The sequence below is a fragment of the Arachis ipaensis genome, chromosome B5, assembly GCF_059453495.1.
Source record: "Arachis ipaensis isolate K30076 ecotype BB chromosome B5, ASM5945349v1, whole genome shotgun sequence".
In the NCBI taxonomy this organism is placed as follows: Eukaryota; Viridiplantae; Streptophyta; class Magnoliopsida; order Fabales; family Fabaceae; genus Arachis; species Arachis ipaensis.
Window position 1 is genome coordinate 128,828,026 of NC_142440.1, and position 72,089 is coordinate 128,900,114.

The 72,089-nt window shown below is 38.5% G+C and overlaps 3 protein-coding genes and 1 non-coding gene across 4 annotated transcripts in view; 3 read left to right on the plus strand and 1 right to left on the minus strand.

Annotated features, from left to right (window-relative positions):
* The first annotated feature begins 30,834 nt into the window (after nucleotides 1-30,834).
* On the plus strand, nucleotides 30,835-30,942 carry LOC148565756 (small nucleolar RNA R71). The gene has a single exon (XR_015884712.1). It is a non-coding gene; the product is annotated as a small nucleolar RNA R71 (small nucleolar RNA).
* Nucleotides 30,943-46,227: 15,285 nt separating this feature from the next.
* On the plus strand, nucleotides 46,228-46,908 carry LOC148565757 (uncharacterized). The gene has a single exon (XM_088487225.1). It carries the CDS (start codon nucleotides 46,228-46,230, stop codon nucleotides 46,906-46,908), a length of 681 nt encoding a protein of 226 aa, XP_088343351.1.
* A 13,128-nt stretch (nucleotides 46,909-60,036) lies between these two features.
* On the minus strand, nucleotides 60,037-61,918 carry LOC107642016 (uncharacterized). Its single transcript, XM_016345354.3, has 2 exons — nucleotides 61,102-61,918; nucleotides 60,037-60,314 (listed from the first exon to the last, which is right to left on the minus strand). The coding sequence occupies exons 1-2, from the start codon at nucleotides 61,822-61,824 to the stop codon at nucleotides 60,159-60,161; spliced, it is 879 nt and encodes a 292-aa protein (XP_016200840.1). The 5' UTR covers nucleotides 61,825-61,918; the 3' UTR covers nucleotides 60,037-60,158.
* Nucleotides 61,919-64,474: 2,556 nt separating this feature from the next.
* The window catches only part of LOC107640954 (protein FAR1-RELATED SEQUENCE 5-like), an 11,459-nt gene continuing 3,844 nt past the window's right edge, over nucleotides 64,475-72,089 (plus strand). The window contains exon 1 of the mRNA XM_016344459.1: nucleotides 64,475-64,947. Within this exon, the coding sequence (XP_016199945.1) occupies nucleotides 64,475-64,947 (473 nt within the window). The remainder of the gene's footprint in view (nucleotides 64,948-72,089) is intronic.

A 72,089-nucleotide genomic window follows, 5' to 3' on the forward strand; every position in this document is an offset into this window, starting at 1 on the left:
AGCTGCGAACTGCTGTAGTAAATGCATACAACCTAACTCAAAACTCACATGGTTGGAATCAACCTGAAAAAGGTTTTGGAACAATTGACCATGAGCAACAAAGTTATGAGCGATTACACTATCCAAACAATATCGCAAGTATGTTCCAACACAAGTCTCAAGGTGATGTGTACAACCCACCCTGGAGAACTCATTCCAACTAGAGGAGAAGTGAGCACCAAAATCAAGGACCAAGGGACTTCAACTACAACAACCCAAATTTCCCAAACCACCAAAGACACCACCATACCAACAATAACCACTACACATCACCACCCCAACACTCACCCTTTCAACCTCAGACACCCCACAACCAACCAATCTCACAAGACTCTCAGAGGGTCACCAACTTAGAGATCTTAATAGAAAGAATGATGAAGCACCAAGAGGAAATAAGTAAAGAGCAAGAAGCCTTAATCAGAAGACTTGAGAGGCAAATGGCACAACTGGCTAAGCACCTTACAGAAATGGGTGAGGAAAGGGCAATTACCTCCCCCAGAGCCACTGAAGACAACCTGAAAGACAATGAGAAAGTTGCCAGGTGTGAGAAATGGAAAGCGATCATAGAGGCAAGTGAGAAGAGGGCTATGGGAAAAGAAACAATCATCAGGGAAAAGCCCACAATAAGAGGAGAAAATCAAAGGCAACAGAAGCCTCAACTTCCATGATCAGAGGATGGAGGATGTCAAGCTAATGACAATAAAAGAGCGCTTGTTGGGAGACAACCCAACGTGAGGTAGTTATCTTTTCATAGCTAGTTTCATAAAAAAAAGGTCAATTAGTTTTGTCTATACTGCAAGAAGCTAAGTTTGGTGTTGCACATCAAAACAATCTAAGGGAGAGTGAAAGATTCTAAGTTTGGTGTTCCACCAAAGTCTCATCATAAAACACATTCGCACTTTCTGCATAATGCTAGCTTCAAGCATTTAGACAAACTAGTTAACTATTTACTGTTTCGTAGTTTTTGGTTTTATTACCTTTAGCATGGAAAAAGGATTTCATAGATAATTAATTTGCTGCATAAGAGATATTGGCTAGGAAATAAGTTTGGTGTTCACACACCAAAGTAAGTTCAAAAGCCCACAAATAAGGTTTGCATAGTAACCGGATATGCTAAGGGCTTGAGAAGCAAGCCACTTTTGAAGATTATGCAGGGAAATAGCCAACAAATTAAAGAACACTTGCATTACGACATAGAAGGAAGAATGAAAAGCTGCAGCCCAACAGGTTGTATTTATACTTGATCCTTGTTAGTATGCAATGATTTAATTCAGAGATTCCTTTATGTTTGGCTGGAATGATCATTTAGTTGCAAGTGGAAGTGCATGCTGGAGAATAAGCTATCTGCACTTTTTCCTTAGTCTAAAAGTTATCTGCATAATAATTGTCATCATTCATTAGCTTGAGTAGTTTGCTTTGTTTCCCTTGCTGTTTGAATAAAAGGGAGATGTTTGATTTAGAAAAGTAGTTGTTCAATGTTGCAAAAGTTAGAATGAAAGATAGTGGTGGTATGTGTTTGATTCAATTGATAGCTCATACAATAATTGCTGCAAAATGACTTGTCACTTAAAGCTTAAGCTATTTTGCTGCTATGATCCTTCAATTAATGAAAGTCCCTTGAAAATAAATCAAAACAAAAAGAAAAAGAAAGAAGAAAAGCCAAAAGTTGGCAAAGAAACAAATAATAAGGCTAGACACCAATAGCTTGGACCCTAGGACACATGCCTGTGGTGTTTTTGTACTAGGATATGCTTGGACAAGTAAGTTCTAAGGAGTATTTCAAAACTTGCCCACTTAGATCATCTGATTTGGGATTGCCAACTGAAAGTCCACAATAAAGAGCAACCTAGCTACAAAACACTTAGTTATCCAAAGAGATGCTGGGAATCAATGAACCTAGGAGGAAAAAGGTGAGCCGTGTATCTGTGGTGAAGAAATGTTGAGTGAAATTAAGCCAAAGGCCACTGCAACATTCACCACCAAGCCTTCAATAAGAAATAAGCTCTTTAATGCAAAAGAAAGAAGAAAAAGCTAACAAGGGAAATAAGCAAAAAGTAAGGCATTATAGCAGCAACCTTGGTGAACCCTTAAGGAAACATTGTTTGTTTTGACATCAAGTAATAAGTGAGCTACTTTTGATCTGCATAAAACCCCATAAACCAAATTCAACTATTTGCTTAATAAGGACATATGTATTTTTCTATTTCATTCTATCTTCTCTTATGTTTAGTGCTTGCTTGGGAACAAGCAAGTTTTAAGTTTGGTGTTGTGATGACAAGTCATCTTAGCCTATTTTTACTAGTCTTTTTCTTTGTTTTTATTAGGTTTTATGCACTTTCTTGCATTATAAGTAAGTAATTTGGAATGGAAATGCATGGTTTCTTTAAATCAAACAACCACCATTTAATTGATACTAAATCATGAGGATTGAGCCAAATTTAATTGATTTCTATTGATTTATAAACCTTGTGAATTTGGTGATACTATGATTGGTTATTTTGATTTCTTATAGGTGAAGAAAAGAAGAAAATAAGAAAGTGTGGCTTAAGAAGCGTGGCCCAAGGAAGAAAATAATGTGGCAAAGGGAATTGAGAAGTGTGGCACATGAAAGGAGGGAAGCCACGAAGCTCTCCCCAAGAGCCCAGTGCTCTCCAAGGGAGCGCAACAATGAACCAAGGAGGCAAGCTTCAATGCTCTGCTCCCCTTGAGAGCTGAGCACAATTTGAAGCCAAGAAACAAGAAAAGGAAAAACAATGCTCCGCTCTCCTTGGGAGCATTATCGGGCTTCCACCAAAAATAAATCAAAGGAAATAAGTTGCCAACGCTTTCTTCAAGGTTTGAACCCATGACCCAAGGGAAGGAGGGGAGCGCTACTCACAAGGAAAACAAGCCAAAAATTGGCTAAAAGCATCCCCCAAGTTTCGAACACAGCACCATGAGGAAGCAAGGAGCAAAGGCAATACAAGAAACCAAGGAAATGGCACCAGCGCATGCTTCCCTCAAGTTTCGAACCAAGGACTTCCCCTTGGAAGCACCAATGCTCAGCTCACAAGGAGAGCAGAGCGCTGAAGCTTGGCACACACAAGCATGCTTGACATGGTCCAGGGAAGCAAGGCGTGCAACATTTGACACGGCCAGGGAGTTGGGTGCGCGCAAGACATGCACACAAGGCCCCAATGCTCCGCTCCCCACATGAGCGGAGCATTTCCCTAATGCTTCTCCCAGCCTTGGACGCAATAAAGGATCCCCACACAAGGCTCCAATGCTCTGCTCCCCACATGAGCAGAGCATCCTCCTGGGAGCAACTTTCACATGGGCTGAAATTCATTCAAAAATCCAATTAAATTCAAATCTTCACCAAATTAAAAAGCCCATCCAAATTCTAAAATCCCAAGAATAGAAAGTGTATAAATAGGAGCTAGTTTGATTTAATTAGGACCTCTAGACTTTACTTTGAAATTTTTCTTTGAACTTTCATTTTCATTTTTTGAGCTTTTACTTTTGAATTTAGATCTTAGAGAATTAGGAAGGGGAATTGATCTCTCTTCTTCCTTGTTCTTACTTGAGCACTCTTTACTTTTCATCTTGGATCTTGGGTGAAGAATTGAAGAACTTCTGTTTCAATCTCACCTTGAGATCTCTTGCTTTAATTTTCTGCATAATTGAATTTCAATTTCTGTTTACTGCTTCATCTTCTACTCTTCTGCAATTTACTTTTTCATTTTCTTTTGCAATTGTTCTTGTTGGATCAAGGAAGGATTTGAGATCTAGACTTGTTTTCTAGTCTCTTCCACTCCTGAGATCTTCAACCCTCTTTTCAATTGCTGCAAATTAAGCATCAGTCACTTTCTGGTTTATTCCTCAAAGCATTTTACTCTTCTGTTTGAGATCTACTTCAATTCAATTCATATTTTGCCTTTCCGCTTAATGCAATTTACTTGTTCTTGTTTAAATTCTGCAATCTCAATTCCCAATTTCTTTTATAATTCAAGCAATTTACATTTCTTGCACTTTAAGCTTCAGCCATTTGTATTTCTTACAATCTAAGTTTCTGCACTTTATATTACTTGCACTTTAAGATTCAGCTTCTTTACTTTCTTGCTCTTTAATTTACTGCAATTCTTCCCTCCCCCTTTATATTTCAAGCAATTTAGTTTCTGCCAATTACAAACCACTCAACCAAAACTTGATTCGCTTGACTAAATCAACCACTAAACTAAAATTGCTCAATCCTTCAATCTCTGTGGGATCGACCTCACTCATGTGAGTTATTATTACTTGATGCAACCCGGTACACTTGCCGGTGAGTTTTGTGTTGGATTGTTTTCCATACATCACACCCGACTGGCTTTTTTTCTATCGGTAGGATACACTTTTCCCAAGTTCCGTTCTTCTCTAGAACTTCCATTTTTGTATTCATGGCTTTTCACCATTCAGCTTTCTCATTGGTTTCCCGGACAGTTCTTGGAATGACTTCTGTCAAGAGTGTGGTATAAAAAGCCTTTGCAACATTTGCTATTCCTTCTCTAGCTACCCTTATCGGGTATCTTGAGTTACGAAAGACATGTTTTGGTGAGTACCGATCAGGAGGCATCCCTCTGTTTCTTTTTAGAGGAAGAATAAAGGTATTGGGCTCGGGTTCTTCATGTTCCGGTGCTATACTATTATTGTTAGTGGCCTCATTAAAAATAGGGAGTAAATTATCAGATTGGCAATTACTTATCTCTTGTCTGACATTCTCAAAAGGACTCTCACTAGTTGTATGTACTGAGTTATTTTCTATGTTGAGTGAAGTATGCTCGGTGGCTCCATCTACTTGCTCTGTTTGAACAGTTTCTGGGCAACAAAGGTTATTTAGCTAACTTGGTGGTTCATTATTATTCTCCCCCTGAATGCCATGTTGGCAGCTGAAGTAAAATTTGGATTCTAAAAAATCACAATCCATGGTCACATGAATACGACGAGTGATTGGATTGTAGCACCTATACCCCTTTTGGTGTGTAGCATACCCAACAAAAACACATTTTTCTGCACAAGGATCAAGTTTGGTTCTATTGACTTTGGGGATATGGACAAAGACAGAACATCCAAACGGAACATCCAAATACTCGAGGTAGTAAGGTTAGAATAGGCGGGATTGGAGTTTGAGTAGCCAAGACTTGTAAGGGTATTTTGTGGTGGAGAACTTGGATAGGTAGGCGATTCAGAAAGTAGGCAGAGGTCGCTATAGCTTCAGGCCAAAAGGTTTTTCGAACTTGTGCATCAAAAAGCATGGCTCGGGTTATCTCAAGTAACTTACGATTTCGCTGCTCAGCCACACCATTTTGTTGGGGTGTATTTGGGCAGGAAGTTTGATGGATAAGACCATTTTTTATTAAAAAAAAATCGTGCATTGATTGGTTTATAAATTCCCCACCATTATTTGAGCGAAGTACTTGGATTTTCTTGTTGAATTAAGTTTGAACCATTTGGTAGAAAGCAAAGAATTTATCAGGCACTTCAGATTTGTGTTTTAAAAAATATACCCAAGTCGTATGAGAGAAATCGTCCATAAATAATACAAAATATTAAAAATTATTATAGGAAATAGGGGCTGAACTCCATACATCAGAGTGTATTAGAGAAAAATTAGAATTGACTCTAGTGTTGGTTAGAGGAAAAAACTGTGATTTTTTGCATGAATACAAGTTTCACATTTGAGGGGTTCAGTGCTACTTGTAAAAAGACTAGGAAATAAAAACTTGAGGTACCCAAATGAAGGATGTTCAAGACGCCTGTGCCAACCAAAGTTACTTAGTAACCGTTCCGTGAGAAAGTATGGCATGACCCTGGTGTGCTACTTCATCAACGTAGTAAAGACCGTCTCGCTCAGTACCACGCCCAATGATCTCCTTCGTAAGAATGTCCTATAAAAGACAAAAGGTAGAGTACATGAGTACCACACAATTTAGTTCCTTTGTTACTTGACTAATAGACAATAATTTTGATGATAGTGCAGGGACATAGAGGCAATTTTTTAGTTTCAATTTTTCTGAAAAAGTAATGGAGCCTCCTCCTTTTAACATCAATTAATTCTCCACTAGTTATTTCAATATGGGCTTTTAAGGGTATAGTTAAGCTGTTAAAATCATGGAGGTCATGAGTCATAGTATCAGTAGCCCCACAATCGAAAATCTGTTCATTTATTTTTTTAATTGGATTCTGATTTTCGGTCTCCCTTTCATATTGAGTCACAGCCTGGGCTGAGTAGGCAAGGAGTGCAGTAGTCCTTGCCCTTACCGCCGCTGCTACCTTGCCATCGCGACTTGCTTCTTCTCTTCTGGCCTTGCCTGCTGGTGACCTCTGGGGTGCTCACAGCGGCGGCTCCCTTACTCTGATTTCTCAATGACTTGGGATTGTTTTTCCACCAATTTGGGTAACCCACAATCTTAAAGCAGTTTTCTTTGGTGTGTTTCTTCTTTCTTCTTCCACCAATTACTTTTTTCATTAGAGTTGCTCATAATGAATAATTATCTCCATTTAATTTGAAACCAGATGACAAATTGTCAGAATTGGTTTGTGATGATCGCATTCCAAGACTGTTGCGTAGCATATTTGCAATTTGTAACGTCAATTCGTCAGAAATGATTGATTTTGAGTTCCTAGAACCTAACTCTGCTCTGATACCATATTACCATGGTACAAAGGGTTTAGGAAAGAAAAGAAGAATTATTTAGAAAAGTATCATTTGTTATTATTCTCTCTCGTGATTACAAGGTTCTTACTAATATATAGACCAAGAGTATGCTAATGAGTACGCTAATTATGAAATAATATCCTAATAAATTACATTGATTTTTTTCTGACCCTCTTTGATATTTTTCTGATTTTGTTCCCTAATTATGATATTCTAATATTTTCTTCAAATGTAAACCACAAATATCTTGAACATATTAGGTGATTGACCTAAGCCAAATACATTCTAAAATTGTTTCATGAATGGAGTACTCAATAGATGTGCCTTGTCCGTGTAAAATTTTTTCAGAAGTTTCTCAATATAAGTTGATTGATGGATGAATATACCATCCTTCAAATGTTTAATTTGTAACCAAGACAAAAAATTTTCTTGCCAAGATCTTTCATTTTAAATTCTCTTTTTAAATAATCTACAATTTTTTGGAATTTTTTTGGATAATCCAATGATATTTAAATCATCAACATATACTACAATAATAACAAATTTAGATTTAAATATTTTTATGAACACACATAGACATACACAATCATTTTTATGGCCATCTTTCAATAAGTATTCATTGAGTCGTTTATACCATATAAGTCCATATTGTTTTAACGCATACAAAGATTTTTGAAGTCTTGTTGAACAAATTTCTGGAAAATTATTATATGCTTCAGGCATTTTGAATTTTTCAAAGATTTTCATATAAATTTATTTATCAATTGAGCTGTATAAATAGGGTATAACAACATCTATTAGACACATGTCAAGTTTTTCATGTACTGCTTGACTAATAAGATATCTTAATGTAATTGAGTCCACCACTGGTCGTGCTTTTCATGTACTAATTGTGCTTTATATCTTTTTATTTCATTTTTTTCATTCTGTTTGTGCACAAAAATTCACTTATATCCTACTGGTTCTATACCTTTAGGTGTTTTGACTATAGGACCAAAAATTTTACGTTTTCTAAGAGAAGTTAATTCAGCTTGAATTGTGTCTTTCCATTTTAGCCAATCATTTCTCTATCTGTATTCTTTGACAGATTTTGGTTCGTGATCCTCATCTTACTTTACTAGTTCAACAAAAATATTATAAGCAAAAATGTTGTCAACAAAAGTATGCTTTCAGTTTCATATTTTTTCAATAGTGACATAACTTATTGAGATCTCTTCATTTTCAGGTACTTGAACCTCTTCAAAGGTTTTATCAATATTTATGTCTTTAGATCCCCTTTGAGTTCTTGCCTCTATATTATAACCATTATGATTAATTATATCTCTCTTTTTTCGGGAATTGTTATCCTTAGAACCGATTGGTCTTCCACGCTTTTGGTGTGGATTACTTTCATTTGCACTAACAACTTATCCTTCTGAGACACTTGTTCTTATTGGTGCATTTGCAGCTGGAATGTGAGATTTGGTTACTCTCTTTAGGTCAGTAAATGCATCTGACAATTGATTTGTAATATTTTACATATGAATTAACTTTTGTACTTCTAGTTCACATTATCTAGTGTGAAGATCTAAATGGGATAATGATAATGTATTTCAAGTAATCTCTTTTTCCAACTGCTTATTTTCTCCTAATTTTGAAAAAATTATTTCATCAAAATGACAATAAAAAAATCTTATCTTAAATAAATCACCCGTTGTGTGTTCAAAGTATTTTATAATTGACAAGAATTCATAACCAACATATATCTCCAATCTTCTTTGGGTCCCATCTTTGTGCATTGTGCTGGAGCAATTGGGACATAAACCGCACATTAAAATATCCTAAGATGAGAAATGTTTGGCTCCTGACCACAAACCAGTTGTAATGGAAAGAATTTAAGGTAATTTGTTGGTCTGATGCGTATAAGTGCTGTAGCATGCAAAATAGCATGCCCATGCTGAAACAGGTAGTTTAGTTTTCATAAGTAATGGTCTAACTATTAATTAGAGGTGTTTAATCAATGACCCGACTAGACCATTTTGAGTGTGTACATGAGCAACAGGTTCTTCTATCGTAATTCCAGTTGACACACAATAATTATTACGTGCTTGGTACCTAAATTCACCAACATTATCAAGATGTATTGTCTTTATAACATAGTCTAAAAAAATGAGTTTTTAATTTAATTATTTGGGTTAGCAATCTTGTAAATGTCATGTTGCGAGTTGATAATAAACAAACATGGGACCATCATGAAGATGCATCTTTTAAAACCATAAAATATTTAAACGGTCGATGGGAAGCAGAAGCTGGTGAATTAAAAATTTATTAAAATGGTTACGTTGCAAGTATAGTTCTTAACTCACCGAAAATCTGCCTATCAATTTAAAAATATGTCACAGAGAGTTTAAATTAAAATTACTGGGAGTTTTAAGTCCCAGGTCGTCTCCCAACGAGTTGTAGAAAAGTGTGCTGTTTTATTAATCAGATGTTCCAAGAAGTTGAGCTAAGTAATTTGGAATTTAAATTGAGGAATTTTAAATAATATAAATAAAAGCCTTGACTGGGAATCGATTAGTTAGAATCTCTATCATTGATGGAGTGATTTTTTTAAGATTGATTTATAATTAACGGTTACTCTGTTTGGTTATCCTTTACTAGGTAAGGGAAAGTTAAACAAGTTGGAATGCCAGATCTGTTCACGAGTTGCAACCCACTTAGTTCAAAGGGATTGGCATTGGTGACAGGATAGCAATCCAACATTTAACCCAACTACAAATTTCTCCTTCAATCCTTCCAACTCAAGAGTTCCTTTTAATCAACTCCCCATCAAGTAATGAAACTACTCACGCATTGTAAATAAAGAATCCATGGCACATGAAAGGGAATTAAAAGAAGACATGATTATTGGAATTGAAATTGAATTAAAAAAGAAATAATCCTTGCATTAATTAATCATAAAAGTATCTGAATGCAAAATTGAACATAACAAAGAATATGGAAGAATAAAACCAAGTTAAGAGAACAAACTAGAATGATGAAGTCTTGATGAGGAAATAACTCTTCTCAATGTTCCAATGCTAAGACCAATTGAAAATTAAAATTCTAAAAACTAGAGAGAAAAAACCTAAGAGAGTGAAAAAAACTAGATAAAAAAAACTACTGAATGAATGTGTCTGTTGTTTCTGCATTTTCTCTGACTCTAGTCTGCTGTTCCGGGCCAAAAACTGGGCCGAAATAAGGTCCAAAATCGCCCCCAGCAAATTCTGCAGATTATGCAGATCGCACATGTCACGCGATCGCGTCATCCATGCGGACGCGTCGCTTGCGATTTTTCCTCTCCACGCGTTCGCGTCGTCCATGCTACTGCGTCGCTTGCGCTTTCCAATCCGCGCAGCCGCGCAAGCCATGCGGCTGCGTCACTGCGATTTGCGCTCCTTCGCGCGGTCGCGTGAGCCATGCGACCGCGTCACTTCTCGCTGGTTATCTCCTCAAATTCTTGTGTTCCTTCCATTTTTGCTAGCTTCCTCTCCAATCTCCATTTCATTCATGCCCTATAAAGCCTGAAACACTTGACACACAGATCACGGCATCGAATGGAATAAAGGAGAATTAAAATTAAATAATTAGAGTCTCTAGGAAGCAATTTTCAAACATGTACTAAATTTAGGAAGAAAATCTAAAATCCTGGTCTAAGCGGCTAAACCAAGCTGTCCCTAACCATGTGCTTGTGGCGTGCAGGTGTCAAGTGAAAACTTGAGACTGAGCGGTTAAAGTCAAGGTCCAAAGCAAAAAGAAGAGTGTGCTTAAGAACTCTGGACACCTCTAATTGGGGACTTTAGCAAAGCTGAGTCACAATCTGAAAAGGTTCACCCAGTTATGTGTCTGTGGCATTTATGTATCCGGTAGTAATACTGGAAAACAAAGTGCTTAGGGCCACGGCCAAGACTCATAAAGAAGCTGTGTTCAAGAATCATCACACTGAACTAGGAGAATCAATAACACTATCTGAGTTCTAAGTTCCTATAGATGCCAATCACTCTGAGCTTCAATGGATAAAGTGAGATGCCAAAACTGTTCAGAAGCAAAAAGCTACTAGTCCCGCTCATCTAATTAGAATCTGAGCTTCACTCAAAAACTCTGAGATATTATTGCTTCTCAACTTATTAGTCTTCTATTTTATTTGTCTAAGTTGCTTGAGGACAAGCAACAATTTAAGTTTGGTGTTGTGATGAGCGGATATTTTATACGCTTTTTGGGGATAATTTCATATAGTTTAGAGTATGTTTTAGTTAGTTTTTAGTCTATTTCTAGTAGTTTTTAGGAAAAATTAATATTTCTGGACTTTACTATGAGTTGTGTGTTTTTCTGTAATTTCAGGTATTTTTCTGGCTGAAATTGAAGGAGCTGAGCAAAAATCTGATTTAGGCTGAAAAAGGACTGCTGATGCTGTTGGATTCTGACCTCCCTGCACTCAAAGTGGATTTTCTGGAGCTACAGAACTCGAAATGGCATGCTTCCAATTGCATTAGAAAGTAGACATCCAGAGCTTTCCAGCAATATATAATAGTCCATACTTTGCACAAGGATAGACGACGTAAACTGGCGTTCAACGCCAGTTCTCTGCCCAATTCTGGCGTCCAGCGCCAGAAAAGGATAAAAAACTGGAGTTGAACGCTCAAACTGGCATAAAAACTGGCGTTCAACTCCACAAATGGCCTCCGCACGTGAATTGCTTAAAGTCTCAGCCCCAGCACACACCAAGTGGGCCCCAGAAGTGGATCTCTGCATCATCCATCATAGTCCACTCATATTTTGTAACCCTAGGCTACTAGTTTAGTATTTAAACAACTTTTAGAGACTTATTTTGTATCTCATGACATTTCAGATCTAAACTTTGTATTCTCTGACGGCATGAGTCTCTAAACCCCATTGTTGGGGGTGAGGAGCTCTGCTGTGTCTCGATGAATTAATGCAAGTATTTCTGTTTTCCATTCAAACACGCTTGTTCCTATCTAAGATGTTCATTCGCGCTTAACCGTGATGAAGGTGATGATCTGTGACATTCATCACCTTCCTCAAATCATGAACGTGTGCCTGACAACCACCTCCGTTCTATATACGATTGGATGAGTATCTCTTAGATTCCTTAATCAGAATCTCCGTGGTATAAGCTAGAACTGATGGCGGCATTCATGAGAATCCGGAAAGTCTAAACCTTGTCTGTGGTATTCCGAGTAGGATTCAAGGATTGAATGACTGTGACGAGCTTCAAACTCCTGAAGGCTGGGCGTTAGTGACAGATGCAAAAGGATAGTAAATCCTATTCCAACCGGATCGAGAACCAACCAGGTGATTAGCCGTGCTGTGACAGAGCGCGTGAGCGTAGTTTTCACTGGAAGGATGGAAGGTAGCCATTGACAACGGTGATCCACCAACACACAGCTTGCCATAGGAGGACGTGCGTGCGTGAATCAGAAGACAGCGGAAAGCAGAGATTTAGAAGACAAAGCATCTCCAAAACTCCAACATATTCTCCATTACTGCACAACAAGTAACCTTTAATTTATGCTCTCTTGGTTATTCACAATTCAACTGATAAACATAATTGACTTCCTGACTAAGATTTACAAGATAACCATAGATTGCTTCAAACCAACAATCTCCGTGGGATTCGACCCTTACTCACGTGAGGTATTACTTGGACGACCCAGTGCACTTGCTGGTTAGTGGTACGCGTTGTGAAAAGTGTGATTCACAATTCGTGCACCAAGTTTTTGGCGCCGTTGCCGGGGAATGTTCGTGTTTGAACAACTGACGGATTATTTTGTTGCTTAGATTAGGAAAAATCTTTCCTTTTTTGGTTTAGAGTCTTTTATTATTTATCCCTTGTTAAAATACTTTAAACTTATAGCTCAGTTATTTAGAACGTGGTGTTTATGTTCATGATAATTGGCTATCATAATTTTTTAAAACCTTTTTCAAAAATAATTTTTCTATTAAATCCTGTGCCAAACTTTAAGTTTGGTGTTTTCAAAAATAATCTTTCTTAAAATTTTTGAAGGTCCCATAACTCATTTGGCTAGAGCGTTAATCTGTGTTCTTGGTAATTGGGTTAGAATCTTTTATACTCTTTTCAAAACCTTCTTTTTCAAAAATATTTTTTCTATTAAATCTTGTGCCAAACTTTAAGTTTGGTGTTTTCTTGTTGATTCCCCTTTGATTTTCGAAAATTTTGGTTTGGTTTTCTAAAAATTTTAAGTTTGGTGTTCTTCCTTCATGTTCTTGTGTTCTTGTGAGTCTTCAAAGTGTTCTTGAGTTTCCTTGTGTCTTGATCTTAAAATTTTTAAGTTTGGTGTTCCTTGGTGTTTTCCCTCCAAATTTTTCGAAAACAAAGAGCATTAGATCTAAAAATTTTAAATCTTGTACTATCTTATTGTTTTTCTCTCTCCTCACTAAATTCAAAAAAAAATATCTTTTCAAAATATCTCTTCTAACTTCCTAACTTCTTATCTTTTCAAAATTTGTTTCAACTAACTAACTAACTTTTTGTTTGTTTCTTAACTTTTTCAAAACTACCTAACTAACTCTCCCTCTCTCTAATTTTCGAAAATATCTTCCCTCTTTTTCAAAAATTTCTTTTTTTATTAACTTATTAATTTCTTTTTTTTTAATAAACCAAAAAAATTTTTTTTTTTCAAAATTCAAATTCTTTTTAGTTATTTTATTTTATTTAAGTATTTACTTCTTATAAAATAAAATAAATAAAAAGGTAAATCAGTCCAAGTTATATCCATAGATCCATCATGGATATAAGTGGAAATGAACAGTCCAGGAGGACTCTGGGGTCATATTCTAACCCCTCTACTGCTTCATATGGAAGTAGCATCTGCATACCCTCCATTGGAGTCAGTAGCTTTGAGTTGAATCCTCAGCTCATTATCATGGTGCAGCAAAGTTGCCAGTATTCCGGTCTTCCACAGGAAGAACCTACAGAGTTTCTGGCACAATTTTTACAAATTGCTGACACAGTACATGATAAGGAAATAGATCAGGATGTCTACAGACTATTACTATTTCCATTTGCTGTAAAAGATCAAGCCAAGAGGTGGTTAAATAACCAACCTAAGGCCAGCATAAGAACATGGAAACAGCTGACAGAAAAATTCCTGAATCAATATTTCCCTCCAAAAAGGATGACATAGCTAAGGCTGGACATCCAAGGCTTTAAACAAGGAGATAATGAATCTCTTTATGATGCCTGGGAGAGATACAGAGAGATGTTACGAAAATGCCCCTCTGAAATGTTTTCAGAGTGGGTTCAGTTAGACATCTTCTACTATGGGCTTGCAGAAGGAGCTCAGATGTCTTTAGATTACTCAGCTGGTGGATCTATCCATATGAGAAAGACAATTGAAGAAGCTCAAGAGCTCATTGATACAGTTGCCAGGAATCAGCATCTGTATCTAAGCAGCAACCCTTCCATGAATGAAGAGGTTAAAATAGTAACTGCTGAATTCAGTACTGTAAAACAAGCTGCTGAATTCAATCAGCAATTAGATTTTCTAACAAAACAGCTAGCTGAATTCAAAGACAGGTTACAGGAGACAAGGATAGCTAATATACATATGGATGAACAGTTTAAGCAAACAAAACAGCAGCTATCAAAGCAAATAGCAGAAGAATGCCAAGCAGTTCAATTAAGAAGCAGGAAAACATTAAATACCCCACCTCAAGGCATCAAAAATTCAAGAAATGAGCGACCCACCAAAGATTCCCCTGAGGACAGTAAGAGCCCAGGGAAAAATAATTCTGGCACTAAAACGCCAGAAAATGGGTGGAAGGCTGGCGCTGAACGCCCAGACCATGCCCAAAACTGGCGTTCAGCGCCAGAAACAAGGCAGGATTGGCGTTCAACGCCCGAAATGGGCAAGAATCTGGCGTTGAACGCCCAAAGGGGGCATAATCCAGCGTTGAACGCCCAAAATGGGCACATTTCTGGCGTTCAGGCGCCAGGAACAGACAGTGAGTTGGCATCTAACGTCACTCCAGCTTCTGACTCTGGTACTCAATTGCCAGTGAGGGATCAGACACACACAAGTGCTGATAACAACCCCTCTAAAAAGGCTTCTTTAACCACTAAGGTTGAGGAATATAAAGCCAAGATACCTTATCCTCAAAAACTCCGGAAAGAGGAGCAGGATAAGCAATTTGCTCGCTTTGCAGATTATCTAAGGACTCTTGAAATAAAGATTCCTTTTGCAGAGGCACTTGAGCAAATACCTTCTTATGCCAAGTTCATGAAAGAGATCTTGAGTCATAAAAAGGAGTGGAGAGAAACAGAAAGAGTTCTCCTCACTGAAGAATGCAGTGCAGTCATTCTGAAAAGCTTTCCTGAAAAGCTTAAAGACCCTGGGAGTTTTCTGATACCATGCATATTGGAAGGTGATTGCACCAAGACAGCCTTATGCGATCTTGGGGCAAGCATCAACCTAATACCTGCATCCACTATCAGGAAGCTTGGCTTAACTGAAGAAGTTAAACCAACCTGGATATGTCTCCAACTTGCTGATGGTTCCACTAAATACCCATCAGGCGTGATTGAGGACATGATTGTCAGAGTTGGGCCATTCGCCTTTCCCACTGACTTTGTTGTGCTGGAAATGGAGGAGCACAAGAGTGCCACTCTCATTCTAGGAAGACCCTTCCTAGCAACTGGACGATCCCTCATTGACGTCCAACAGGGGGAAATAACCCTGAGAGTCAACGATGACGAGTTCAAGTTGAACGCTGTCAAAGCCATGCAGCATCCAGACACATCAACAGACTGCATGAAAGTTGACCTTATTGACTCTTTGGTAGAAGAGATCAACATGGCTGAGAGTCTCGAATCAGACTTGGAAGACATCTTTAAAGATGTTCAGCCTGATTTGGAGGATTCAGGAGACATGAAAGAGCCTCTGAACTTTCTTCTGAAAGAGGAAAAACCTCCTAAACCAGAGCTCAAGCCACTGCCACCATCCTTGAAATATGCATTTCTAGGAGAAGGTGACACCTTTCCAGTGATTATAAGCTCTGCTTTAAATTCACAGGAAGAGGAAGCACTTATTCAAGTGCTAAGGACACACAAGACAGCTCTTGGGTGGTCCATAGGTGACCTTAAGGGCATAAGCCCAGCTAGATGCATGCACAAAATCCTACTGGAGGATAATGCCAAACCAGTGGTTCAACCACAGAGGCGGCTAAATCCAGCCATGAAGGAAGTGGTGCAGAAAGAGGTCACCAAATTACTAGAGGCTGGGATTATTTATCCCATTTCTGATAGCCCCTGGGTGAGCCCTGTTCAAGTCGTCCCAAAAAAGGGAGGCATGACAGTGATTCATAATGAAAAAAATGAACTGGTTCCTACAAGAACAGTTACAGGGTGGCGCATGTGTATTGACTACAGAAGGCTCAATACAGCCACCAGAAAGGATCATTTTCCTTTACCATTCATAGACCAGATGCTAGAGAGACTAGCAGGTCATGATTATTACTGCTTTTTAGATGGCTACTCAGGCTATAACCAGATTGCAGTAGATCCCCAGGATCAAAAGAAAACAGCATTCACATGTCCATCCGGAGTGTTTGCTTATAGAAGGATGCCCTTTGGGCTATGCAATGCAACTGCAACCTTCCAGAGATGCATGCTCTCTATTTTCTCTGATATGGTGGAAAAATTTCTGGAAGTCTTCATGGATGACTTCTCAGTATATGGAGACTCATTCAGCTCCTGTCTTGATCACCTGAAACTTGTTCTGAAAAGATGCCAAGAAACCAACCTAGTTTTAAACTGGGAAAAGTGTCACTTCATGGTGACTGAAGGAATTGTTCTTGGGCATAAAATCTCAAACAAGGGAATAGAGGTGGATCAAGCAAAAATAGAGGTAATTGAAAAATTACCACCACCTGCCAATGTTAAGGCAATCAGAAGCTTTCTAGGGCATGCAGGATTCTATAGGAGGTTTATAAAGGATTTTTCAAAAATCGCAAAACCTCTAAGCAATCTGCTAGCTACTGACACGCCATTTGTGTTTGACACAGCATGCCTGCAGGCGTTTGAAACGCTGAAAGCTAAGCTGGTCACAGCACCAGTCATTTCTGCACCAGACTGGACATTACCATTTGAGCTAATGTGTGATGCCAGTGATCATGCCATTGGTGCAGTATTGGGACAGAGGCATGACAAGCTTCTGCATGTCATTTATTATGCCAGTCGCGTTCTAAATGATGCCCAGAAAAATTACACAACCACAGAAAAAGAACTACTTGCAGTGGTTTACGCCATTGACAAGTTCAGATCATACTTAGTAGGATCAAAAGTGATTGTGTATACTGACCATGCTGCTCTTAAATATCTACTCACAAAGCAGGATTCAAAACCCAGGCTCATCAGATGGGTATTGCTTCTGCAAGAGTTTGATATAGAAATAAGAGACAGAAAAGGGACAGAGAACCAAGTAGCTGATCATCTGTCCCGGATAGAGCCAGTGGAAGGGACGCCCCTCCCTTCTCTTGAGATCTCTGAAACGTTTCCTGATGAGCATTTATTCGCCATTCAGGAAGCACCATGGTTTGCCGATATTGCAAACTATAAAGCTGCAAGGTTCATACCCAAGGAGTACAACAGGACACAAAAGAAGAAATTAATTACTGATGCAAAGTACTACTTGTGGGATGAACCTTATCTCTTTAAGAGATGTGCAGACGGAATTATCCGTAGGTGTGTGCCTAGAGAAGAAGCACAGAGGATCCTGTGGTATTGCCACGGATCTCAATATGGAGGCCATTTCGGAGGTGAGCGAACAGCCACCAAGGTCCTCCAATGTGGCTTCTATTGGCCCACACTCTATAAAGATTCCCAAGAGTTTGTACGTAATTGTGACAGTTGCCAAAGAGCTGGTAATCTGCCTCATGGTTACGCCATGCCTCAACAAGGAATCTTGGAAATTGAGTTGTTTGACGTATGGGGAATTGACTTCATGGGACCTTTCCCACCATCATACTCAAACACTTATATTCTGGTGGCAGTTGACTATGTATCAAAATGGGTTGAGGCTATTGCCACACCCACCAATGATACTAAAACAGTGCTGAAGTTCCTCCAGAAACATATTTTTAGCAGGTTTGGTGTCCCTAGAGTACTAATCAGTGATGGGGGCACTCACTTCTGCAATAAACAGCTTTACTCTGCCATGGTTCGGTATGGAATTCGCCACAAGGTGGCCACTCCATATCATCCACAAACCAATGGGCAGGCTGAAGTCTCTAACAGAGAATTAAAGAGAATCCTGGAACGGACAGTAAATACCCGTAGAAAGGATTGGGCAAGGAGCTTGGATGATGTTCTGTGGGCTTACAGAACAGCATTCAAGACCCCTATAGGGACCTCTCCATACCAACTGGTGTATGGTAAGGCATGTCACCTGCCCGTGGAACTGGAACATAAGGCCTATTGGGCAACCAGATTCCTAAACCTTGATGCCAAATTAGCAGGAGAAAAAAGATTGCTCCAGCTAAATGAGCTAGAGGAGTTCAGATTCACAGCTTTCGAAAATGCCAAGCTATATAAAGAAAAATAAAAAAAGTGGCATGACAGAAAGCTGTCATCTAGAATCTTTGAACCAGGACAGAAGGTTCTGTTGTTTAACTCTAGACTCAGGCTATTCCCCGGGAAGCTGAAATCCCGGTGGAGGGGACCATACGTGATTACAAGTGTATCACCATATGGTTATGTGGAGCTTCAAGATATTGATTCTGATAAGAAGTTCATTGTCAATGGACAGAGAATCAAGCATTATCTAGAAGGCAACATTGAGCAAGAATGCTCAAGGCTGAAGCTAGATTAAAAGCTCAGCAAGGTCCAGCTAAGGACATTAAAGAAGCGCTTGTTGGGAGGCAACCCAATTTTTATTTACTTTCATGGTTTTTCATGTTTTATTAGGTTCATGATCATGTGGAGTCATAAAATAAATATTAAAAATTGAAAACAGAATCAAAAACAGCAGAAGAAAAATCACACCCTGGAGGAAGCACCTGTCTGGCGTTCAACGCCAGAACAGAGCATGGTTCTGGCGCTGAACGCCCAAAATGGGCAACATCCTGGCGCTGAACGCCCAGAACAAGCATGGTTCTGGCGTTCAACACCAGAAATGGCTAGTAAATGGGCGTTGAACGCCCAAAATGGGCACCAATCTGACACTGAACGCCCAGAGTTGTGTGCAAGGGCATTTTGCATGCCCAAATTGGTGCAGGGATGTAAATGCCTTGACACCTCAAGATCTGTGGACCTCACAGGATCATTTCAAGATCTGTGGACCCCACAGGATCCCCACCTTCCCTCCTCATAATCCTAGTTTTTTTCTTTCCACATCTTCTTTTTCATCTATTCCCTCTTCTTTTGCTCGAGGGCGAGCAACATTCTAAGTTTGGTGTGGTAAAACAATTATGTGAAGGATCTATAGCTCAGTGGTAGAACATGTGGCTGAAAATCAAGAGATACCTCAGAGGATGCACTTCCCTCCACATAATTATTGGAAGCAACTGAGGATAGAAATACCAAAAATCACTAGGAATCAAGCCACAAAGGCAAGGAAGAGACATAAAAGAGCTCAAGAACATCATTGGTGCCTCAAGAAGGAAATGCCATCATCACTAAGGTGGACTCGTTCCTTGTTCCTACTTTCTCTGTTTTTCGTTTTCTCTATGTTAAGTGCTTATCTATGTTTGTGTCTTCATTACATGATCATTAGTAGTAATTAGTGTCTAGTTTGATTTTATCCCCAATTAAGTTATAGTCTATTTTTCTCATCATCAGCAAACATGAATAAAATAGTAGATCTTTTGAATAAGAGGCAATAAAATTTCGAGTTTTTAATAAGAAAAATTCTAATTAGTAACATGTGGTGGCAACGCTTTCTGTCTTCTGAATGAATGCTTGAACAGTGCATATATCTTTTGAATTTGTTGTTTAAGACTGTTAAATATGTTGGCTCTTGAAAGAATGATGAACATGAGACATGTTATTGATAATCTGAAAAATCATAAAAAATGATTCTTGAAGCAAGAAAAAGCAGCAAAGAACAAAGCTTGCAGAAAAAAAAAATAATAATAGAAAGAAAAAGAAAAAGCAAGCAGAAAAAGCCAAAAGCTCTTAAAACCAAGAGGCAAGAGCAAACAGCCAATAACCCTTAAAACCAAAAGGCAAGGGCAAATAAAAAGGATCTCAAGGCTTTGAGCATCAGTGGATAGGAGGGCCTAAAGGACTAAAATCCTGGTCTAAGCGGCTAAACCAAGCTGTCCCTAACCATGTGCTTGTGGCGTGCAGGTGTCAAGTGAAAACTTGAGACTGAGCAGTTAAAGTCAAGGTCCAAAGCAAAAAGAAGAGTGTGCTTAAGAACTCTGGACACCTCTAATTGGGGACTTTAGCAAAGCTGAGTCACAATCTGAAAAGGTTCACCCAGTTATGTGTCTGTGGCATTTATGTATCCGGTAGTAATACTGGAAAACAAAGTGCTTAGGGCCACGGCCAAGACTCATAAAGAAGCTGTGTTCAAGAATCATCACACTGAACTAGGAGAATCAATAACACTATCTGAGTTCTAAGTTCCTATAGATGCCAATCACTCTGAGCTTCAATGGATAAAGTGAGATGCCAAAACTGTTCAGAAGCAAAAAGCTACTAGTCCCGCTCATCTAATTAGAATCTGAGCTTCACTCAAAAACTCTGAGATATTATTGCTTCTCAACTTATTAGTCTTCTATTTTATTTGTCTAAGTTGCTTGAGGACAAGCAACAATTTAAGTTTGGTGTTGTGATGAGCGGATATTTTATACGCTTTTTGGGGATAATTTCATATAGTTTAGAGTATGTTTTAGTTAGTTTTTAGTCTATTTCTAGTAGTTTTTAGGAAAAATTAATATTTCTGGACTTTACTATGAGTTGTGTGTTTTTCTGTAATTTCAGGTATTTTTCTGGCTGAAATTGAAGGAGCTGAGCAAAAATCTGATTTAGGCTGAAAAAGGACTGCTGATGCTGTTGGATTCTGACCTCCCTGCACTCAAAGTGGATTTTCTGGAGCTACAGAACTCGAAATGGCATGCTTCCAATTGCATTAGAAAGTAGACATCCAGAGCTTTCCAGCAATATATAATAGTCCATACTTTGCACAAGGATAGACGACGTAAACTGGCGTTCAACGCCAGTTCTCTGCCCAATTCTGGCGTCCAGCGCCAGAAAAGGATAAAAAACTGGAGTTGAACGCTCAAACTGGCATAAAAACTGGCGTTCAACTCCACAAATGGCCTCCGCACGTGAATTGCTTAAAGTCTCAGCCCCAGCACACACCAAGTGGGCCCCAGAAGTGGATCTCTGCATCATCCATCATAGTCCACTCATATTTTGTAACCCTAGGCTACTAGTTTAGTATTTAAACAACTTTTAGAGACTTATTTTGTATCTCATGACATTTCAGATCTAAACTTTGTATTCTCTGACGGCATGAGTCTCTAAACCCCATTGTTGGGGGTGAGGAGCTCTGCTGTGTCTCGATGAATTAATGCAAGTATTTCTGTTTTCCATTCAAACACGCTTGTTCCTATCTAAGATGTTCATTCGCGCTTAACCGTGATGAAGGTGATGATCTGTGACATTCATCACGTTCCTCAAATCATGAACGTGTGCCTGACAACCACCTCCGTTCTATATACGATTGGATGAGTATCTCTTAGATTCCTTAATCAGAATCTCCGTGGTATAAGCTAGAACTGATGGCGGCATTCATGAGAATCCGGAAAGTCTAAACCTTGTCTGTGGTATTCCGAGTAGGATTCAAGGATTGAATGACTGTGACGAGCTTCAAACTCCTGAAGGCTGGGCGTTAGTGACAGATGCAAAAGGATAGTAAATCCTATTCCAACCAGATCGAGAACCAACCAGGTGATTAGCCGTGCTGTGACAGAGCGCGTGAGCGTAGTTGTCACTGGAAGGATGGAAGGTAGCCATTGACAACGGTGATCCACCAACACACAGCTTGCCATAGGAGGACGTGCGTGCGTGAATCAGAAGACAGCGGAAAGCAGAGATTTAGAAGACAAAGCATCTCCAAAACTCCAACATATTCTCCATTACTGCACAACAAGTAACCTTTAATTTATGCTCTCTTGGTTATTCATAATTCAACTGATAAACATAATTAACTTCCTGACTAAGATTTACAAGATAACCATAGATTGCTTCAAACCAACAATCTCCGTGGGATTCGACCCTTACTCACGTGAGGTATTACTTGGACGACCCAGTGCACTTGCTGGTTAGTGGTACGCGTTGTGAAAAGTGTGATTCACAATTCGTGCACCACCAATCAACAACAATTAATACACCAATGCAAACATCATGAGGTCTTTTCAGGGTTGTAATGGGGCCAAGGTGCAAGTAAGGGTATACATATGGCTAAGTGAGCTTTATAAATTAAATCTTTAATTAACCTAAGCTCTCACCTAATATACATATATTCTATATACTTTTAAATTCATGCCTAGCTACCCATAATTTCCTTTTTCAACCCATACTCATGTTTCAACTTTGTAATTTAATTCTATCATATGTGCATTGATCTTTGAATTCTGAATTTAACATTGGGGTAATTTTGTCCCCTTATTTATTTGTTTATCATAATTTTTTTTGAATTGAAATAAATAAAGCTTATCGACGCACATAGATATTTGATTCTTATAGTTTCACATGAATAGGTATCCAAATTCCCTTTAAATTTTCATGACACATCCCCTTAACAACTTTTGTTCCCACAATTTCCCATACTTAACTAGCACACACAATTCTATCTTAAGCTAACCAAAGATTCAATTTGGGATATGCAATTTGTTTTTCAGCTTAAGGTTAGTAATGTGTTAAAATATAGAACAAATGGGGTTTTAAAGGCTCAAAGTGGTTAACAAGGGTAATTGAAAAGGGTAGGCTTGATTTGGATAAGTGAGTTTAAACAAATAATGGCCTCAATCATGTGCAAGCATGTAAATATAATAAATATTGGACATATAAGATAAAACAAAATATAGATTACAATCATAGAGAAGTAAACACACAAGAATAAAATAATTATGGTTAAATGATGTAACCATATATAAAGGCTCAAATCTTTCACAGGTTGTGTGTTCTTTAGCTCAAACATCATGTTCCAAATACAACTCAAGCAAATTTATCATAAAAATTTTGAAAAATTAGTGAAATTTTATTCCAAAGATAGATTTTTAAAAGAAACTTATTGTCTTTTCAATCAAGTAGAACATGCATGCAACTATTCTAACCTATGCAATTTATTCTATTCTATAAAAGAAAGAAAATCTAACTAAAATATTCTAATTATTGGTGTACAGAGAAGAGAGATTACCTCCGGAAGTCAGGTACTGACCGACCTCCCCACACTTAAGGCTTTGCACTGTCCTCGGTGCCATCTGTCAGGAACAGGGGTGGGCTGGTGGCAGTATCTCCACAGTCGGGACCATCATGGCTCCCAGTGCTGGTAAAAGAAGTAGAGTCCGGAGTGTCTGAGTCCTTGAATTTGCCCATGATCAGCTCCTTGAGGTATGTGAATCGGCGCTTGTTACGGCGCTCTCTCATCTTAGCTTTTTGTTCATGCCGATCCAACTTTTCAAGTAACTGCTGGAGCAATTTCTCAGTGGTAGATGCTTGTGGTGTTGAAGAAGGAATATCTTCAACTGGCTCAGTAGGCTGGCTTGTAGTGGCTGTTGAAAGTCTGAGGTATTTCCCGTTAGGGACATATTGATCATCCCGTGGAGGCATGGCTTTGGTGTCCCCAGCTCTGTAGGAGACCCCGGCTGCTAAAACAAGATCTGAGACCAGGGCGGGGAAAGGTAGGTTGCCCGCGATTTGTACATGCTCCATAGCATTCCGGATGTGTCTTGAGAGATTCAGAGGTTGGTCTGTAAGGATGCACCATAGTAGAACAGCCATGTCTGCAGTGAAGGAGGACTCATGAGTGCTCGGAAAGATGTAATGGGACATGATCTGTGCCCATACGCGAGCCTCCAAGGTAAGTGCGAAAGCCAAGATTCCCTTAGGGCGGGTACGGTGGTAGCTGTAGATCCAACGGCTGCCAGGTAATGCAATGACTCCGAGAATGGAGTCCCAGTCAAATTGGTATCTCTGGCGCTGAAGGGTGGCTTCTTGAAAAGCGTCCATTCCTGCTGGAAAAGAGGGAAGACTCAGAGCTTGCTGGATAGCCTCTTCTGTAATGGGCACTTACTTCTGCCGGACATAAATAGACTGCAGGGTCGGTATGTAGAAGTTGGAGTAGAACTCAACTACCCAAGAAAGATTGACCTGCCTTGGCTGTCTCCGTAGGAAACCCCATTGTCTTCGTTCAATTTGCGGCTCAACAAAGGTAGCAATATTGGACGGGAGGATAAGAAGGTATTCATTGTTGTAGTTCCTTTCTGCTAGGATAGGGAACATCTGCTCACAGTAGCTATTGGGAAATCGCGCAGCGTCCTTCGCTGGAAAGGCTTTCTCCTTTTCATCAACCTTTATTATCCTCTTAACTCTTTTTGTTGAGGGCTTGACTGCAGTGGAAGAAGGCTCTGCCACTAATGTTCTTTTAATTCCTCTTCTTGCTGGTGGTTTGGAAGTAGCTTTCTCTTTTCCTTTCTTGGTGGCCATCTTGAAAGAAGGGAAGAGAAAGTAAATTAAATTCAAAGAGATATACAGCAAGGAAGGAAACGGAAAAGAGGGTGATGGATGCACATTAAGGTATGCTGACATTAACACATGCTCGCGAGTACGTGTGAAAAGCCAACGATGGAAAATAGCTAGTGCATATAAAGACAAATGAATGCAAGGTATTTATTGGCATGCTGGCAAAGGGCATGAGTAGCATAGACCAAGCAATACTTTGTAACAAACCATCACGTTTGTATTGACAATTAAATTCAATTAATAAAATAAGAAGGAGAATTTGTGAAAAGCAAGCATTGAATAGTAGAGTAAAGTAATGTAGAAAAGTGCATAGTACTATATGGGCTTTTTCACAAACACATGGCATGCATGTTAAACAAGATATAAAAAGTATGAAATTGAACATGCAAGCAAGCCCTTAAAAATAATAATAATTGTCAAATAAATTGTAACAAGTCACAAGCATATAATGAGGGATAATGACTCAAAAAAATTTCTAACACCATGTAAAAAGGGAAAAGAAGAATAAAGAAAATAGGAATAATTAAAAGAAGAAGAAAAGAAAAAGAAAATACATGTAGAACAATAAAAAAATGATAGAAAAAGAAAGAAGGAAGAAGAAGGTAAAACCTTGTTAATGGAGGAGAGAGAGAGAGAGAGAGAGAGAGAGAGAGAGAGAGAGAGAGAGAGTGAAAGGTGAGATAGAAAGGGGAAGGGAGAAGGAAGAAAGAAGGAGGGAAAAGAAAAATTAGGATTTGGAGGAAAGAAAGATAAGATAATTTGGCAATTTAGGTTGAGCTGTGCGGCGCATGCGACGCGGCCGTGTGGGGCACGCGTTCGCGTGGGTGCACATCAGGTAAGAAGACGCGATCGCGTCAGTCACGCGGTTGCGTGACCCGTGTTGCGCTGCTGGCGTGAGTGCAGCCTCGCTCCAGCACAACTCTCTGTTCAATTTATTTTAATAGCCAAAATTGGGTGACGCGATCGCGTGGGTCACGCGATCGCGTGGGTCACGCGATCGCGTGAGTGTGTGTTAGAAAATAATTGACGCGGCCGCGTCGGCGATGCGGTCGCGTGACAAGGATTGTGCTTCCAGCACCAATCCAGCACCACTCTCACACAATATAGCATTGTGCACCCTTTTACGTCAAAAATGCAGGGCACGCGGCCGCGTGGGGCACGCGGTCGCGTGGGAGGCTATGATTCCCAGGCGACACGGTCGCGTCAGCGAAGCGGTCGCGTGGGGTAATTTGTGCCATTGACACGACTCCAGCGCTGCTCCTGCGTAACTTTCTGTTCATTTTTATTTTTCTTTACTCCCCCTGCCACGCGGATGCGTCGCTGGTGCGATCGCGTCGCGCGGCGAGAAATTTTTTTTTTTTTAAGGAAAGATAAAGACATGCAAATGAAAGAGCACGAAAGCACTAATAAAGAGAAGAGTTATTAAAGAAGAAAAACTAAAAGTGAAGAAAAGAACGATCATACCGCGGTGGGTTATCTCCCACCAAGCACTTTGCTTTAACGTCCGTAAGTTGGACGCTCCACTAGCTCAATCTGTTGCTATGTGGGGATCTTCCAAGTGGAGGATCTCAAGCTCCTTGCTTTTCTGCACCTTCTCACCATGGTACAGCTTCAGGCGGTGTCCATTAACCTTAATAAGTTCAGAGCTTGAAGGATGGCTTAGGTGATAAACTCCGTACGGTTCAGCCTTCTCTACTCTGTATGGACCTTCCCATTTTGATCTTAACTTACCGGGCATTAGCCTTAGTCGAGATTTGTAAAGGAGGACGAAATCTCCAGGTTGAAATTCTTTCTTCTTGATGTTTTGATCATGCACAGCTTTCATCCTTTCCTTACAAATTCTGGAATTCTCATAAGCTTCTAGGCGAAGGTTCTCTAGTTCCTGCAGTTGCAACTTCCTTTCAGCTCCGGCCTTCTCAATTTCCATGTTGCACTCTTTAACTGCCCAGAAGGCTCTGTGTTCGATTTCAACTGGAAGATGGCAAGCTTTTCCATAAACTAAGCGAAAGGGACTCATCCCAATGGGTGTCTTGTATGCTGTTCTATATGCCCACAGTGCATCTTGTAGTCTGGTGCTCCAGTGTTTTCTATGAGGCTTTACTATCTTCTGCAAGATATGCTTAATTTCTCTGTTTGACACCTCGGCTTGCCCATTAGTTTGGGGATGGTAAGCTGTTGCAACTTTATGGATTATCCCATGCTTCTTCATCAATCCTGTTAGTCTCCTGTTACAAAAATGGGTGCCTTGATCGCTCACGATCGCTCGTGGTGATCCAAAGCGGCATATAATATGGTTTTTTCACAAAGGAAACAACAGTATTAGCATCATCAGTGCGGGTAGGGATTGCTTCCACCCATTTGGAAACATAATCCACAGCTAACAATATATAAAAATATCCACTAGAATTTGGAAATGGACCCATGAAGTCAATGCCCCAAACATCAAAAATTTCACAGAAAAGCATATATTGTTGAGGCATCTCATCCCTCTTGGATATGTTACCAAATTTCTGGCATGGGTGACAAGATTTACAAAACTCAGCAGCATCTCTAAAAAGAGTAGGCCACCAGAATCCGCAGTCTAAGATCTTTCTAGCTGTTCTTTGAGGGCCAAAGTGTCCTCCACTCTCAGATGAGTGACAGGCCTCTAAAATGGACTGGAATTCTGATTGAGGTACACAACGTCTAATTATCTGGTCAGCGCCACATCTCCATAAATATGGGTCATCCCATATATAATATTTAGACTCGCTTTTCAGCTTGTCTCTTTGATGTTTAGAAAAATGTGGAGGAAATGTGCGGCTAACTAAGTAATTAGCAACAGGTGCATACCAAGGGGCTACCTCAGATACTGCTTGCAGGTTGTCAAAAGGAAAATTATCATCTATAGGAGTAGAATCATCCTTAATATGTTCAAGGCGACTCAAGTGGTCTGCTACTAAATTTTGATTACCACTCCTATCCTTTATTTCTAAATCAAATTCTTGTAACAGCAGTATCCAACGTATAAGTCTTGGTTTGGATTCCTTTTTAGCTAATAGATACTTTAGAGCTGCATGGTCCGAATACACTACTACTCTAGTACCAAGTAAATAAGCCCGGAATTTATCCAGAGCAAAAACAATAGCAAGTAGCTCTTTCTCAGTAGTAGTATAATTGGACTGGGCAGTGTCTAAAGTCTTAGACGCATAGGCAATAACAAAAGGATCCTTACCTTCACGCTGAGCCAGCGCTGCTCCTACTGCATGGTAGTTGGAAGCATCGCACATGATTTCAAACGGCTGGCTCCAGTCGGGTCCTCTCACAATTGGGGCTTGAGTTAGAGCAGTCTTCAGCTTATCAAACGCTTGTTTGCAATCCTCACTGAACTCAAACTCAATATCCTTTTGCAGTAATCTGGATAAGGGAAGTGCTACCTTACTAAAGTCCTTAATAAATCTCCTGTAGAAACCTGCATGGCCAAGGAACGAACGGACTTCCCTCACAGAAGAGGGGTAAGGTAAACTAGAAATAACATTCACCTTTGCTGGGTCTACAGAAATGCCATTATTAGATACCACATGTCCTAATACAATCCCTTGCTTTACCATAAAGTGGCATTTTTCGAAATTCAATACAAGGTTTGTATTAACACATCTATCTAATACTCTAGATAATCCATCTAAGCAAAGGTTAAAAGAATCACCATAAACGCTAAAACCGTCCATAAAAACTTCCATACAGTCCTCAATAAGATCAGAGAAAAGACTCATCATGCACCTTTGGAAGGTGGATGGTGCATTGCACAAGCCAAAGGGCATTCTCTTATAAGCATAAGTCCCAAAAGGACATGTAAAAGTAGTCTTTTCCTGATCCTCAGGAGCTATATGAATATGGAAATAACCTGTGTAACCATCTAGAAAGTAGTAATGTGATTTACCTGACAGGCGATCCAGCGTTTGATCAATGAATGGAAGTGGGTAGTGATCCTTATGGGTAGCTTGGTTGAGATGCCTGTAATCAATGCAGACTCTCCAAGCATTCTGAACTCTAGTTGCTATGAGCTCTCCATGCTCATTCTTCACGGTAGTGACTCCGGACTTCTTGGGCACCACTTGTACTGGGCTTACCCATTCACTGTCTGAAATGGGATATATGATACCGGCTTCCAATAGTCTGGTCACTTCCTTTTTGACAACTTCCAAGATGGTGGGATTCAATCTCCTTTGTGGTTGACGGACAGGTCTTGCTCCCTCTTCTAAAAATATTCTGTGCTCGCATACTTGAGGGTTAATTCCCACTATGTCTGCCAAACTCCACCCAATTGCCTTCTTATGCTTCCTCAGTACATCAAGTAACTGCTCTTCTTGTTGAGAAGTTAGTTCCCTTGCAATAATAACCGGAAGCTTCTGCTCATCCTCAAGATAAGCATATTTGAGATGTGGAGGGAGAGGTTTCAATTCTAATTTTTGATCGTGGGCAGGCTCTGGATTATCTGGGGCTTGTGAAAATGGCGAAGTGCCCTCACTGTCAGTTAAGAGGGTCCCCACACTTGGACCTTGTCCAGTGTGCCTCTCTTCAAACTCTTCTTTTTGAACTTCAGCCACACTTTCGTCTATGACATCACACTGGAAGATAGAACGATCTTCTGGGGGTTGTTAATGACTCCATTCAGATTGAAGATCACTATGCGGCCATCTATTTCAAAGGAGTATGTTCCTGAAAAAGCATCCAATTTGAATTTTGATGTCTTCAGGAACGGTCTTCCAAGTAGGATCGATGATGGCTTATCTGAATCATTATGGGGCATCTCCAAGATATAAAAATCAGTGGGAAATGTGAGCCCTTTAATATTCACCAAAACATCTTCAGCAACTCCAGCCACTGTAATAATGCTTTTATCTGCTAACACAAAACGAGCTGCCGACCTTTTTAAGGGAGGGAGCCTCAAAACATCATATATGGACAAAGGCATTATACTGACACATGCTCCTAAATCACACATGCAATCATAAATTACTACACTACCAATAGTACAACTAACTATGCAAGGACCTGGATCACTACATTTTTCAGGTAATCCTCCCATTAAAGCAGATATAGAACTACCTAAAGGAATAGTTTCTAGTTCATTAATTTTGTCTTTATGGATACATAAGTCTTTTAGAAACTTTGCATATTTAGGTACTTGCTGAATAACATAAAAAAGGGGAACAGTTACCTCAACCTTTTTGAATATTTCTACCATTTTAGGATCAGGTTCCAGCTGCTTCCTGGGCTTCCTTGCAAGTTGTGAAAATGGAATGGGAGTAGTGTTTTCTGTGGTGCCTGCGCCTTTTTGTGCTTTTTCCTGTGGTTGAGCTATCTCTTCTTCAGCTATGTCCTGTATATCCTCTTCCTCTTCAACATCTTCGATTTCTACCACCTCTTCAGCTGAGGCGTATTCTGGTGAGCTTGGTTCCCCCTTATTCCTCTCCTGCAGTGTGGTTCCAGACCTTAGGGTGATGGCATTAATGCCTCCCTTTGGATTGGGTAATGGTTAAGAGGGGATTCCAGTGGTGCTTGAAGGTTGGTTACTGGAATTTTGTGCTGAACCAAGCTATGTCATAAAAGCTTGCAGAGTAGAGGTGAGACCATTCAGATTGGCGTTAATAGTGTTCACGATGGTACTTTCCATGGCCAGTTGTCTTTTCTCAAAAGCTTATAATAAATCTTCATTAGAAGATACAGAAGAATGAGTAAATTGAGAGGTTTGCTGCTGATTGTTCGGTGGTCCTTGGTTTTGCCTCAGGTGAGGTGCTCGGTAAGGTTGATTTTGCTGCCTGTTGTTGTTATTATTCCACCTCTGATTTCCCTGATTATCTCTGCCTCCCCTATTATTGTTGTCCCTCCAATTTTGGTTTGAATTGTCCTGCCATCCATGGTTATTATTTCCACTTTGACTATACCCTTGGTTGGGGCGGTCATAGAAGTTGTGAGTGGATGCCACCATGTTGTCTTCTTGTTGGAGCTGCGGGCATTCATCAGTGTAATGGCTGTAATCGGCAAAAATTCCGCAAATTCTTTGTGGAACTAGTTGTTGGTTTTGCTGCGGTTGAGTTTGCTGAGCTTGTTGATTCAACTGCATTTGCTTCAGCAGGTTGGTCATCTCACAGATGCTTTGATTTAGAGCAGCAGTCTCTATGCCAGAAGATACTTCTGCAACGGCTTTTGAACGGCCTTGCTTCTGTCTGTGGTTCCGAGTAGATTCAGCTAAATCACTGATCAATTGCCAAGCTTCATCGGTGGTCTTGTACTTCTTCATAGACCCATTGCTGGCACTTTCCAATGTGGTCTTATCTTGGGGCCTCATACCTTGTGTGATATAGCTGAGTAGCACGATCTTGTCAATCATGTGGTGGGGGCATGCTTCCAGAAGATTATTGAAGCGCTCCCAGTATTCAAAGAGAGTCTCATTGTCATCCTGAACAATTGTAGAGATATCCTTCCTCAGTTTATCAGTAACTTCAGATGGAAAGAATTTCTCCAGAAACTCCTTTCTGAGTGTATCCCAGTTGGATACATTTTCTATAGGTTGAGTGTAGTACCACTCTCTTGCTTTTCCCTCAAGAGAGAATGGAAAAGCTTTCAGCAGAATTGAAGTTTCATCAGTGCCATCACGCCTGACAGTAGAACAGGCTGCCTGGAAATCTCTCAAGTGCTTGATAGGCTCTTGAGCAGGTAGGCCATGAAACTTGGGCATCAAATTTAACAGTGCGGTCTTTATTTCAAAATCCGTAGCTATCGCTGGATGATGCGCTTGAAACGGTTGCATTGTAAAATCAGGAGCTCCTTCCTCCTGAATGGTAACTCTTCTAGCTGCCATGTTTTCTGCACGTAAAACAACCGAATCAGTAGAACGGGGGCTGGTTTCTTCCTCAGATTCACTTTCAGATCCTCCCTCAGAGCGGGCTAACCTACGATGTTCTCGCCTTATTCGTGAAATTGTTCTTTCAATTTCAGGATCGAATATTAGCAAGCGCGGATCAGGAAGTGAACGTGTCATTTGACGGAAGAAACATGCAGCTCATAGCAGCAAAATTAAATAAAATACAAATAAATAAATTATAATTAATAAAATTAGCACTCTATTGCAACTCCCCGGCAACGGCGCCAAAAATTGATGGGTCGCAGAAGCTGGTGAATTAAAAATTTATTAAAATGGTTACGTTGTAAGTATAGTTCTTAACTCACCAAAAATCTGCCTATCAATTTAAAAATATGTCACAGAGAGTTTAAATTAAAATTACTGGGAGTTTTAAGTCCCAGGTCGTCTCCCAACGAGTTGCAGAAAAGTGTGTTGTTTTATTAATCAGATGTTCCAAGAAGTTGAGCTAAGTAATTTGGAATTTAAATTGAGGAATTTTAAATAATATAAATAAAAGCCTTGACTGGGAATTGATTAGTTAGAATCTCTATCATTGATGGAGTGATTTTTTTAAGATTGATTTATAATTAACGGTTACTCTGTTTGGTTATCCTTTACTAGGTAAGGGAAAGTCAAACAAGTTGGAATGCCAGATCTGTTCACGAGTTGCAACCCACTTAGTTCAAAGGGATTGGCGTTGGTGACAGGATAGCAATCCAACATTTAACCCAACTACAAATTTCTCCTTCAATCCTTCCAACTCAAGAGTTCCTTTTAATCAACTCCCCATCAAGTAATGAAACTACTCACGCATTGTAAATAAAGAATCCATGGCACATGAAAGGGAATTAAAAGAAGACATGATTATTGGAATTGAAATTGAATTAAAAAAGAAATAATCCTTGCATTAATTAATCATAAAAGTATCTGAATGCAAATTGAACATAACAAAGAATATGGAAGAATAAAACCAAGTTAAGAGAACAAACTAGAATGATGAAGTCTTGATGAGGAAATAACTCTTCTCAATGTTCTAATGCTAAGACCAATTGAAAATTAAAATTCTAAAAACTAGAGAGAAAAAACCTAAGAGAGTGAAAAAAACTAGATAAAAAAAAACTACTGAATGAATGTGTCTGTTGTTTCTGCATTTTCTCTGACTCTAGTCTGCTGTTCCGGGCCAAAAACTGGGCCGAAATAAGGTCCAAAATCGCCCCCAGCAAATTCTGCAGATTATGCAGATCGCACATGTCACGCGATCGCGTCATCCATGCGGACGCGTCGCTTGCGCTTTTTCCTCTCCACGCGTTCGCGTCGTCCATGCTACTGCGTCGCTTGCGCTTTCCAATCCGCGCGGCCGCGCAAGCCATGCGGCTGCGTCACTGCGATTTGCGCTCCTTCGCGCGGTCGCGTGAGCCATGCGACCGCATCACTTCTCGCTGGTTATCTCCTCAAATTCTTGTGTTCCTTCCATTTTTGCTAGCTTCCTCTCCAATCTCCATCTCATTCATGCCCTATAAAGCCTGAAACACTTGACACACAGATCACGGCATCGAATGGAATAAAGGAGAATTAAAATTAAATAATTAGAGTCTCTAGGAAGCAATTTTCAAACATGTACTAAATTTAGGAAGAAAATCTAAATGCATGTTAAATTGATGAATAAGTGGGTAAGGATCATGACAAAACCACACAATTAAACACAATATAAACTATAAAATAGTAGTTTATCAACGGTCAACATGGAGGTGAATGGACCCACATATATCACTCTGAATACGTTGCAAAAAAGATGGTAATTCAATCCCAATTTTTTTTTGTGATCCCAATTTTTTCTTGTGATGGTCTTGTAATTAATTTTTCTTGAATTGAAGAATTTTATGTTCCTTTAGATGATGACCAGATGAATTCTCGATGATTCTTCTCATCATGATTAAACCTGGATGTCCTAATTGGTTAAGCCAAATTGTAAATACATTTGTATTTGTAATCTTCTGATTTATTATGGCATGTGATTCCACATTGTTAATAGTAGTGTAGTACAAATCAGAAGGGAGAGCGTGTAGTTTCTTTAATACATATTTTCTCCTAATATCCTAGTTGTAATATAGAGATATTCATTATTTTTTTCTCTTACGATTTTTACATGGTATCTATTTTGGCAGATATCTTTAAAACATAGTAAGTTTCTATGAGACTTACTTGATAGTAATGGATTATTTATAAAGAACTTGATTCATTTAGGTAGTACAATAGTAGTTTTTTTGGAGCTTTCAATCATTTTTGTACTACCAATAATCATACTTACATTTATTTTCTTTGTAACAAAAGAGACAAAATGTCTTTTATCTCTAAGTATTATATGTGTTAAAGCACTGTCAATGAGACATACTTCTTCATTGTTAAATTTGAACGAAGCGTGAAAAAAATCCATATCTTCATTATGAAAATAAAAAAACAAATTACTATTAATAAAAAAATACAAAAGTTTCGGAAACAAATAGAGACTACAACTAAAAGAAAAAAACTAACTATGAAGAAAGAAAACATCTAAAAAAATGATAAATTTCTAATTAATGTTCTTTTAAAAGAAATTTGATTCATCTAAATGAGTAACATCACTTGGGTCACCAAAATGAGTTGGTTTAGACTTTCATGGGTTGCTAATGTCAAAGATGTCATCAAGGTCTATAAAGATATTATCGATGAATTTTAGTTCCTTTTCAATACCATTAATTTCAACTTTGTCTCTTTGTATAGTCAAATTGGCCTCTTATTTTTATCCTTTCCTTTTGATAGATTCTTGATATAGCTTGACAAAATATTTAGAGGTACGGCATATACGTGACCAATGACTTTTTAATTCATATTGATAGCACAAATTTTTTACATTATGGCTCAGAGCACGCTTCTCATGTTTATTCTATTTTTGGTTATGAGTAGGAACCCTATTGTTCCATTTACCACGTCCACATCCACGGCCATGACCATGGTTTCGACCGTTATTTTGACCATGATTTCTTTTATGTTCACGAGATGCCGCATTCACTTCAGGAAAATCGGTTGAGCCAGTTGGACGGATTTCATAATTTTTCATTAATAATTCATTATTTTGTTCCACCAATAGAAGACAACCTATTAAGTTAGAATACCTTTTGAAACCTTTTCACGATACTGTTGTTGTAACAGTATGTTGGAAGCGTGGAATGTGAAAAAAAAATTTTCCATTAAGTTCTCATTGGTGACTTCTTGGCCACATAATTTTAGTTGAGAACTTATTTTAAAAAGTGAAGAATTGTATTCACAGACTGTTTTTAAAATCTTGCAGCCTTAAATGTATCCACTCATACAAGCTTTAGGCAATAATATAGTATTTTAATGTTTGTACCTTTCTTTTAAATTTGTCCATAATTCTTGTGAATCTTTAACAGTCAAATACTCTACTTTCAACCCTTCATGAAGGTGATGACATAGAAAAATAAGTGCTTTAGTCTTATCTTTGCTTGAGGATTCTAGTTCTTTTTTTATGGTATCTCCAAATTTTTTGGATATCGAATGGGTTTCAGCATTAAGTGTCCATTCTAAATCATTTTTGCCTGTTAAATCAAGAGCAGCAAATTCAAGCTTTTGTAAATTTGAAAAGATAGATCTTAACAAAAACAAATAAAAGCAAGTAATTAGCTAAGAATAATAATATTAATAATTCATATAAAAAGAAAGAAGGATAAGTAAAAGAAGAAAAATAAAGGGTAAAGTATATTTTTTGTCCCCGAAATTTGACAAAAGTTTTAAAAATACCCCTAAGTTTTATTTTGTTTCAATTTGTCTCGAAAGTTTTTTGACTTGCATCAAATATATCCTTGACGGCTAAATTTTCAAAAAAATTAAGACCAATCTAACAATAATGCATGAAAATTATACTTGATTTGCTTGTGTTGAGGGTTGTTCAATTCAAGTTGATTATGTTTCGCCTCTTCCTCGGAGAAAGACGATCAAAAAATTCCCAATCATGGTCCTTGCGGATCGGATCATCCATATAATATACAAAAAGAAACTCCAGATATTTGATATCTTTCTCTTTGAATGAGATCTCAATTCCAGCGACGGTTTCATTAGATATCTTACAACTAGAATCTCTCTTTTTTCCGATCCAGTTCCTCCACCATCGCGAACCCCAGTTAGATTCAGGCATGATACACTTTTTAGTTATTGGGAGAACCCGAGTACTCTCTTTCGGATCCAGGAAAGAGCTCTCAGAGATCTTTTTTCTTTTTGGAAGATACAGGAGCGGAACAATAAACCTATTGATATTGGCAGAATCTTTTGAGTCTTCCAATGTATCATTTCTGAGTCCAATGGAATTTACCTGATAAACCACTATTTCATGGTTTATCTTGTGCTCAATTGAGTGGTTTTTATCTACTCTTTACCCACTTATTCATACTATTTGCATGGTTTTACATTTGCCTTCCTAATTATGTGCTTTGGTTGAAAACATATTTCTTTGGACTTATATTTGCTTATTATTAATCCTTTCTTATTACCATTAGATGCCTTGATATGTGTGTTAAGTGTTTTCAGATATTACAGGACAGGAATGGCTCAAAGGATGGAAAGGAAGCATACAAAAGTGGAAGGAATACAAGAAGTTGGAGAAATTGTTAAGCTGTCCAGCCTGACCTCTTCGCACTCAAATGGCTATAACTTTAGCTACAGAGGTCCAAACGACGCAGTTCTAGTTGCATTGGAAAGCTAACGTCCGGAGCTTCGATTTGATATATAATATGTTATAGTTCCCCTGACGCTAGGCGACGCGACCGCGTGATCCATGCGGCCACGTCGCAGTGACAGAAATCAGCGTGTTTGAATTCTTCTCCAGCGATTTCTGGGCTGTTTCTGACCCAGTTTACGGCCCAGAAAACACATATTAGAGGCTATAAAGTGGGGGAATACATCCATTCAGAGGGAGGCTCTCATATTTATAATTTTAGGAGTAGATGTAGTTTTTAGAGAGAGGTTCTCTCCTCTCTCTTAGGATTAGGATTTAGGATTTCTCTTAGTTTTAGGAGTGACTCTCAATCCCAGGTTTAATATTCCTTTTACTTTATATTCCTCTTTTTACTTTCAGATGCTTCAATGCTTGTATTAGATATGTTGCCCAATTGGCTTATGAACTTTTCTCTGCATATTTTATTTAATATTATTTGAGGTATTTCAGATTTAAGATTGTCTTGCTTTGCTTATATTGATGCTTTTAATTTAATTTAGATATTTTTCTCCCTTTTGGCTTTGGTCAAGTGATTGGTAGTACTTGAGTTATCAAACTCAGCAAGTGATTGAAATTAACAGATTTTGCTTTAGCTAGGATTGCTCTAACACTAGTCTCTCCACAGGAGTTGACTAGGACTTGAGGATCAAGCTAATTAGTCCACTTGACTTAACTAAGTGGGATTAAAACCTAATTCTCATCACATCTGATAAGGATAACAAGGACAGGATTTCCGGTTCTCATACCTTGCCAAGAGTTTATTTTACAGTTATTTATTTATTTTTATTGCTCGAAAATATACCTGTGCGCATTGCCCAAACTTCCAAAACCCCCAATTTACAATCTTCATAACCAATAATAAGAACATACTTCCCTGTAATTCCTTGAGAAGACGACCCGAGGTTTGAATACTCGGTTATCAATTTTAAAGGGGTTTGTTACTTGTGACAACCAAAATATTTGTACGAAGGGATTTCTGTCGGTTTAGAGACTATATCTACAACGCGACTGATTTTATGAAATTCTTTACTGGCAAAAATCCTAACGTCAAAATGGCGCCGTTGCCGGGGAATTGCAAACGTGTGCCTTATTATTGGTTATTGTAAATATTTTATTTTTACTTGTTTATTTGTTTTTATTTTTATTTTTGCTTTTTCTTAAGTTAAGAGGTTATTGGTTTTTATTTTAAAATTTTTATTTTATCTTATCTTATTTCAAAAATCAAATTTCAAAATTTAAATTTAAAAAAAAATCAAATTTCAAAATTCAATTTTAAAAATTTTCAAAATTTAATTTTCAAATTAAAAATTTAAATAACCTTTTAATTTCAATTTGTTTTTATTTTTAATTTCTATTTACTATGAACTCTCACCCCTTTGGCTATGAGTATGGTTACAATTATGTTGCAGGAAGAAGAAATTACAATGAGAACATGCATCAAGGTTGGAACAATCAAAGATGGGAGAAGCCACAAGGACTTGATCAATCCTCATGGCAACAACTACCTCCAATGGACTATCAACAACCACCACCATATGCCTATGAACCCTTTCCTCAACATAACTTTGGACCATCAAACTCACAAGCCCCTTTCCGCCATTCACCTCCATATGACCCTAACCCTCAACCACCATACCAACCACCTTATGAGCCATATGAACCATATATAGAACAACCCCAATTCCAATCCAATCACTCCCAACCACCACCACTTTCTTTTGTATCATGTCCAAGTCCGGCAACCCGAGAAGCAGAGGTTCACCTAAGAGAAACAGTAAATAAATTTCAAATAACCATTCAACAACTGGAGCAAGTAGTAATTCAATGGGTTTCAGGGTACTTAAATACACAAGGATCAGCCACAGTCCCATGTGGACAGTCTAGTGAAGAGCGTAGCATGAAGGAGATACCAGAAACCCCAGTGGACAAGACAGAGAATGAATTCGTACTAGAACAAGTAGAAGAAGCTATCATTGTTCAAGAAGAAGAGTTGGTTGAAGATCTAGGAGATGTAGAACCTCTATGGGAAAGTCAAGACATAGAGCCTCCTTCCAAGACGGTTGAATTTGATGCTGAGGAGGGTGTACCACCTCCAAAGCATATCATAGTTGAAGACTTGGAAGATGTTGATCAAGAGATGGAGATTCAAGAAGAAGAAGCAAAACCTCCCATGCCCTTGGAAAGCAATGAAGAGGAGATTAAATTGGAAGAGAGCTGCCAAGAGGAAGAGGTTGAAATTGAAGAAGCTTGCAAAGAGGTGGTAATTATCAGAGAAGAGCACAAGGGAGTAGAACTTGCAATTTCATTAAAAATACCTCCCCTAAGTTGCCATCATCCTTCACAACATTCAAGTGGGTAAAATTCATATCCCTTAGCTTTCTAATTCCACTTGAATATGGGCTACTGGAGACGGATGGTCAACTTAGAGCTCTTTGTGACATTAAGAGTAGGAGGAAGATGGCCAGTGGTAAGAATTGTCCTGCAAGGTTCATCATGGTTGGAAGCTTTAAGTTCAAACGCAAAGGTTGGTATAAAGCTCAACTGAATGGGTCTAGGAAGCTGTTTGGTCGCTGCAGTGAGAATTCAGATCACCTTTCACCCGGCTGGAAAAATGCAGATCGAGACAAAAACGGGTGTAAAAGTAAAGTTTGGGATCCTGGAATCTGTTCTGGCATTTGTCACCCCGGGAGCCTAAGAATCTGTTTGAAGCTTCTTAAGGGCTTTACATGCTTAGTTTGGGACCCCGGAGGCTATTGGAAGTACAAACATTGGTGGGGATTCCTGGATCAGTACAAGCACAAGCCACCATAACAGGAAGCTCATCAAATGTCCAACTTAAGGACTTTAACTAAAAGTGCTAGGTGGGAGACAACCCACCATGGTATGATCGTCCTTTTTCATTTTTATTTAGTTTTATTTGTTTTTGAATTTTATTTTATTTTGTTATATTGAACCTGGAGTTTTGCATCACATTCATATTAACACTGCATTCTTCATTTTTTAGATTAAAAAAAAATGCCACGCGACGCGACCGCATCAGCGACGCGTCCGCGTCGCAAGGAGAGGGGAGAAAATAAAAACGAACAGAGAGTCACGCTGGAGCGTGGCTGGAGGCGTGCCAGTGGCACAAATCGACCCATGCGACCGCGTCTACGACGCGTCCGCGTCACGTAGGAACTTTGGCCTCCCACGCGACCGCGTCACCCACGCGGCCGCGTGCCCTGAAAATCGACGTGAAAAAGGCTGCTTGGCCGAAAGTTGTGCTGGAGTTGGGCTGGACTCGTGCTGGAAGCCCAAGCCCTCCCACGCGAACGCGTGCCCCACGCGTTCGTATCGTTTTCAAAAGATGAACACCCACGCGACCGCGTCAACCACGCGATCGCGTCACCCAGAATTTTGGCAAAAAGAGTTTCGAACAGAGAGTTGCGCAACCGCGAGGCTGCACTCGCGCCAATCGCACAAAACAGGCCACGCGATCGCATGACCCATGCGTCCGCGTCACCTGACCTTCTTGCGCACCACGCGACCGCGTCACTTACGCGTCCGCGTCACAAGCGGCGCACAGAATATCCAGATCAGCCAATTTTCTTATCTTATCTTCTCTAATCCTTATTTTTCTTATCTTTTCTTATTTCTTTCTTCTTTCTTTCTTATTTTCTTTCACCTTCATTCTATTTTATTTGCATATTTCATTCATTGCATCTTAATTTTGTGCATATTTTTATTTTTTTTTCTAAATTAATTATTTTTCCTTTGGTGTTAAAAATTTTCATATTTAACTGTTGCATCTTCCCTTGAATTATTTTTGGGTGCTTAGTGACTTGTTTTATTCTGGATAGGTTATATTATTTATATCAATGCCAATCTTTTATACCTGTATTACTTTTTGCATTGACATGAATTTACATTACCTCTCCTTACCCACACTCTCTTCCCTATTGTTGCAAATTATTGCACTCTTGAATTGCTATGTGCTTTTATTTGTTTTCTCACGTACATGTTGAAGCTTCCATGTAAATGAGACCCTTATCATTTGGCATTAACCCAACCATACTTCATTTATTTTCTTATCTCTATTATTGGGTTACCTTTCTTCTATTTTTCTTTCAGGATGGCCACCAGGAAGAGAACCGGAAGACGCTTAAAAGGGGAGACAAACAAGTCCATCTGCACAATCCTTGAAGAAAAGCATCAGTTGGAACAGCCCGTCCACTTGTACATCTTAGCATGCACCGAGGACGGTGCAACCTTTAAGTGTGGGGAGGTCGATACCGATCTCCGTGGGTTAGTACTTTCTTTTCAACACCAATAATCTTATTTTCTTTATTTGTTCATTGTTGCATCTGCATATTTGATTGCATATTTATTTGATTGTGTGCATTTAGTTACTACTTGGTTAAAATAATAAATCTCTTTTTAAGATCCTATTTTTGAAAAAATTTCACTAATTTAAATAAAAAATTTTATGTGTTAAATTTATTTGAAGTTGTATTTGGAACATGGTTTTTGAGTCAAAGAACACACAACCTGTGAGACTTTGAGCTTATTTACATGGTTACATTATTTAACCATAAATATTTTATTCCTGTGTGTTCCCTTCTCTATGATTGTAATCTATATTTTGTTCCAACCTATATGTCCATTATTTAGTGTATTTACATGTTTGCATATGATTGAGGCCATTATTTGATTTTAGCTCACTTATCCCAAATAAGCCTACCCTTTAAATCACTCTTGTCAGCCACTTTGAGCCTTTTAACCCCCTCTTGTTCTGTATTTTACCACATCACTAGCCTTAAAGCAGAAAAATAATTAAATATCTCAATTGAATCTTTGGTTAGCTTAAGATAGTGTGTTAATTAAGTATGGGGAAACTGTGGGAACATGGGTTAATAAAGGAAAAGTATAATGTTTCTAATTTATTTGAATATCAGGAATTTGGGAACCTACTCATGAAAAACCAAAATAGAAAAATAATAGAAAATCCATATATATTGATAAGTTATGTTTGTTTCTCTAAAAAAAAAGAGAGAGAAAAAAGAGAAAAATCCAAAAATACTCAATAAATAAGTAAATAAGGGGACAAAATTACCCCAATGTTAAGTTAATAAAAGATCAATGCACATGTGATAAAAAATTAAAGAAAATTTGGTACATGAGTATGGGAATTATACAAAAGTGGGAATTATGAGTAGCTAGGCATGAATTTAAAAGTATATAGAGTATATGTATATTAGGTGAGAGCTTAGGTTAATTGGATTCATATTATAGCTCACTTGGCCATACATATATCCTTACCTTTACCTTAGCCCCATTACAACCTTGAAAAGACCTCATGATGTTTGCATTGGTACATTAAATATTTGTTGATTGGTTAGATGAAGAACAAGGTTTAGAAACAATGATTAGAGAAGAGTAGATTGAATAACCCTATACACTTGAGAGATTAGAGTGATATACACTACCAGTGAGGGTTCAATGCTTGATTCTATGTTTCCTGCTTTCATGAGCTGTCTTCTTACAAGTTTACCTGATTTTTATTTTATGATTTGCATTAGTGAAATCTGATTTATGTTTGTCTTGGAGAATTTGTTTACTTTTAAAGCAAGTAGGTAGAAGCATTTTGCATGTAGTTGCATTCATATAGATAGGATTGCATTTCATACATCCTACCATTCCTCTTCATCTTTATAGCTTCTCTTGAGCTTAGCATGAGGACATGCTAGTGTTTAAGTGTGGGGAGGTTGATAAACTACTATTTCATGGTTTATCTTGTGCTCAATTGAGTGGTTTTTTTCTACTCTTTACCCACTTATTCATACTATTTGCATGGTTTTAAATTTGCCTTCCTAATTATGTGCTTTGATTGAAAACATGTTTCTTTGGACTTATATTTGCTTATTATTAATCCTCTCTTATTACCATTAGATGCCTTGATATGTGTGTTAAGTGTTTTCAGAGATTACAGGGCAGGAATGGCTCAGAGGATGGAAAGGAAGCATGCAAAAGTGGAAGGAATACAAGAAGTTGGAGAAATTGCTAAGCTGTCCAGCCTGACCTCTTCGCACTCAAACAGCTATAACTTTAGCTACAGAGGTCCAAACGACGCGGTTCCAGTTGCATTAGAAAGCTAACGTCCGGGGCTTCGATTTGATATATAATATGCTATAGTTCCCCTGACGCTAGGTGACGCGACTGCGTGATCCATGCGGCCGCGTCGCAGTGACAGAAATCAGCGTGTTTGAATTCTTCTCCAGCGATTTCTGGGCTGTTTCTGACCCAGTTTGCGGCCCAGAAAACACAGATTAGAGGCTATAAAGTGGGGGAATACATCCATTCAGAGGGAGGCTCTCATATTTACAATTTTAGGAGTAGATGTAGTTTTTAGAGAGAGAGGTTCTCTCCTCTCTCTTAGGATTAGGATTTAGGATTTCTCTTAGTTTTAGGAGTGACTCTCAATCCCAGGTTTAATATTCCTTTTACTTTATATTCCTCTTTTTACTTTCAGATGCTTCAATGCTTGTATTAGATATGTTGCCCAATTGGCTTATGAACTTTTCATGTTAAGATCTGCATATTTTATTTAATATTATTTGAGGTATTTCAGATTTAAGATTGCCTTGCTTTGCTTATATTGATGCTTTTAATTTAATTTAGATATTTTTCTCCCTTTTGGCTTTGGTCAAGTGATTGGTAGTACTTGAGTTATCAAACTCAGCAAGTGATTGAAATTGGCAGATTTTGCTTTAGCTAGGATTGCTCTAACACTAGTCTCTCCACAGGAGTTGACTAGGACTTGAGGATCAAGCTAATTAGTTTACTTGACTTAACTAAGTGGGATTAAAACCCAATTCTCATCACATCTGATAAGGATAACAAGGACAGGATTTTCGGTTCTCATACCTTGCCAAGAGTTTATTTTACAGTTATTTATTTATTTTTATTGCTCGAAAATATACCTGTGCGCATTGCCCAAACTTCCAAAACCCCCAATTTACAATCTTCATAACCAATAATAAGAACATACTTCCCTGTAATTCCTTGAGAAGACGACCCGAGGTTTGAATACTCGGTTATCAATTTTAAAGGGGTTTGTTACTTGTGACAACCAAAACGTTTGTACGAAGGGATTTCTGTCGGTTTAGAGACTATATCTACAACGCGACTGTTTTTATGAAATTCTTTACTGGCAAAAATCCCAACGTCAGTTCCTTTTAAAAAATTATTTATCAGTGAATGGTTAATTATCATTTATTTCCGAAAATGATTATGTTTATAATTAATTATTATTCACTTTAAGAAATAGTTATCTATATAATTAATTATCGTTTATTTTAGAAAATGATATTAATATTAAATAAAATATTATAAAAAATTAAATAACCATAATAATGTAACAAATAAGAGAAAAAATAGGGAGAAAAAAGAAATAACAAACTAAAAGAAAAAATAAAAGGCGATCAAAAAAATTGAAAGACGATCGAAGAAAAAAAAAAAGAAAAAAATGGCGTACATGTTATAGATTAAGAAGTAAAGTATACGAATTCTTCATAAAAATTACTATAAAAAGTGCATAAATTAATATGTACAGGATATATACTTCATATAATAAGTACGTACATGAAGGATCTTTGGGTTTGGAATTGGGAGGAGTACGTTTGTCTGTAACGGGATTCTTTCAGTGTCTTTGTAGAAGTTTACCAGCTGATATCTCGAAACGAGAGTTATTTGGGTTATTCTCTTGGACGGGACGGATCAACGACATATACCTTTGAAGGAAGACGAGAAATGGAATGATCTACCTGTTTGCATTCATGCGGTATACTACAAAGGGAGGAGCGTTGAAGGCAATTGCGGAGATGAATCACATGTGGTTAAGGGGAAAAGAAATTTTTGTAGGGGAGGCAAAGTATAGGAGGGATGATTCAACGGGGCAGATAGCGCCAACTGTGGTGGTGACTGAGGGACGGACGCAGCTTCGCCAGGCCGAGGTCAATGACGCAGCAAGGGAGCACACAGGTGGACTCCCTTCATCTCAGAACATGGTTCAAGGGGTAGGGTTGGGATCTGTGAACACTTCAACACGTGCTCTTGAGGAGGGTCATACAACAGTGGGACTAACGGTGCTGGAGGCCTCCGTTGACAAGGCTAATGTGGAGTGGCTTCAGAGGAGTGTGATTGGGAGTACCATGAGGTCAATTGATTTTAGCCTATTGAATGAATTCAGCAGGAAGGCCTGTCCTCACGTTGTTAAGGTCTGTGAGCTAGGGAGGTACAAGGCCTTGTTGATATTTGATAGTACAAAGAGTGTGGAAGAGGCGCTGGAAGGGTGTGGGGATGGACTTCGGCAGTTCTTTCATAGTGTGTGCAGTTGGAATGACCAAGAACGAGGTGATAAGAGAAGAGTGTGGATTGTGTGCTATGGAGTCCCACTACATGTGTGGACAGAGGATACGTTCCGTGCGATTGGTAGCCAGTGGGGTGAGATTGTGGTTTGTCATAATGTAACTGCCCCAAGTACGTCGCTTCGGGCTAGTTGCATGCTGATCGATACATGGAGGGGTGAAGCTATTTCTGAAAGAATTCGCTTAACGGTGGGCTCGACTGGGTTTGAGGTAGTTGTTCAGGAGATGGGCAGTGATCCGGTTGGTTATTCGGAGGGGGTGGCGGCTGATGTGATGCCAGGGATTGCTGGGAACATTGACGGCATCATCGGTACGCGAAGTCCAATGCATCTGGGGTGGTCGGATACAGCGGCTGAGGAGGTAGTCATGCCGCATAGAGTGGAAGGGGATCCGAAGGGTATAAGTGTAATTCAAACCGATATTTTGGATGAGTGGTGTAACAGTTTTTTGAATTCAAAATCGGTAACGACAAGGAATACGGTTGCTGATCTCAGGGAGGGAAGAGCTGAGATTGAAGAAGATGCGTCAGAAAGGACTCAGTCTTGGGGCTTCGATAAAGATCGGGTGGTTGCTACAGGTGACATCACAAGTAAGGTTCGGTTGGGCTTTAATTGCTCCAAGGCCCAGTTTGATTTCTCTAAGCCACATGATGTAATGTTGGACTCAAAATCCCGAGGCCCATATGCTCCTCACTTTGGTTCGGTGAAGGGGCTCCCTATTGGGCTGGATATAGCTTGGATTGGAGAGAAGGTGCAGGGGGGTTCTCAGTCGGGTAGGTCTGGGGATTGGGCTGCTTGTGCACGGTGCGGTGACGCTGGAGCAAGGAACCATGGTTGTGCGACCTTGCTTGTTGCGATAAGCAGAAGGGAGGCCGGTGGGGCCTCGGATTGGAGAACGTGTCTCAACCGCTGGGTGAGGGTGACCAACCCGTGATGCCCCTTACAATGATGGGGAGGGGTAGAGCGACCGCGGCTGCTGATGGTGCGATTGTAGCTGGTGATAGGGACCCAGATCGAGTAGCAAAACTTGCTGGGGGAGGTGATGCGCGACTGGGGGCGAGGGGGTTAAGCGGGACACCTGCGAGGAGGGAGGAAGGCAGCGGGCTACCGGGGAGGATTGAGCGGGGAACCGGGTATGGGGGGTTTGGTCCGGGGATGCCACTGCTGGTGGAGGGTGGTTTGGCAGTGAATCTCTCTGGCGGGGGTCCAGGACCGGCAGCGGGTGGTGTTAGATATGTTGAGGATAGCCATAAGGGCGTCTTGTGCTCTCAGATGGAAGGGGATGGCATACGCTCGGGAGTTGGTTTGGCAGAGGAAAGTGACAACATAGGCTCACAGGGGGAGCTAGAGGCCGGTGGGGAGGGGGAGTTTCAGAGGGTTTGCGCGATGCCCCTTGTGATGAAGGAAGTGGAGTTGAGACGGAAACGTCTGAGAACAGAAGGACAGCTGAAATGCGAGAAAACCAGGAAGCATGGAAGCTTGCAGTGGAATCTGGAGCGGTGCAGTATGACGAGGAAGATGACATCATAGCAATCCTACATGCACAGAATGAGGCAATTATGCAAAAGAAGAAGCTGGCTAAGCAGAAGGAGAAAGCACGGAGAAGTCATCCGAAAATTTGAAAAAAGGTGTGTATAAGTGCTCTAGGATGATTTTTAGTTCCTGGAATATTAGGGGGTTGGCGGGTGTTGGCAAACTGAGTATGGTAAAGAGTTTTCGGAGAAAATTTAAAGTGCATATGCTAGGCCTGATAGAGACAAAGAAAGAGATTGTGACAAATTTTGATATAGCGCAACTGTGGGGTACTGGTGCAGTTAAATGGGAGTGTGTTGGATCGGTTGGTGTTGCGGGTGGTCTATTATTAATGTGGAACGAAACGGTGTTCCAGATGAACAACTGCTATAAAGGAAATCGCTGGATATGCTTGGAAGGTGTGCTACTAAAAAATAACTTCCCCTGTGCTTTCTGCCTAGTTTATGGGCCGCATGAAAGGGCGGAAAAGCTTAATACGTGGGAAGAGCTGAGCTTCCTATCTGGGTTATGTCAAGTACCGTTCTGTTACATGGAAAATTTTAACGAGATAACTCATGTGGAAGAGAGAAAGAGTGGTACCTCCTTAACAGTGTCGGCAGCAGAGTTTAAATCGTGGATCCAAGATATGGAGTTAGTGGATTTAGCAGTCACTGATCGCTTATTCACCTGGTTCAGAGGGCAATCATGTAGCCGCATTGATAGGGGTCTGGTTAGTTTAGAGTGGCTAGAAGAGTTTCTTGATACACGGCTGCGAGGGGGACCTAGAGGGTTATCGGACCACTGTCCAATGATTACGGAGGTCACACGGATTAGAGGGGGACCGAGACCTTTTCGGAGCTTGGACTCATGATTTACTCATGATGGCTTCTTGAGGATGGTAAAAGAGGAGTGGAGGAACTTGGAGGAGGGACAGTTCATTGATAAATCCTGATTTTGTGGTTTATCTTGTGCTTATTTTGGGGGATTTTATCAACTTTTCTCACATTTATTCAATGAAATAGCATGGTTTTGCAATTCTCCCTTGATTTGTGCTTAAATGTGAAAACATGCTTTTTAGGCCTTAAAATAGCTAAATTTAATTAACTTTAATTCCATTCGATACCTTGATATGTTTGTTGAGTAATTTCAGGTTTATAAGGCAAGTATTAGATGGAAGAAGTGAGGAGAAAAGCATGCAAAGTGGGAGAACTCATGAAGAAATGAAGGAACCGTAAAGCTGTCAAGTCGGACCTCTTTGCACTCAAATGACCATAACTTGAGCTACAGAAGTCTAAATGAGGCGGTTTCAGTTGCGTTGGAAAGCTAACATCTGGAGCTTCAAAATAATATAAAATTTGCTATATGTTACTTCGCGCTCAGGGGCACGCACGCGCCATGTACGCGTGCGTGCCGATGCTGTCCGTGGCCCACTAAATGAAATCCCCCAGCGATTTTGCAGCTCATTTTGGGCCCAATCCAACCCATTTCTGATGCTATTGAACCCGAGGATTGAAGGGAGAATGAACCAAGTAGTCATAGTTTAGTTTTCATCATGTTTTAGGTTAGAATTCTAGAGAGAGAAGCTCTCCCTTCTCTCTAGAATTTAGGGTAGTTTAGGTTTAATTTTCTTAAATCCCATTTTCAATTCTTGTTTTGATTTAGTCTTCCCTTTTAATTTCTTGTTACTACATCTTTGTTCTTCTAGTTTTACTTGTCATTTCTTATTTTGCTCTCTTTAATGTTGATGAACAATTGTTGGATCTTAATTTTTCTTAATGCAATTTTATGTTTGCATGTTCTTTTATGTTGATCTTACTTTCTATTATGGATTACTTGCTATTGATAGTTATGGGTTTCTTTTAATTCTTGCATTTTATGATGTTTACTTTTCTTACATTCTAAGTGATTGTTAAAATGTTTCTTCTAGTTTTTGAGTAGTTTTCTTGACTCTTGGCCTAGGCTAAGGGAATTGAGTGACCTTGAGTCATTGGGTCTCAATGAATTGGTGATTTGAGAACCCTTGGTGATCAATTTGATACTCATTGACGCCAAACCACTATTAATCTAATTAGTAGGTAGGTTGGGACTTATGGGTTGATGTGATCAAGCCTATTTGACGTACTTCAAGCCTAGGAGTAGATATTACGTACTTAAGGCTTTTGAGAAGTAGACTTAATAGGTTGGCCTCTCATAATTATCAATATATGGTTTGTAGACAAGGATGTTGATCTCAATTACCTATGTCTAGTCAAGAGTATCTTTTCCTTCATTTTATTAGTTCTTGTCATTTTTACCTTCTTGTCATTTAATTTTTCTTTCCATTTAATTTCTTGCAAAAATATAAAACCAACCTCCTTACCCCCTTTATAGCCAATAATTGAGCATTTCATTGCAATTCCTTGTGAGACGACCCAGAGTCTAAATACTTCGGTTAATTCTTATTTGGGGTTTGTTACTTGTGACAACCAAAAATTTAATTTGATGTGAGAGTTGTTTGTTGGTTTAGAACTATGCTTACAACGAAACAATTCCTTTCTTTAGGAAGAAAATCTAGACCGACAACAATTTTTGCTATCAAATTAATGGCACCGTTGCCGGAGAGTTGCAATGGTGTTACATTATTGGCTATTGTATATGTGTTAATATGCTTCTTTGGTAGTTTTTGCTTGTTTTAGGAGTTAGTTTTTATTATATCTTACTAGTTTTGTTTTTATTTTCTCTTACTATTATGAATTCTCACCAAAAGGAGTTCAAGGAGTTAGAAGCCAAGATAGCTACCATAGCGGAAGCTGTTAGCAAGATGATCTCCTCCCAAATAAGCCTAAGCAACCAAGACACTCCCATTGACGAATGTGGAGAGGCAATTATGGAGCATAGTGAGGGAGTGAGTTTAGAGCTTCAAGGTGTAGAAGAAGGGGTGAAACAAGGATTGCCACAAGGGGAAGAAGTTGAGACAAATGAGCCGGAAGAAGTGGTTGAAGCCTTTGAAGAGGTTGACCAAGAGATGGATTCAATCATTGAAGAATTCTTATGTACAATTGAATCCTCTCCAATTGGGTTTGACATAGAGGGTAAGGAAGAAGATACCTCACCTCCCATACTTTTGGTGAGCAATGAAGAAGAGATTGAATTGGAAGGAAGCTACCAAGAGGAAGAGGTTGAAATTGAAGAAGCTTGCAAAGAGATAGAAGATGCAAAGAAAGAGCACAAGGGAATGGATCTCACATTGGCTAAGTGTGGGGAGGTCACCCTTCCTAAGTCACCATCATCCAACACAACATTCAAGTGGGTAAAATTCTTATCCTTAAGCTTTACTTTCTCACTTGAATATGGTTTGATTGAAAATGATGGTCAACTTAGAGCTCTTTGTGGAGTTAAGAGTAGGAGAGAGTTGTGTAGTGGTTGGACATATCACTCTAAGTTCATGATGGTTGCATGCTTAAAGTTGAATGGCAATGGTTGGTGTAAAACCAAATGGCATGGGTCTAGGAGGTTGTTTGGAAGCTTCTTTGAGAATTCTAAGGTTATGCCACCCGGATGGAATAATGATGACCAAATTAAAGATGGGTGTAGAAACAAGATTTGGGATCCGGGAATATATGAAGATCAATTTTGGAAGCCCTTAGCTTGTGTGGAACTTCATCAAAGTTTGGTGCCACTGATTTTGAATTTTGGAGCTTACTTGAAGTCCAAGCATTGGTGGAAGTTCCAAGATGAATTCAAGCACAAGCCACCATAACAAGGAGCTTTCCAAATGTCCAACTTAAGGACTTAAACTAAAAGTGCTAGGTGGGAGACACCCCACCATGGTAAACTCTTTCCACTTCTTTTAGATTTGGTTAATAAGTGATTTGAGTTGCCATTGTAGGTAGTTTTTGTTATTTTCTATATTCTTATGAATTTTGCTTTTATTGATAGGTTGTTTGTTGCATTCATGCTTTGATTAGAATAGTTGTTGTCAGATTGCATTTTGTTTGTAGTATAAGTTTTGTTTTTAGTATATTTGAAAATTTTTCAAAAACCAAAAAGATTTATTGTTGAATTTAATTTTGATTATTTTAGAATACTTATAGATTAGGAGAGTGCCCTGTTTTAAAAAAAAAAAACGAGCATCCGCGCGCAAGCGCGCTGTGCGCGCGCGCGCGCCGGTGGTGCATATCACACTCCTGGTACAAAAATCAGAGAGTTGTGCCAAAGTTATACCTATTCTGTGCCGCAACCCACGCACAAGCGTGCATGACACGTACGCGTCGGTCGCCATCTTCACATCCGCGCGTATGCGTGCTATGCGCGTACGCGTCGCTTGTCTCGCCTGCCCACCCACGCGCACGCGTGCCGTGCGCGTACGCGTCGGTTCCGCGCCCTGCTTCCCCTGTTTTCTGCTCTATTTTCTTTATCTTTCCTTCTTCCTTCTTCTTTCTTCTTCTTTCTTCCTTTCTTACTTTCTTTCCCTTCTTCTTTTCTTTTAAAAATTCCACTTTTTATTTTTCTTATTTTCATCTTCTTTTATATGTTGCATTTGCATATTATCACCCATTGCATTTTAATTTTGTTTTTATAACTTGTTCTTGTTTTCTTTTCTAAGTTCTTATTTTAATAATGGTGTTGGATTCTTATATTCAATTGTTGAGAATTTCTTGGTTAATCTTGGTGCTTTGTGACTTGTTTAACATTAATTGTAATATTTTCTCTACACATAAGATTAGTGCTTAGTCCTTCCTAACTCATTATTCTTTGTTTTTGTACCTCATTATCATTGAGTTAGGATAGGACCAATTGCTCTCATGCTTATCACTAATCTTGTTTCTATCAACTCTTTCTTATTTGAACTTGATGCTTTTGAGTGTTCTCTTCATGCTTTGACTTTACTCTTGCATCAAGTGTTAGTTAATATGCCTTAGCTTATATTGTATTCTCACCTATATGTTGTAGCTACCATATAGTTGAGAACCTTACTCTTATTTGGCATTAGCCCCCGCCTATGTTCTACTTACTTTGATATCTTTGTTGTAGGCATAATTTTCTTTCTTTTTCTTCCCTTTTAGGTTGGCCACCAAGAAGGAAAGTAATGGAAAAGCTTCTAAAAGGAGCAACAAACAAGTTCACCTGCACAATCCTTTTGAAGAAGCTCAACAAGTTGAAGTAACCCGTCCACCTTGCTCTTCTTTGCATGCACCGAGGACGGTGCAAATTTCTAAGTGTGGGGAGGCGTCCGACCGATCTCCATGGGTAACAACTTTCTTTTTCAACACCAATTTTTCAATTTTTGTCTTTGTTAGTTAGTTGTTGCATTGCATGATAGATTGCATGTTAGTTATAATTTGTATATATTCTATCATTTCTTTTTATATTAGGACTACTTGGTTAGGGTGATGATTTCTTTTCCAAGAAATTGTTTTTAGGGTACCCTACCAATTTGAAAAATTTTTTTGTTGTACTTGCTTGAAGAATGTATTTTGGAACATGGTTTTTGAGCTAAGAATACAAGCATGTGAGTTTTGAGCCCAATTGTGTGGTTACATCTTATAACCACTTATTTTCATTCTTGTGTGCATTGTTCTCTTTCTATGATTGTAATATTTGATTTGTTTGATTCTATATGTCCATTGTTCCATATATACATGCATTTATATGATTGAGACCATCATTTTATTTAGCTCACTTACCCAAATAGCCTACCTTTCATCAACTATTGTTAGCCAAATTTGAGCCTATTGAATCCCTTTTGTTCTTAATTATAGCACATCACTACCCCTAAGTGAAAAATAATAAATGTCCCTTTGGATCTTTGATTAGCTTAGGCTAGTGAGAGTGTGTATCATTTGGGTATGAAAAACTTGGGACATTGGTTGAGGTAAAAGTGTATTTTGTATTTTTGTTGAAAATCATGGGATTGGGTACATGCTTATGCATTAAATATGTAAAACCATATGCATTGACATCTTTGTATATATTTTAGTTTGAAGAAAAAAAAAATATATGAGAAAAAAAATGTACAAAAAAAAAGAGAAAAAAGAAAAGCAATAAAAAGGGGACAAAAATGTCCCAAAGTAAAGTTCAATAAAAATCAATGCATATGGAATGAGAATTAAAGAGAATGCATGAGTATGTGAAAAAGTGGGAATCATGGGTAGCTAGGTTGTGTATTAGAATTGCATAGATTGTCATATGTGTTAGGTGAGAGATTAGGCTAATCAAAGATGCAAATTTCAAGCTCACTTGACCATATAGATCCCTACCTTGACCCTAGCCCCATTACAACATATGAATAAGTCCTCATGATGAATGTATGCATGCATTAAATAATTGTTGATTGTTAGATGAAAAACAAATCTTGGAAAGTATGAGTAGAAGAGAATTGAGTGATCGACCCTATACACTAGAGCGACTAGAGTGGATACACTTCCGGTGAGGGTTCGATGCTCAATTCCTTGTTCCCGGCTTTCATGAGCTTTCTTCTTGCAAATCTACTTGTACTTTATTTTGATATTTGAATTGGTAGAGTTTGTGAATCATCATATGATCTTAGCCCTACTTGTTCATATGTGTTCTTGGGGAATGATTTACTTTTAACCAAGAAGGTAGAATTATTTTGCATTTAGTTGCATGCATGTAGATAGGTTTATATAGTTTATTTGCATTGAATAAATGTTCATACCCTTTTCTTGTCCTTCTTTATTCTTAGCATGAGGACATGCTTGGTTTAAGTATGGGGAGATTTGATAAACCCCGATTTTGTGGTTTATCTTGTGCTTATTTTGGAGAATTTTATCAACTTTTCTCACATTTATTCAATGAAATAGCATGGTTTTGCAATTCTCCCTTGATTTGTGCTTAAATATGAAAACATACTTTTTAGGCCTTAAAATAGCTAAATTTAATTCACTTTAATTCCATTCGATACCTTGATATGTTTGTTGAGTAATTTCAGGTTTATAAGGCAAGTATTGGATGGAAGAAGTAAGGAGAAAAGCATGCAAAGTGGGAGAACTCATGAAGAAATGAAGGAACCGTAAACCTATCAAGTCTGACCTCTTCGCACTCAAACGACCATAACTTGAGCTACAAAGGTCCAAATGAGGCGGTTCTAGTTGTGTTAGAAAGCTAACATCCGGAGCTTCGAAATGATATAAAATTTGCCATATATTACTTTGCGCTCAGGGGTGCCCACGCGCCATGTACGCGTGCGCGCCGATGCTGTCCGTGGCCCACTAAATGAAATCGCCCTCAGCGATTTTGCAGCTCATTTTGGGTCCAATCCAACCCATTTCTGATGCTATTGAACCCAAGGATTGAAGGGGGAATGAACCAAGTAGTCATAGTTTAGTTTTCATCATGTTTTAGGTTAGAATTCTAGAGAGAGAAGCTCTCCCTTCTCTCTAGAATTTAGGGTAGTTTAGGTTTAATTTTCTTAAATCCCATTTTCAATTCTTGTTTTGATTTAGTCTTTTCTTTTAATTTCTTGTTACTACATCTTTGTTCTTCTAGTTTTACTTGTCATTTCTTATTTTGCTCTCTTTAATGTTGATGAACAATTGTTGGATCTTAATTTTCCTTAATGCAATTTTATGTTTGCATGTTCTTTTATGTTGATCTTGCTTTCTATTATTGATTACTTGCTATTGATAGTTATGGGTTTTTTTTAATTCTTGCATTTTATGATGTTTACTTTTCTTGCATTCTAAGTGTTTGTTAAAATGTTTCTTCTAGTTTTTGAGTAGTTTTCTTGACTCTTGGCCTAGGCTAAGGGAATTGAGCGACCTTGAGTCATTGGGTCTCAATGAATTGGTGATTTGAGAACCCTTGGTGATCAATTTGATACTCATTGATGCCAACCCACTACTAATCTAATTAGTAGGTAGGTTGGGACTTATGGGTTGATGTGATCAAGCCTATTTGACGTACTTCAAGCCTAGGAGTAGATATTACGTACTTAAGGCTTTTGAGAAGTAGACTTAATAGGTTGGCCTCTCATAATTATCAATATATGGTTTGTAGACAAGGATGGTGATCTCAATTACCTATGTCTAGCCAAGAGTATCTTTTCCTTCATTTTATTAGTTCTTGTCATTTTTACCTTCTTGTCATTTAATTTTTCTTGCCATTTACTTTCTTGCAAAAATATAAAACCAACCCCTTTACCCCTTTATAGCCAATAATTGAGCATTTCATTGTAATTTCTTGTGAGACGACCCAGAGTCTAAATACTTCGGTTAATTCTTATTTGGGGTTTGTTACTTGTGACAACCAAAAATTTAATTTGATGTGAGATTTGTTTGTTGGTTTGGAACTATGCTTACAACGAAGTAATTCCTTTCTTTAGGAAGAAAATCTAGACCGACAACAATTTTTGCTATCATTCATCGATAAGCTAAGGGCTCTCACGACTCCGCCGAGCAGATGGCATAGAACTCACTTTGGGGACATGGACCGAAGAATTACATAGCTTGAGGAGGAAATCAAGAAAGTAGATGACTTGGTAAGTACTGGCGTGGCTGATGGGACTATTGAAGCGAGAAGGAGGGCGCTGGTAAGCTTCTGTAGGAGATGGTATATCAGAAAGGAGCTTCATTGGAAGCAGATGTCAAGATCGCGGAATGCGAAGAAGATGGATAAAAACACCCGCTACTTCCACAATCTAGCCTCAGCGCGAAGAAGGTCCAATCAGATTGATGCCTTAATGATTAATGGGAGGTTGGTAAGGAATCAAGTAAGGATCAATACTACTATCTGAGACTTCTATAAGGGGCTGTACCACCAGGAAGCTTCGCCCGTTATTGGCTTCAGGGACGGCCTTATAAAGCAGATTAATGAGGAAAAGGCAATGGAGCTAGAGATGATGCCAACTGCTAAAGAAATAAAGGAGGCTGTGTGGGATTGTGAGTCAACAAAGGCACCAAGAAGCGATGTGTATAACATGAATTTCATAAAGAAGTGCTGGGAAGAACTAGGAAGGGAGTTCACTGGTGCAGTGTTAGGTTTTTTCCAATCAGCTAAACTACCAAGTGATTCGAATGTCACTTGGGTAGCGCTGGCGTCGAAATTTACTAGAGCCAGAGAGATAAAGGACCTCCGACCGATTAGTATGGTGGGGTGTGTCTATAAGGTCATTTCAAAGGTGTTGGTGAGGAGGATGCGCAAGGTAATGCCGGGGTTGGTAGGAGAGACTCATAGCGCTTTCGTTAAGGGCAGAAAAATACATGATGGGGCTCTGATCGCCTGTGAAACGGTGCACTGGCTGAAATCACGGAAGAAGAGCGCCGTGATAATAAACCTAGACTTCCAAAAGGCTTATGATAGAGTTAAGTGGGGCTTTGTGGATATTGTATTGCAGAAGATGGGATTTGGCCAGAGATGGAGAGGATGGATAAAGGAGTGTGTCAGCTCTGCATCTATGTCGCTGCTTGTCAATGGATCACCTTCGAAGCCTTTTAAAATGGAAAGGGGTCTGCGGCAAGAAGACCCACTATCTCCATTTCTGTTCGTTTTAATTGTGGATGTTCTGCATAGGATGATTGGAGAGGCGGTAAGGAACGACCGTATAACTCCGCTACTGGTTGTTAGGGATCATATTGAGTTGTCCCACTTACAGTTTGCAGATGATACTATTCTCTTCTGCCCGCCAGAAGAGGAGACCGTTAGGAATTATCAGCGGCTGCTCAGATGCTTTGAACTGATGTCGGGGTTGAGCATTAATTTTGAGAAGTCCAACATTATTCCAGTCAGCTGTGAAAGGATGTGGGTCAAGAGGATGTGTCTGTTATTGGGTTGTAAGGAGGCATCATTACCAGTGAGGTATCTGGGCATCCCCCTGGGAGCAAATTCGAGACTGGTAAAGACTTCGAAATTGGTGATTGACAAGGTGAAAGAGAAGCTGAGCTTGTAAAAAGCAAAAACTCTTAACAAAGTAGGCAAATTGGTCCTCATTAAGTCGGTTCTTAGTAGCTTACCCATTTACTACCTCAGCTTATATAAGATGCCGAAGACAGTGGCAGAGAAGTTGATTTTCCTACAACGACGGTTCTTGTGGAGTACTGAGGATGGGAGGTACGGGGTACCGCTTGTGAAGTGGGAAGTAGTCATGGCTTCAAAGAAGGCAGGTGGGTTGGGAGTTGGGGATGTAGTGATTTGAAATACAGCATTACTGTTTAAGTGGTGTGGAGGTTCTCAAAAGAAGACTGTCCCTTATAGAAGAAAGTGGTGTGCTCTTGCAACAACATGAATCCTGCTGTGATGTTGCAAGGCCAACCTATTCCCACAAGAGGGGGTCCTTGGCAAGATATCTGCCAGTTACAAATTAGTGAACCGAGGCTGCGAGAAAAGATGCTCAGCGGTTTGTCTATGGAGCTCGGGAATGGCAGAACAATTCGGTGCTTGGAGGATAGCTGGCTACCAGCTGGGGTGTTGAAAGATATGTTTCCTAGACTTTTCTCGGTTTTAACTCTTCATGAATCTGTTATAAGAGATTGTGGCTTTTGGGATGGGTTAGAGTGGATTTGGAGCTTCCAGTGGAGGAGAGAGTTATTCCAGTGGGAGTTGGACTTAGTAAACCAGCTTCATGAGATCTTACAGTCATCCAGGCCCTCAACTGAGAGAGAGGATAGAGTGGTATGGAAATTGGATAAAACAGGTGTTTATTCAACAAAGTCCTTTGTGCAAGTGATGTAGGGGGAACTCCTACCGGAAGAAGTCACCAGTTATAGCTTCACTAGTGCTGTTTGGAAAGGATTCGTCCCCCCAAGGGTAGAACTCCTTTCTTGGTTTGTGTTGATTGGAAGGGTGAATACAAAGGATAGACTGTGCAGACTACGGGTTATTGACCAGCAGGACAATAGGTGTCTTCTATGTTGTAAGCCTGTGGAAACCGCTTATCATTTGTTTCTTGATTGCGAGATCACATGGCAGGTTTGGTGTGCTTGGCTAATGGCCTTTGAACAGAGGTGGAGCTTTCCAGGTGCACTAAACGAACACTTTGAGAGTTGGACGAACTTTACAGGTAGACAGAAAGAGGTGGTTCATTGGGTTCTTTGTTATTATCTGGACAATTTGGCTGGAAAGAAATAACAGGCTATTCCGAAATCAGAGCTCACGGGTGGTGGACATTATTAACAGATCGTTTACGTACTATGAAGAATGGAGTAGTAGTGAGCCTTTTAGTTGTTGATGGCCATACTAAAGTGCCTAGGAGTTGTATGTTATCTTACTTTATTATTGTTATTGCTCCATTCTGTTGTGTTGAGCTCCCTTTGATTAAAAAAAAAGAACGTACATGATATGCATATAGTAAAGGAAAGCATATCAAGCATCATAAAAAAAATTGATTCAATGCTATGGATATAAAATAGTTTATGTGTGGTATATACAAAAGAAACGTGAAAATATAAAAAAATTAACAATGAAGTTTAAAAATAAGGAAGAGGAACATAATTTGTTGTAAGAGTAAAGGTGTAGAAAAAAAATGAGAAGAATAAAGGAGATAAAAAGAAGATAATTATTTAGTTTTAGAATAGAATTTCATATTGATAACGTATTATAAAAATGAAGATTAAGTTTTGAGAAGAGAAGGAAGATGAAAGAAAATAACAAAAATAAAAAATGACTTTATTAATGATTGATATTGTATATAGGATATTACAAAGGACTATTTATAATCAAGGATCTAATTCCTAGTTGATTCAACTAGATTATATTTAGGTGAATGCTATGGTGCCTAAGTCATGTTGCCTAACTTACTAAAAAAGCAAAGAAATAACATTTAATAAATTTTAAATATTTTATTTTTATTTTATACATTTTATTTTTTACTTATAAAAGCAAGTTAGGCAATTTAGGCACAATAATAAAAGGCACCATAGAATTCACCTTATATTTATAGTTGACTTTATCTACTTTAAATTTAAATTATGGTTACAGAAGAGTTTTTAATTTTGATATTGAGTTTATAGCAATGTTTTTCAATAAGGTGTGAAATTTGGTGTTTTTTTTTTCTATAGAGATCACAAATTTAATCCTTCAATTTGTGAGCTTTAATTTTTTTTAATTTTTAAAACACAAAATTTATACTCCTATTGTGAACTTTAATTTTTTAAAATTTTTAAAACACAAAATCTATCTTTTGATTTGTGAGCTTACACAAATCTGACCCTCTGACATGTATTTTAGTATGAAATTTTTTTTTAAATATACAAATATGATCTTTCGATTTATGATTATGTTCATACTAAATTAAAACACACAACTTTTTTATAATATAACAATAATTTTCATATAAAAAAAACAACCTAGACTCTAAAAAACATTTATAATAAATATATTTATAACAATTTTTTAACTTTTGAAAGTAAATAGACTAAAATAGTGATGCTGTGATGGACAATTGGACATATGAGAGAGACGTGAAAATATTAACTAAGCAAAACAAGCACGCTTTCTCTTCTGGCTATGACCTTTCCTATCTACGAACGAAACACCAATTCATATGTCAGCAATCTTATTACCAACTATCAAGTCAAGGGAAAAAGGTTTTTATGATTTTATATCATCACCGCAGACAAAACTTCTTAACCTTAATAATCTATGTGACTTTAGCTTTCATAAGAATGGGGCACATTGCTGAACGATTTCACCCGTATTGCTTGGGAGTTGGGAATAAAGGAAGCTCCTTGATAAACTCACATTCGACATTTTGCTTAATAGACAAATTGAACTTTTGATAGTCAAACGACCTTATAATAGTCTCTGAAAAATATGTACTCATTTTGAAGTTGCCTAACCATCTTTAAATCTATGAATTGTATTTAGAAATTAGAACTCTAACCATTACTATCTCACATATCTTTATTATTGCTACATTATCCTGTACCAGCACCTAATGTTGCTAGTTGTTTAGCAATTTTTTTTTACCAATGTTATAATCAAGTTAATAATGTAAATTTTTACTATGTAATAAAGAGGTAGAACACATATTTCACTTGTTTATTAGCTGTGAATTTTTTTGGAAGGTGTGATGTGCTTAGTTGTTTGCGTTAGGTAGATTATGGACGATCGCAGGTAATATTAAGCAATATTTTGAGAGTTGAGTGGCAGCAACGATTATTCCGTAACTTCTTTACTGTTATCTGGAATATTTGGCTCGAAAAAAATACTCGAAAGGAATAACAGGATTTTTTCAGAATAAGCATTTGGAGGTAGAGGATATCATCAATAGAACGGTGAATAGCTACCTAGAATGGCAAAGTGTTGATTCCTATAATTGTTGATGGTAACGTTGAAAATGACTACGTTTTAACTTATTTGTTTGATTGTTGTTTTCAATTACTCCACCTTATTGTGTGGAGTTCTTTGCTTTCAAAAAATAAAAAAGTAAATTTTTGCTATTCTTATCAAGATATTTTAAATATGTCAAATCCATGAAAGAAAATAAAATGACATGATAACTGCAAAATTAAGTTAAAATAAAAAAGAAAGTTACTTAGAAGTGAGAACATAAGTCCAATAAAACAAATAGGTCAAATATACGACAATAATTGGGGGATGTAGACTAAACATTTTTTTATGAATTTAACTAATTTATCCTAAAAAATTTTATTAAAAATATAAAACATTTAAATTTTTTAATTTTAATATTTTTATTTTGAATTTATTAAAGAAATATTTACAAATTTTTTTTAATAATAATCTTATAGTATATTTTTAGTAAACATAATAGCTATTAGCTAAAACCCTTCTTTTATTAACTCCATTGTTCACAAAGCCTTAATAATGCCTTGAGGTCCACTTTATAGAAGTCCTGGGAGATAATAATTACTACTTAATAAGTAAGGAAATATATGATTGTTGATGATCCAATGTTTAGTAGTAATGATAGACAAAAAAAAAAAAAAAAAAAAAACTCATACTTACTTTATTTAATATTTATTATTTATTAATTATTATAATAATTAATAAATATAAAATAAGACAAATTTAAGTTGTTTTTCTCCTTTTTTTTTCGCGGTGTAATAATGTACAACGGATTGTGCAGCTACAAGTAAGTAGTTAAGTACTAGTAATTTCTAAGATTAATTAATTAATATTCTATAAAATTTGTTGTTATTGTTACAAAAGTCACACTCACTGCCTTCAACCAGTTTTTTGTACAGTAGTCTTAAACAAGAGGATGTAAAACTTCTGATCCATAGAGAAATAAAGAAATCCTCCAACTGAATGCGTCACAAAAGACCCAAAATTAGTCCCCACAATGCAGTGCCATGCCGGTCCATAAACCCCATCAAATTCCTGGAAAAGGAAAAAAGACGAAAATAAAACCACCAAACAAATCCATCTACCAATCAATCACAAGAAACAGACACTTGACGTTTAAACTTGCATAGTTGCACACACAGGGGAGCGGATGGAAATTGAAAGGCGAAGTCCCAAGTCTTGAACTTAACAACCGCAAGAACAGGTGCCATAACTCAGTTTTTCAATTAGAAGCAAGAGGGACAAGCAAGTGAGCTTTACACCTTTTTTGAGTTATTTCTCGACTTCTTTTTTGAAATTTACTAAATAATAATATTATAAAGACATTAATTAAAATTAGATATTTGCTTAAAGTTACAAAATATTATTTAATCTTAACTTTTAATTGAATAATAAAAAATTTTTAAAAAAATCAAAGGATAATAATTTTAATTTATATTACTAAGCATTTTAGTTAATAATCAAACACTTTTATCTCTGCGTTTCAGCATTACTTTTTTAGCTAATACTTTTCCTTTTAGATATTACTCGCTAATTGCAGGCCAGAAAAAAAAATTGTGCTGATCCAATATTATTGCTCAAAATTTAAAATTTTGTTATATTTCTTTTTTTAAGAAAAAAACTTCTTGAGATATTTGTGAAGCATAATTATAGTAAAGAAAAAATATTCTTTCAATCAATAAAGTATTTTTTCATGCTAAAAATACGAACAAATAGACTCAACCCAAGATAATAATAGTAATAATAAAAGAAATGAAAATCCAAGTTTTAAGGTACCATAATAATAATAATAATGCAAGAAGAAGTGGTAGTGTAATCTAACCTTCTTGAGGGTGCAGGCAAGGGTCTTAGATGTGAACTTTTCCATGCTATCAAAAGCTTTTCTGGCAGAATCCACAGCATGGATCTGCATAAAAGGCGGCATATCCGCTGAAACAACTTTTACCCCATTCACTGCAAACACATCACCCAAATCCACCTTCGATGATCCACCACAGAAGGATCTCCTCCTCCCACCACCACAACCATTGTTAGGAGGAGGAGGAGGAGCCAGTGAAACAGAGTGCCTCTCAACTACCTTAACATCCTCAAACTGAACCCCTCCATTACTGTCATCAAGCTTCCTCCTTTCCTGATCTCCCTGGCGTTTCTTGAGCTTCTCTTTGGAGGGTGCTCTCTTTGAAGGCATGTTCCTCTCTTTCTCATTCCTTGGTGGCCTCATGACAGCAATGCTGTCCTTGGAGAAATCACATATGGAAGAGGATGGCATGGCCTTGGACTTCAAGTGAGGTGGCGATGGTGGCGGTGGCGGTGGCGGCGGCGGTGTCGGTGGAAGAGAGTGCTTGTGAGGGGAAGGTGGTTTGTGGGCTATGGCTATGTTCGACAAGTGCTTGAGAATGAAAGAAGGCTTATAATAAGGAAGAGTGAGATCTGGGTTCGGCGTTGGGTGGTGAGAAGTGGGATGGGGTTGCGGTGGTGGCGATGGTAGTGGTAGTGGTGGTGCAAGCAAGTTGAGTTGTTGTTGGGAAGTGGAGCGGTGCGGCATGGTGGAATGGAATGGTGAAAGAGTGGGAGTGTGTGTCTATTTGGGAATGGGAGAAGAGAGGGGTGGGGTGTGTAACTTTTGTTTCTGTCTGTTGCCATTGAAAAGGGAAACAATAAGTTTTGAATGACGTAAACTACTATATTTTCAAATTTTTTTAGAATAATTACTTAGGATTTTTTTTAAATAAATAAAAAAATAATTATTTTTTAAAATCTCATTTTTTTTAATTTTATTTTTTCAAATATAATTTTTTTTATCTAGAGCAACTTTGCCGTACTCCTACAAACTCTATAATTTTTATAAAGTTTGCCTGGCGAATTTCACTTTAAATTAAAAAAAAATAACTAACTAGAGTACATAACAATACAGAAGAGTACGAAATAAGTCATATTTTTATCAAAAAAATGGTTTTTTTTATTTATAATGAAAAAATCCTTGTTAAGTATGGTTTATTCTTGTATATTTGTGTATTTTGTTGAGACGATGATAATGGTTGACATTGATGTCGGCGATATTGAAGAAGTCATGTTTGTTGTTTGTGTATTTTTATGTACTCCTATCTACTATTGGAGACGATGATAATGGCTTAAAAATTGCAATTTTTGAAAATTTAGAAGAAGTTCGTTGTTGTTGTCTGTTTACTTTTGTGTACTCCTATCTACTATAGGAGATGATGATAATGGCTTAAAAATTGCAATTTTTGAAAAGGAAAAGTATATGGAACCAACTCCAAATAAGCCAAGAATGGAACAACTTAATTAATTATAAATATAGTAATTATTTTTATTCATTTATAATTTAAAATATTTGTTAATAATTGTTTCACCACATTCAAATTTGAAAGGGAGATACGCTCAGTAGTACTACGACGTCAATCACGGAAACTGATTACATGACTTTTGTCTCTTCACCCTTCTTCCCTCTCCAGCACCGCCGTCCATCTGTTCTCTCCCCCAAAAAGCAAAGACGCCAACCTCCTTCATCCAAGGCACCCCCCGGCGCTCCGCTATCGGTAACATTCGGTACGTGACGCCATTAGCGGTGCTGAGATTGTTCGGGGGGCAACACTTTCCCGGCTGCGGTGAAATAGTTCACTCTTCTTCTCATTAATTTTCTCCACCGTCTTAACCAAATAACTCAATCGGTGTCTCCGTCGTCACTTCTCCACCGTGCGGGCCGCTTTTCCTGCATTAAGAAGCCGCCGTTGGTGCAACACGTTCCCGGGTGCCTTGCAACCTTTCACGCTTTTCATCATCAATTGTTCCCACCGTCTACATCAAATCACTTAACCCGTCGCTCTGTCGTCGCTTCTCCACGGTGCGTACCTCGTTTCCTCTACAAAGAAGCGGCCGTCGCGGCACAAAGCTTCCGGAAAAAAACATTCTCCATGGACCTTTCAATCCCGGAAGGCAAATCGAATAGCACATTGGTCAATACTAACGAAGGCAATGAAGAATTAAGTGTCAATGAAGTTGTTAATCAAGAGGGGTCTAAGGTATGTTGTATGTTGTATAGGTTAGTCTTCAATTGCATGACGTTTGATGAGAACGTGACCGGTGAATGTTTCTTGTTCATGGTATTTAGATAGTTTTTAAGTTTATTTATTTCGAAAAATGTGGTACACTGATGTGGTTAGTGGACATATTAATAAGGTATGCTTGTAATTGAATATAGCATTCCTTTGTATACTTGTAAGTTATAATGTGTGGCATCAATCAAATAAGATCCCTGAAGGCTATTCTTAGCTAATGTCATTGAAAAAAAATTCCGATAGAGAGAGACATAGATAGTGGATATAGAAATACATTGGGTTGTGGAGAAGACATGTAAAATCTTTTTGCTCAAAGACAAAATTTTGTGTCTTTTATATTCTTCCTAAATGTGTGAATAGAAAATATCTATTTTCATCTCTATACTGTTGTATTTCTATGTCACAATTCATGCAATCAATTAAATGTTGTTAATGATTCATTGATGCCTAAGAGAAATTTTATGAAAATGTGTGTTGTGAATGTTTCTTATTCATGGTAATTAGATATTTTTTACATTGATTTTTTTGGGAAAATCTGGAGCAATGATGTGGTTAGTTGAGATATTAATAAAGTATGCTTGACTCTTATATGTGTTTCCTTTTATTTGTTGATATGTTTTATTGGATTGCTTCATTATATACTAATGGTCATAAGTTGATTAAAGTTTTTTTTCCGATGGTCTTTAATTGAAGGTCGACGAAATTACCAACGTCATGGTGATGAGAAAGGATGAGTTAGAATTAAGACATGAGGTTTGGATTATTTCTTATTGTTTGTTAGCAGTTATAGTTACCACGTTAATACTATCTTTAATTCGTATTTGGTTCTGTGAATTGGCTTTACAGTTGCCGGATCATAGTGGGATCAGTGAAGAGAAAATCCCAGTCATAGGAATGAGTTTTGATTCGTTGCATTTGGCACATGAGTTTTATGCAAATTATGCAAAGAAATTGGGGTTCGTAACTAAAGTCAGGAACACGAATTTCGACAAGACGCGGAAGGACGCAAAGATACCCATTAATCAATCTCTTCACTGCACTTGAGACGGTTATCGGGAATCTCGGGTTAAGGCAGCAATTCGGTCGAACAGAATAACAGCCACAAGATGCAGAGCAAGGATGTATGTCATGCTGGACAGGGAGAAGGAATGTTGGGTTGTGTCTAGGTTAGAATTGAGGCATTCTCACCCCTGTTCGGCTAAGAAAGCTGTCCACTATCATGAGTATAGGGAGTTGACCATGCATGCTAAGTGCGTCATCACGGATAACGACGAGGGTGGTATAAAACCCAAAAAGACGTATCTAGCACTGGCAAACGAGGTTGGTGGGTCTTCAAACCTGAATTTTTCAGAAAATGATGTCAGAAATTACATCACAAGCAATCTCCGATGCTCCGATGACAATGTAGACTTCAAGAGGATGATGAATTATTTCGTTCGAATGAAGGAGATCAATCCTAATTTCTTTTATGCCATAGATGTTGACGATGCTAATAAATTTAGGAGCGCACTCTGGGTAGATGCAAGGTGCAGGGCTTCGTATGAATATTATGGAGATGTGGTGTCGTTCGACACCACTTACAGAAGAAACAGGTCTGTATACTTATTGGTGAATTGCAAGAGCAGTTATCTGTTAAATTTGTCATGTTGCCTCACATTTGCTTTTACTATATTATTGACGTCGGGATTTTTGCTAGTAAAGAATTTCATAAAAATAGTCGCGTTGTAGATATAGTTTCTAAACCAACAGAAATCCCTTCGTACAGATGTTTTCGTTGTCACAAGTAACAAACCCCTAAATAAATTGATAACCGAAGTATTCAAACCTTGGGTCGTCTTTTCAAGGAACTGCAGGGAAGTATGTTCTTATTATTGGTTATGGAGATTGTAAATTGGGGTTTTGAGAATGAGGAGCGAATAGTCTAATTAGCAAATAAAGCAAATGAAGAACAAGCAATTTAAATGGCAAGTAAAATAAATAAATGACTATAAATAAACTTTTGGCAAAGTATGAGAAATTGGAGGTCCTATCCTAGCTATCCTTATCAATGATGATGAAAATCGAACTTAATTCCACTTTGTTAACCTTTACTAAGATAAAGGAAGGTCAATGGATTAATTGGTTTGATCTTCAGATCCTATTTATTTTCTAAGAAAAGATTGGGATTATTGAAGTTCAATTCAATTAACAAAGATAACAATTATCAATCATGTTTGAGTTTGATAACTCCTGAGTTACTGATTTCTTAACCAAGACCAAAAGGAGAAAAGTAAATCTACTTGAATAAAAATTCCTTCAGACTGGGAATAATAGCAACATAAATAAAAGAAAGCAATATTAAACTGAAATACCTCAAATAACATTAATTCAAAAGAGTAGTATGTAACATGGAAGAATTCATAAATCAAATTGCAAAAGTAAATAAAAGGGAATATTGAACCTGATAAAGAGATAATCCTGAAAGCGAATAAAATCCTAATTCTAAATCCTAATCCTAAAGAGAGAAGAGAGAGGAGAGAACCTCTCTCTAAACTAAATCTAAATCATGAAAACTAAACTAAAGTGGAGACTCTCTTTGAATGGATGCATTCTCCCACTTCATAACCTCTGGTCTATGCCTTCTGGACTTGGATTTGGGCCAAAAGGGCTTCAGATATCGCTGGGAGCGTTTTCTGTAATTTCTGGTGCGTGGCCTCTGTCACGCGTCCGCGTGGGTCACGCGGTTGCGTCAATTGGAGTTTTTCTTATCACGCGGTCGCGTCAGTCATGCGGCCGCGCCATATGTGTTCTGCTTAAGGCGCGCGGTCGCATCAATCATGCGGCCGCGTCGCTGCTTCTTCGCGCTTGGCATGCGGCCGCGTCGTCCATTCGATCGCGTGGATGCCAGTTTCTTCACGAACTCCATTTTGTGCTTTCCTTTCATTTTTGTATGTTTCCTTTCCATCCTTTAAGTCATTTCTGCCTTAGAAGATCTGAAACTACTCAACACACTAATCACGGCATCGAATGGAAATAAAGGGTAATTAAAATAATTAATTTTAAAGCATTGGAAACATGTTTTTCACATACATCACATAATAAGGAAGGAAAAGTAAAACCATGCAATTAATATGAATAAGTGGGTGAAGGATTGAATAAATCACTCAAACTAAGCATAAAATATATCATAAAATATGGGTTTATCAACCTCCCCACACTTAAACAATAGCATGTCCTCATGCTAAATCTAAGAGTAATGTTAGGTTAAAGTGGTGGAATACCATGCAATGCAATCTAATCTAAATGCAACTACCTAGATGCATCATGCAATTCTAATTTTTATTCACTTGTATATAAAGTTTGCATGTAGTTAAATTAATTCACATTCTCAAGGAGTCATATATGCATAGCCAAACCTTAGATAATAATAAAGCACTTTTACAATTGAGATGGGAAAGAAAAATATTTTACAAACTTGCAAGACAATTAATAATTTAAGCATAGATATATGTTAATGAGCTATTGAACCCTCACTGGATTTTGTGTTTACTCTCTAGTCACTTAGTGTTTATTGGGCTAATCACTCTATTCTTCTTTTTATTCTTACTTTCTATAACTTTGTTCTTCATCTAACCAATCAACAATTATAGAATATAGACATACCAAAAATCATGAGGTCTTTAGTTAAGGTTATAATGGGGCCAAGGTAAAGGTAAGGGTATATGTATAAGGCTAAGTGAGCTAATAAGTGAATCCTTAATTAGTCTAAGATCTCACCTAACATACATACTTTGTAAAGCAAAGCTTCTTTACCTATTTTCCCATATTTTCCCACTTTTGATGTTACATGCTCATGTTTCAATGTTTATTTTTATCCCATGTGCATTGCTTTATTTCACATTTGGGGAATTCTTTTGTGTCCCCTTTATTCAACTACTTGAAAAATAACATTTTTTTAATGCACATGGTAATTCAATTATTTTGATTTCACATGAGCATGCTTCCCAAAACTTTTATTTTGAATTATTTTATTCTTTTCAACTTTTCTACCCTTTTGTTTTTATCATCCATGTTCCCAATAGGTTTTCCCACATTTAAACTGTACATACTTCCTATCTTAAGCTAACCAAGGATTCAACTTGGAATTTTTATTTTGTTTTTCTGCTTAAGGCTAGTAATGTGGTTTATAGAATAAAAGGGGATTTAAAGGCTCAAGGGGGCTGACAAGGGTGATGTAAAAGGTAGGCTATTTTGGGATAAGTGAGCTAAAATCAAATAATGGCCTCAATCACTCTCTTGGTATGTATTTCTATTCAATAATTGGACATATAGATTAAAACAAAGTAAAGAATACCAGAATAAATAAGAAGGGCAGAACACACAGGAATAAAAATTATGGTTTGAATGTAACCATACAATTAAGCTCAAAACTCACAGGCTGTGTGTTCTCTAACTCAAAATTCATATATCAGTTATATATGTCATGCAAGTTTAGTTAAAAATTCCCATTATTCTCAATGTAAAACTTAAGGTGGCTTTAAAGTTCTAGTGTTTCTCCTTGATGAAATGTTGTTAACTAACTAACATGTAATGCTATATATACAAGGTGTGTGGATTGTTTCTATTATGTTCAAGTCTCTAGTTTACTTCCTTTTTATATTTTCAATCTAAGCTAAAATATCATATGTTAAAAAGGGTAAACTATACTAATTAATCCACAATTTCTATAACTAATAAGTTAGAATTGCAACTAAACTAGATAACTAAAATATGAACTAAGGTGCAACATGCAAAAATATAATCAAAATACATGAAAAGAGTAATGTATAAGTACTGAGAAAATAAAAATAAAAATAAAGAAAAAAATACAGAAAAGTAGCAAAATAAAGTAAAAGATTCTGTAGTAGTTCACCAAAAAATACGCCAGAGATGACGGCCTCCCCACACTTAAAATGAAGCATCGTCCCTTATGCTCACTCAAGCAGGGTGTGAAGGGGTGTCATCACTGGAAGGATGTGTGGCCGGAGTCTCTGAGGTGGTGGTCTGAGGATCTGCCTACTGCAGAGGAGGTACTGACTGGATAAGGATCTCGGGATCTACAGCCTGAATCTGAGGCGGAGCCTCTTGAAGTGATGCGGCCTGCTATGTGCCTGCCTGCTCGGCCTCGCTCTGTGGATGGGTCGCTGCCTCGTGATCATCCGCCTCCTCCTCAGATGCTTCGGATGGTGTGTCAGGCTCGGAGGGGATGTCGCCAGATCGTATCATCAGCTTCAGGTGCTCATAGCGTCGCTTGTTGCGATGCTCCATCTGGTCAAGCCGTCGAAACAGGCGGTGCACTAGATGATAGACGGGCTCTGGGGCAGGTAGAGGTGCAGTGGTGGTGGCAGGGGTAGCTGGGGTAGCTGTAGAGGAAGAGGGGCCAGCAGACGGTGTGGCTGTCTCAGCAGTAGCAGTGAGGAAAGGAGGTCTGTAGCCCAAAGCCAGAAAGTTCCTGCTGTGAGGGATAATCTTCTTGCATTCTGCAGCAGGTGACTTTTCATCAGCATCCTCCAAGGCACGTCAGCTCGACGGCCTAGCTGGGTAATCAGATAAGGAAAGGGAAGAGTGCCTCGGACGTGGACCCTGGCCATATAGTACCGGATAAAGCGTGGCAGATACAGGTCCTTACCTTCCATCACACACCATAGGAGGGTGATCATAGCGGCTGGTAACTCAGTCTCGTGAGTACTCGGCATAATGAAGTTGCTAAGTATCTGATGCCAAAGCCGAGCCTCATCATTCAAGTAAATCCGCTTGATTTCCTTTGGCATGGTAGTGTTCTGACTCATAATCCAAGGAACGGTCGGGTCAAGGGCTATCCTGGCCTTGACTGCATCCCAATCAAATCTCATGAAGCGCATGTCCTCCTCAGCTTTTTGATAGCCATCCAGCTGATCAGTTTTAGGCAGAAGTTTCAAAACATCTTCAATGGCCTCTTCAGTGACCAGAATCTGCTTCCCTCTAAGGTTCATTGCATCTAGGGAAGTTTTGAAGTAATTGCAGTAGAATTCCCTTACCTAAGATGCATTGACCTCAGTCAGGTTTTTCTCCAGGAAAAACCAGCCTCTTTGTTTGATCTGATCAGAGGAGTATTGCTGGAGTTCTTCTGGGATCTTCAAAGTCCTCTCCAGGTATATGTTCCTAGAGGTTGCAAACACCGGATACTTCAGCTCACAGTATCGGTTTGCAAACTTTATTGGATCATTAGCAGGGAGTAGCTGGTCAGCCTTCTCATGCGGGGTAAAGTTTTTCTCCCGCCAGGAGTCATCGTGCATGATATCCATGATGGACATGGTGGATTCTCCTCTTTTACGTTTGCCAGTAGTTGCCTTTGCTTTTCCCTTTCTCTGGGTGGCAGACATCCTGAAAAACAGAAAACCAGGATATAATAAAAACAAAAAAACAAATAGGCAAATAGTCAAAAGAAACACAAAGTGGCAAAGGAGCAATAGGATAAGGAATATGAGTTAAGTAAATGTGCATTAAGGATTGTATAGGAGTTAAAAGTCCGAAAAGAAGAATTCACAATCCAAAATGTAATAGAAGGCATGTTAAATAGAAAAAAGTATCAGTATGCCATGGTTAGTAGGTTAGAAGAAAGTGAAAAACCAGAAGAAATATTGTGAAAGGTTAGGTTGGTTAGAATTGAAAAAGAGTTCAGGAAGTTAAAATTAGTGGGTTATTAAAAAGTGGGTTAAGGTAAGTGGCATAATGATAAGTTTCTAAGTAACAAGCATTCACAATTAGAGGCTACAGGTAACTCATAGCCAAACAAGAAAAACAGGTTGATGATGATTCAGATAGATATAGAAATAGCAAAAATTTGAATCTAAGCATCAAAAATGCAATTTATGAACCAGGAAATAAAAAAGGATAAGAAAGCTTACCCTGGCATTCATGAATGGTTTTGGTAAAAGCAGAGTAAAGCAGAGTTTAAATAACCAAAACCAAAACATGAATGAAAGTCAAAATAGTTTACAGAAATTTAGCAGCATTCCGGCTAAAATTGGATGTTCCCGGAAAATAAATAGCAATCAGAATAGTTCATATGAATTAAAATAGATTGCAATTAAAGAGTATAAACAAGAAAGAACAGTTGCAATAGCAGCATGAACTTGAAGAACAGCATATGAACATGACTAACATACAGCAACAGCAGAATTGCAAATTGATAAAGCAAGAAACACGAATAGTGCAATTAAACAGGCCTAAATCCACTAACCACATCCTAGGCTACCTTAACAACCTAGAATCCACTACAACATGCATATCTAACTAGCCTAAATATGAACATAAACAGAAAAATATGAATTAACTACGAATGGATAGAAGGGTGGTGTTCGTCGGAACCTAATAGGCGAATTAAAGAGAGTGAGGTAGAGAGGTGGCTGGGGATGGTGGCGGTGGTGTCTGGCGCGGCGGTGAAGGGTGGCGCGGTGGCGGTGGTTGCTGTTCGGAGGCAGGGAGGGAAAGGTAGGGGTAATGGGGGTAGGGGAGGGGGATAGGGGAAGGAAGGGGGACGTGGCTGGCGCTGGGCGGTGCGGCGGTGACGGCGGGGTGGTGATCATGGAGGGGGCAGTGTCGGTGGGGTGGAGGAGGAAGAAGGAAGAAGAAGAAAGAAGGGGAAGGAGGAAGAAGGGGTAGGGTGGCGGCGGGGTCTGGGTGGTCGGCGGGGTGGCGGCGGTCGGTGATGGTGGCTGGGTGGTGGTGCTTGGTTGGAGAAGAAGAGAGGAAGAAGAAGGGTTTGGGGGGGGCGCGACTGGTAGGGTTCGCGTGACTGGGGGGTTATAAGTTTGAATCCACGCGATTGCGTGGGCACGCGGTCGCGTGGTTGGGCTGAAATGGTGGTTGACGCGATCGCGTGGGTGGTGCAATCTTATGGAATGGAAAAAGAGTGAATGATGCGATCACATGAGGCATGCGATCGCGTCACTGGAATTTGTGCCAAACGCACAATTTCAGCGTCGTTTTAGCGCAACTCTCTATCTCCTTTTGGGGGTGTGATGCAATCCATGCGACGCGATCGCGTCGCTCACGCGATCGCATAGCATTGGTGTTGTGCAAATGACGCGATCGCGTGAGTGACGCAATCGCGTGGACCATTTGTGCAAAACTCACAATGGCCGCACGATTCCAGCCTAACTTTCTGGACGTTGGATCTTTACGCCGATCTCCAGATGACATGGCTGCGTGAATGACGCGGTCGCGTGGGAAGTGTTTGTCGTAACTTGATGCGATCGCATGAATGATGCGGTCGCGTCACACACCTTTTTTTTTATGTAGTATGCAGAATGCAATGATTAATATGAATGCGATGCAAAACTCCAGGTTCAATATAATAATATAAAACTTGAAAACAAATAAAACTAAATAAAAATTTGAAAAAGGGACGTTCATACCATGGTGGGTTGTCTCCCACCTAGCACTTTTAGTTAAAGTCCTTAAGTTGGACATTGGATGAGCTTCCTGTTATGGCGGCTTATGCTTAAATTCATCCAGAAATCTCCACCAATGCTTAGAATGCCAATAGCCTCCGGGGTCCCAAACTAGGCATGTGAAGCTTCTGAGTAGCTTCAGACTGATTGTCAGGCTCCCGGGGTAACGAATGTCAAAATAGATTCCAGGATCCCAAACTTTGCTTTTAAATCTGCCGTCTTGATCTATACTTTCCATCTGGGCGGTTTAGAAATTAGATTCTCACCAGGATAACCAAACG

What these genes read in the sequence shown, in the direction of transcription:
- LOC148565757 (XM_088487225.1), top strand. Translation starts at nt 46,228, where the DNA reads ATGGTAAAGAGTTTTCGGAGAAAATTTAAAGTGCATATGCTAGGCCTG.
- LOC107642016 (XM_016345354.3), bottom strand. Translation starts at nt 61,824, where the DNA reads ATGCCGCACCGCTCCACTTCCCAACAACAACTCAACTTGCTTGCACCA. An exon ending in TTGCCTGCACCCTCAAGAAG is followed by an intron (nt 60,315 to 61,101) that starts GTTAGATTACAC and finishes TTCCTTTTCCAG; the next exon opens with GAATTTGATGGGGTTTATGG.